This window comes from Rutidosis leptorrhynchoides, chromosome 2 (genome assembly GCF_046630445.1).
Source record: "Rutidosis leptorrhynchoides isolate AG116_Rl617_1_P2 chromosome 2, CSIRO_AGI_Rlap_v1, whole genome shotgun sequence".
In the NCBI taxonomy this organism is placed as follows: Eukaryota; Viridiplantae; Streptophyta; class Magnoliopsida; order Asterales; family Asteraceae; genus Rutidosis; species Rutidosis leptorrhynchoides.
Genome location: NC_092334.1, coordinates 55191389 through 55263477, shown reverse-complemented (window position 1 = coordinate 55263477; position 72089 = coordinate 55191389). Strand labels below are relative to the sequence as shown.

The following is a 72089-nucleotide window of genomic DNA, read 5'->3' as shown; positions in this document are numbered from 1 at the left end:
GAGTTTTGAGCCGGAGGTTCCAAGGAAAAGCGATTTCATTTATTCGAAGAGAAAGTTTGAAGGTTCGAGTTATTCGAACTTTTCAAATAAAAAGAATAAGAAAGGCTTCGAAAGCATTAATAGTGTGAAGAAGGGTGCTTCCGGAGGTTTCAGACCCATGTGTTATAATTGTAATCAAAGTGGGCACATAGCCCGTGATTGTACCAAGGCGTCGACCAAGCTTACTTGTTTTAATTGTGGTAAAGAGGGACACAAGAGGCCGAAATGTCCCGCTTTGAATAATGACCATGTGAAGAAGTTGGAGAGAGCGGCGGGTACGGTTAGGGGTCGCAATTACTTGATGACCAATGATGAGGCCAAGCAATCCCACGAAGTTGTCTCAGGTACTTTTATGGTTAACTCTAATCCGGCAAGGATCCTATTTGATAGCGGTGCAAATTTGTCATTTGTATCTCCAAAATTTGTGCCTAGACTTAATAGACCGTTAGCTAAGTTAAGTCGTCCGGTAGAAGTCGAAATAGCGGACGGCAAAACGGTGCTAGTGGTTGATGTGTGTAAAAATTGTGATGTCGTTTTTGGTGCCGAAAACTTTAAGATAGATCTCATTCCGATGGCCTTGGGTGACTTTGATATTGTTGTTGGTATGGATTGGCTTGATCATAATAGAGCCGATATTGCATTCCACGAAAAATTTATTCGTGTAAAGGCCCCAAGTGGAGGAGAGTTAATTATTCACGGTGATAAGCGTAGAAGACTTGTGCCGATATGCACTTTTGCACGGGCACGTCGTCTCCTCGATAGTGGTGGCATGGCTTTTCTGGCCCATGTTGTTGATACTCGTGATGAGCCACCACCCATTCGTGAAATTTCGGTGGTTAGTGAATTCGAAGACGTTTTTTCGGACGAGTTACCAGGTGTTCCGGCAGAAAGACAAGTTGAATTTCGCATTGAGTTGGTTCCGGGGGCTATCCCCATTGCTAAAACTCCTTATCGTTTAGCGCCGATGGAAATGCAAGAGTTGTTAAATCAAACCCAGGAGTTACTTGAAAAGGGTTTTATTCGACCGAGTGCTTCGCCATGGGGCGCTCCGGTTTTATTCGTAAAGAAGAAGGATGGTAGTATGCGGATGTGCATCGATTATCGGGAGTTAAATAAAGTGACGATCAAGAATCGTTATCCATTACCTCGGATTGACAATTTGTTTGACCAACTCCAAGGTGCAACGTATTTCTCTAAAATCGACCTACGATCCGGCTATCACCAAATGCGGGTCCGTGAGGAAGATATCGAGAAAACGGCTTTTCGAACGCGTTATGGGCATTTTGAGCTTGTGGTAATGCCTTTTGGTCTCACGAATGCACCAGCGGCATTCATGGATCTTATGAACCGAGTGTGCCAACCTATGTTGGACAAGTCGGTGATTGTGTTCATTGACGACATACTAGTCTACTCGAAAAGTATGAACGAACATGAACGTCATTTGCGCGAAGTATTGAAGACATTACGAAAGGAGAAGTTGTATGCTAAGTTCTCCAAATGTGAATTTTGGCTAAGGGAGGTTCAATTCCTTGGCCACATTGTGAACAAAGACGGTATTCAAGTAGATCCGGGGAAGATAGAGACGGTGAAGAGTTGGGAACGACCGACTACGCCTACGAAAATCCGAAGTTTTTTCGGACTGTCCGGTTATTATCGTCGGTTTATCCAAGACTTTTCTAAGATCGCTTCTTCGTTGAAGAAATTGACGAGGAAGAACGCGAGATTTACTTGGGAGAACGAGCAAGAAATTGCTTTTCAATTGCTAAAAGAGAAATTGTGTCAAGCTCCGGTGTTAGTGTTGCCGGAAGGAGTGGAAGACATGACGGTTTATTGTGATGCTTCGTTAAATGGGCTCGGGTGTGTTCTAATACAAAGAGGTAAAGTCATCGCTTATGCCTCTCGACAACTAAAGGAACACGAAACGAGATATCCGACTCATGATCTTGAGTTAGCGGCGGTTGTGCATGCGTTGAAAATTTGGCGCCATTACTTGTATGGTGTCAAGAGTACGATTTATTCGGATCATAAGAGTTTGAAACACCTCTTCAATCAACGAGATTTAAATTATCGCCAACGTAGGTGGATGGATATGGTGAAAGATTATGATTGTGAAATACTTTATCATCCGGGCAAGGCGAATGTGGTCGCGGATGCGTTAAGTCGAAAGAGTCATCACCCGGCGTTACGATTGGGATTGTTACGTATGATTATTACTAATGATTTTCTTGAAAAACTTGGTGTGATTCAAATAGAGGCTTACGTTCACAACAAGCATGCGGAACAAATCATGGGGCAATCGGAGTTCATTACTATGGGCTCGCATGGTTTGTTGTCTTTTCAAGGAAGAGTGTAGGTGCCGAAGATGGGTGATTATCGACAAGTGCTACTTGATGAAGCATATAAGTCAAAGTATTCCATTCATCCGGGCGCGACAAAAATGTATCTTGATTTAAGGAAAGATTATTGGTAGCCGGGTATGAAACGTGATGTTGTGAAGTATGTTGAGCAATGCGTCACGTGTTTGCAAGTTAAGGCCGAGCACCAAAAGCCGTATGGTTGTCTTGGGAAGTATCGACTACCAGGGAAACAACAATTGTAGGTGATAGTTCTCGTGGGTTTACAAGAGGGAAGAAGTAGAGATGGTGGTTATTTATTAGGGTGAAGGTGTGATTATCTATCTCAATCTTTGCATATATGTATGTATATATATATATATATATATATATATATATATATATATATATATATATATATATATATATATATATATATATATATATATATATATATATATATATATATAGTCACATGGAGAAAACCATTAAAGCAAGCAGTGACCTATTTGTTTTGATCTATCTGTTTGTTATCCGTTGCTATCTATAAGTATACGTATATTATGGGTATATATAAAGAAAATAGGTGGAGGGTGATTGATAACAAAAAGTAGATATATAGATATCTCCTATGTCGTTTGTGCATATGGATATATAATAAATTAATAATATAATAATAATAAATCTCACAATTCATGTTTTGAAACAGCAGATTGATAGAATCGTACCAATCATGTATAGTAACTCAAATTGTAATTGTAATAAGATTGGCATCTTCTACCGACAGTTTTCACGGACTATTATTTTGTACTCCGTTGATAATTAGTGGTGAATAAATAGTTTTCAGAAAAATCACATATTTTTAAATTACATAGTTTTATTTATTTTGGTCATTATGGTATAAAATTTGTTCATTAATTTATTAAATAAAAATTACATCAACTGTCCCTCTCATTTCTGGGTAAAATATAAAAAGTGTTAAAACTTAACAAATAGTTACTAAATACATTTTTAATAAGCCTAAAATTTATAGAACTCATTTTCGTATCATCGTTTATTTTAAAATTACATAAATTTGAATTTAACTTACTTAATATCCATCGAACATCAATGTAAGACCCGTTTATTTGTTGTGTACATAAGTGTAATTAATATACTTGAAGTGGGGTTTGGTTCTACATCTTAAAAAGGGGAAAGAATCTGATCTGGGGGAGTGGCGCGTCGCGCAGGCCTTTGGCGCGCCGCACCATTGGTCTGTGACAGATTCCTTTTCTTTTTAATTAGATATTTTGAGGGCAATTTGGTAAATTCACTAGAGGGTCGACTTTAAGGCCCTAGATTCAGTTTGGTGAGCCTCATAACACCATTTTCATCTACTTCACCTCTTCCAAATTAATTTAGTGAGAGAAAGGATTTTCTAGAGTGAGAGAACTCAAATCAAGGAAGAAGAAGCCGATTTCGGGTCTAAGTGCAAGCATTAAAGTTGTTCATCTATCCTCTAGCTACGTTTTGATCATAGTGGTATGCTCTAATCTTGATTTCCTAATTTAATTTTGGGAAAGGGTTAGTGTTAGGGTTAATGGTGAACTTAAAACCCACTTTGTTGGTAAATTGGGTGTTTTGGGTGAATTTGGGTCATGTAGACCCAAAGATGACCAACTAGGGTTTTCAAAGTATTAAATTATGTTTATGAGCATAAATTAGTTAGTTAATTTACTAGCACACTTATATATATGTAAATGGGTGTTAAGTGGGTTGGTGGATGACCCGAAATGGGTGTATTGACCTTTAAATGGTCAAATGGGTCATAATGGACATAAGTGGGTTAGTGTATGTGTTTTGATGCATGGACTTTGTATTGAAAAGTGTCTTAGGACCTAACTTGGCTAACGATTAGGGTTTAGGGGATGTTAACCCAAATATTAGGGTTAAGTGTGCAAATGGGTCAAAATTGCACCATGGGTCAAGATAACCCTAGAATGGAGTTTTAGTGGGTTGACCAACTTGAGTTTGTGATTGATATTATGTATAATGTAATAGGTATGTTACATTGAAGATTTTCGAGCTTGATTATCTTTCACAAGAGATTTTGAGGTGAGTGGAGTAATTATACGTATATGTTTATGACGTGTTTATTTGTGGGTGTTATGGTATGAACCATCGAGTCGGTAATGCCATAACATGTGTGTGAATAGATGTGAACCACGAGCCGGTAGCATCGAGTGTGAACCACGAGCCGGTAGCACTATAAAAATAGATGTGAACCACGAGCCGGTAGCATCGAGTGTGAACCACGAGCTGGTAGCACTATAAAAATAGATGTGAACCACGAGCCGGTAGCATCGAGTGTGAACCACGAGCCGGTAGCACTATAAAAATAGATGTGAACCACGAGCCGGTAGCATCGAGTGTGAACCATGAGCCAGTAGCACTATAAAAATAGATGTGAACCACGAGCCGGTAGCATCAAGTGTGAACCACGAGCCGGTAGCACTATAAAAGAGTATGACTCAATTGCGTATGGTGTGAACCATGAGCCGGTAGCACCATAGCGTTTATGGTTAACCATATTGAGATTGTCGATTATTTAGCATATTGTTTATATATATATATATATATATATATATATACATTGTGTTGAGTATATGCTAATGCTGTTTTGTGTTAATGTACGAATTGATAAGTGTTTTGGGTACGATGTCATGCTAATTGAGTTACAAGTTCGTATGAGGTATTTGGTGAATGTGATTGCAAATAGATGAGTTATATATATGTATGTGTAATTATTGCATTCACTAAGCTTTGCTTACCCTCTCGTTGTTTACCCTTTTATAGGTTCCGGAGTGGATAAGGGTAAGGGCATACGGTTGGATTAAAGATCCCGTCGTTGTTAGAGAACGCTTCTAGGATATTAGATTTTGGAGTTTGACCGAGACTTGGGTAGTTTAATCCCAAACACCATGCTCGTAGTGTAGTTTGGTACTTAAACTTTTTGATGGTCGAAACTCATATTTTGTATTAAACTCGTAAAACGGCTGATGTGGGCCCCGCTTTGTAAAACTTATTTTATGGTTGAATAGTGTTAGTTTTACATATTTGATTATGTTGTTAAAAGCGTTTTGTCTAATTATGTTGGGAAGTGGCCGATCTTTTTCGCGTTTCATGACTTTTTGGACAGACCAGTTTGGCGCGCCGCGCCATATGCTGTTCCAGCAAAAAAAAAATTATTTTGATAATTACACGCGGGTTGTTCGTGGTTTGGTTTGGGTTGTTACAATCAAACGAGTATTTCTATCATTTAATATTTATTTTTAATATACATTATTTATATATAGAGATATATTTTAAATAATAATTATTATAATATCCTATTTTTATTTTATTAATTTTTAATAACAACAACATATAATACTTCAAATTATATTTCGAATTATTATTTATATATACATACACACGTATCTATTTACAATTAATTGTTCGTGAATCGTCGAGGATGGTCAAAGGTTAAATGTATCCATGTAAAAAATTCAAAAATTTTGAGACTCAGATTAATAGACTTTGCTTATCGTGTCGAAATCATACAAAGATTAAGTTTAAATTTGGTCGGAAATTTCCGGGTCGTCACAGTACCTACCCGTTAAAGAAATTTCATCCCCGAAATTTGATAGAGATCATCATGGTTGACAATAAGTATGTTTTCATGACGAATATTGTCATACCCCGTCCTAATCCATCTGGACGAAGTCACCAACATCTGGTCCCATTACGATGATCGACTCCAAGTAACATCTTTAAAATGAGCAAATGCACAGCGGAAGGTTTCTTTCATACCTGAGAATAAACATGCTTTCAAGTGTCAACCAAAAGGTTGGTGAGTTCATAAGTTTATCATAAAACAATAAAATTCATCATTTTGATAGACCACAAGATTTAAATGTTGCATGGCACAAATGGGCCCGAATCCTATACCCACCTGTAATGTACATGTGATATCTTTTAAATACAGTACACCTTTCTCGTGTACGAAATCCTTTTTCATAAATCTTAGTAACCGTACACATATCTCGTGCACAAAAACTAATACACATAACCTGTGTATAAAAATCATTCTCTCGATACATAACATTCATATCAATTGGTGGCAATTATCATGTCCACATAATTCAAGGGTGGCAATTATCATGTCCACATAATTCAAGGGTGGCAATTATCATGTCCACATAATTCAACAGTGGCAATTATCATGTCCACATAATTCAACGGTGGCAATTATCATGTCCACATAATTCAATAATAATCCGCAGAACTTCTGTCTGCATAATAATTCATTCGAGGAATATTTTGCTTGTGTCTATCTCGTCAAACATTTATAAAAGCATTTCATGTATTCTCAGTTCAAAATATATTTCAAAAGCATTTAATAAAGCAGTTGTAAAAACAGCGCATGTATTCTCAGTCCCAAAAATGTAAAGAGTAAAAGGGAATCAAATGAACTCACCATACTGTATTTTGTAGTAAAAATACATATGACGTCATTTATCAAGTGTAGGGTTGGCCTTGGATTCACGAACCTATATCATTGTTGTATTTATTAATATACATATTTGTAATTGAATAAATATATATATAATTCTATTAGTTATATCATTTTATATTAATAATATATATATATATATATATATATATATATATATATATATATATATATATATATATATATATATATATATATATATATATATATATGTTTCATATATTCCTTTTGTATAGAAAAATATAAATTTCATTATGTTATATGTATTGAATATATTTTTATATAATTTGTTTGTTAAAAATAATGTATATTTTTAATATTGTTAGTAATGGTAAAAAAATGATAATAATGATAATTCTTATTATTACTAAATAAAATAATAATGTTAATAATTATTCTAATGGTTATGATAATGATAGTAAATATAATAATTATAACTGTAAAATATGAATTTTTACTGTTAATAATATTTATGATACTGATTTTTAATATCTATATAATACTAATACTTATTATGATAATAAATATACTAATAGTCGTGATACTGATAATTGATAATAATAATATTTATATTACTAATACTAATGATAATACTGGTAATAATAACCATAATACTATAAATTTTAAAATGATACAAGTCTTAATTTTAAATGATCTAATCCTAAACTTTATTATCTTTATTAAAATAATAATAATAATAATAATAATCATAGTTATAATCATAATAATAATACTAATACTTAAGCACAATACAAAAATAATAATAATATTAGTAATGACATTGTTAATAATAATTATATTTATGATAATAATAATAGTAACACTAATAACACTAATAATAATAATGATTATAATCATAATTATAACATTAACAACTAATAATAAATATCATAATAATAATAATCATAATAATTAATGATAATGAAAATAAAAAAAAATATAATTGAGTATACCCTTTAAGGTTTTGTATAAAAAGATTGCTCATGACGAGGCTTGAACCCACGACCTCCCACAACCCATCAACACTCCTTAACCATTCATCTGTTCGATGCTATTTGTTTTAATTCACGAATTAATCTATATAACTAGTATTAACTCGGTTTCTTTTAAATTCATCACCTCGTCCTAATTCCTCATCATCATATCATTGTGCATAATCACCATCATTTCATTACCACATCATCATCATCAATACGATACATCATCACAGCGTATCATCATCATCATTGCAACATCTCAACCGGAATCATCATGGCCAAAAAATAAAATCATATGAATACGGTCCGATTAACAAGAGGATGTGATGGCCCAACATTCAAAATAGGCCCAACAGCAAATGATCCATACTACAAATTAAAAAGGGTTCGGTTGAAAAATAATAAAACGAGATAGTGTTTGAGAAGTGGGGCAGCCATCGAATATTTTATCATCATACGGTATCATCATTATTCTCGCATCATACAATCATATCACCATCGTCTTTGTTAAAAAAAAATGTGAACAACAGAATCGTAGTAGTTCTTCATCATCATCTAGTCTTCATCACAGAAACAACATTAATTCATTTTTCACCTTCCCATCATTCTTCTTTATCAAATAATCGAATAAGAAATTACTTGAAACGCGTAATCTTTGTCTTCATCGTTTTCATTGATCATCATCATCATTTTGTAACATACACCGTATATCATAATCATTATCCACATCATCATCATGGTGACACCATCATCATTCGCGTTTTACCATCATCATAATCAAATGATCGTCTCATACTTCGTCACCTTCATTATCACTCTCGTTCATTGACTTCACCATCATCATAGAGGTTGTTGTAGCAGAAACGAGAACTAGTAGTTGTTGAAATCGAGCATTAATAGACGTTTAAACGTCGGTAACCCTCATGTGGGTTTCGGTTTTGTGTGAATATCCATCGAAGTTGATGGTGTGGGTTTAGGGTTGATAGAAGATGGCGTCCATGGTGGTGATCAAGTTTCGGAAATAATGAGCCGTAGGTTGGAGGTGATGGTTAATCGAAGAAGAAAGGAAAAATAAAAACGATGGTGGTTCTCCGGTGAGGTGGTAGCGAATGTGAGGGTGAGAGTGGTGATCATGGTGGTCGTGGTTATGAAGGTAGTCGTGAAGTTGAGTTCAAGATGTTGTGTGTAAATCTCGCAGTGTATATGTATATATATATATTCATATATATTTGAGTTTTGTGGGAAAGAATCAAAAAGATGAAACATCAATTAACAATAATACATAAATAATAGTATGCAAACAAAAAGGGTTTGTTGTGGGTGGTTGTTTAGTCTACTAATAACAAGAACAAAAGTGCCACTGAAGTTATGATAAAGGATATCATTTATATTAATATATATATATATATATATATATATATATATATATATATATATATAATATAATATAATTATATGCATAGATGTTCAAGTTGTCAAAAAGAAAATAGTAACTAATAGTGTAAGTTGGAAAAAAAAAAGAGTTGGTGGTTGATGATTTGATCGAGCATGGGGTCTTTGGTTCATGGTTTACTCAACACATGTATAGAAACAAAGATAGTAATATTAGTTACAAGTCATATTTCAATCTTTGCAATTTATAGAATAAAGATAGAGATTAGCTGTAGTACAATATAATTAAGAAAAAAAATTATTTAAATAAGAAAGAAGTAAAGAAGAAAAAAAAAACGTGTACTAACACTTTAATAATTCTCATTGGTGCCATTTTCATGAGTATTATTTCATGCTCCGATGGTAATTCAGAGTGGCGAATAAAAGTCTCTGGAAAATCCCAAATTTTTAGATTAACTATATTTTTTTATTTTGGTCATTATGGTATAAAATTCGATCATTAATTATTAAATAAAAATTACATTAATTATTCACTCCCATCCCCCAAGTAAAATATAAATAGTTTTAAAATTTGACAAACAACTTCTAAATACTTTATTACTAAGCCTAAAATTTATAAAACTCATTTTCGGATCACCGTTTATTTTAAAATCATATAAGTTCAGATTAAATTTCTCTAATGTCAATCGAAACATTAAATGAGTATTACAATCAATTAATATTTTTTTTAATATACTTTTATGTATATATAGATATGTTTTAAATAATAATTATTATAATATCATATTTCTTAACAACAACATTCAATATTTCAAATTATACTTCCAACTATTATTTATATATATACACACATATCTATTTACAAATAGTTGTTCGTGAATCGTCGGGAATGGTCGAAGGTTAATTGAACATAGGACCAGTTTAAAATTTTTTTTGAGACTCAACATTACAGACTTTGCTTATCGTGTCAGAATTATGAAATCGTATCGAGAGTTTGATTTAAAATTAGTCGAAATTTTTCGGGTCACTACAGTACCTACCCGTTAAAGAAATTTCGTCCCGAAATTTGAGTGAGGTCATCATGGCTAACAATAAAAGTGCTTTCATGACGAATATGAGTTGATAAATAGAATTTTATCATTATTGAGTGATATGGATAAAATAATTCGATTTCGTGAAGAGTATGAGTGAAGCTATCACAAAAGAGTGAAATGAGTAAATGCAGGTTCGTCTTAATCAGTGACATAGTCATGGTTGGTTTTTGGAATTTAAGGGATTTACAGAAAATCTTAGAAATCTATAAGATTTGATTCTTCAGTGAGTATGGAAATTAAGATCTCTATTATTTAATACTGTGATCTGCCTCGATTACTCTGTCTGCTATTTTCATTATAAATTAAACTCTTTCGTTCCATTATCCACATCATTCCTATACTTTCCTTCTTAGTTCATACATCCAAAAGATTGTGAAAATGCTTAATCCAGTTCTAATCCTTAATATTTTCTAATTATCTTTTCTGTCATCCTTATTTTCAATCTTCCACCAGAAAAATCTGTTTACTTATACTATTACCTTGGGATGATACTATTATTAATTATACTGTTTCTTTATATTTTTATTCATATTAACATCCGTAGTTTGTAACCTTCGTGTTGTTATTGGGCTTTATATTTTCTCTTATATTTGGAGCTCTTTGCCTCTTTATTATCCTCTCGATCTCTAGTAAAGCGAGTAATGGTCCAGAATTCGTAAGTATGGAGTTTTGAATGAACTTAATGTTCTAAACGAGAAAGAACGTAATAGCACGATTTGATTTATCAAATTACCAGAATCATTGAGAATAGAACTATCTAGAATATACTTTCTTGATATGTTCAGAAGTTAAGCAGAATGAAAGAGTTATGTAACATGGCACATGATGACGTTATGATCTGTGAATCATCACGTTCCATTAGAAACTCAGCATAACCTACTGTAATATAATCACGTTGATCAAGTGTCATTATATTATACTAACTCATGCTTCAGTTCTCAACACTTCTTCAATATCATTCATATTTTAAGTTCGAATATTTCAGAATTTAGAAACTAAAATAGTTTCCTTTCTGATGTAACACTGATATCGCGAAGAGATAAATGATTTCAGATAAGAATAGTTATGAAAATATCTTCAGAAATATCGAAGATATTTATGACGATATTTTGGAATTTCTAAGTTCGATGGTTGATGAAGAAAAATTTTCCGTAAGATTTTAACATGAGTACGGAACAAGATATTTGTTGAAGATTTCATCAGATCCAGAATTACCTGGATCTTTTGAATATAGGGTTTAATCCTTGTATTTGTCCTTGGTTTCCTTCATGGTTAGCTCAATCTATTTTTCAGTACCAAATTTTCTATCGAGCGTTCCTAACACTCCTTTCTTTATCATCAAACTTTTGACCGTTTAGATCATCTACCATTTTCTGTTTCCTCTGCATTTAATGCTACGATATCTGAATCATCAGTTATCAATCCGAGGTGGTTTCAGGAGAATTGTGTTTTTAGATGATTAAACGCTGATGGTAGTATAGTGGAATATAAAAGGTTCTCCGGTAACAATAAAAGAGCGCACATATATATCAAGGTTATAATAACGTTGTTTCGGACGAAAAATAAAAGTTGACTTGCTGGAGCTGTGACAAAATTGGCTAAATTGGAAAGAGATTGCAAAGTTATTTTCGGTAATAACAACATCAAGGAACTAGCACAGATACGTGTTAAATGTTTACTCAGGTTTCGAGTGTTTTCAAATGTATAACTATATGCATCAATCTTTTCTTCCGTAGATGAAGTGCGGTTGGTTCATCTTCTCGATTGAGGTGTTTTCAAGAATCATGAAAGGTTTGAACGCAAATTGTAATCGTCAAGATACAAATGGGGTTTAAGATGAAATCAAGTGGCAAACTTGAAGAATTGTTTAGTTTCATATGTTATAATCAATATTTTAATTTATTTTAATTGTCCAATATTATTAGTCCACAGTTAATAGTCCAATAATTCATATATAGTTTAATATATAATATTAGAATTAATTAATACGTATCGTGACCCGTGTACATGTCTCAGACTCGATCATAACTCAAACTATATATATTATTATAGAATCAACCTCAACCCTGTATAGCTAACTCCAGCATTACTGCATATAGAGTGTCTATGGTGATTCCAAATAATATATATAGATGCATCGATATGATATGTCAAAACCTTGTATACGTGTCCCGATATTTAAAGTTCGTAAAATAAATAACAGAAATTAAATGACGATAAATAAAATTGCGAGAATTAAAAATTTCGATAATAGATTGCGATAAATAAATTGCGATAAATAAATGTAATATGGAATTAACAGTTAGCTAGGAACAGTTAGCGTGGATTCTTAACAAAAATTTTCTCATAGTTAATTTGTTTGTTTCTAACAAATTTTATTTGTCCAATGTTTTCTTCATTATGCCACTTGTGGGATTCTGATAGGTCAAAATCCAAATATGAAATTGAATAAAAATGGTTATTCTGTGGTGAACGGATTCGTATATCTGTGGATGTGAGTAGGATAGTAAATGACTGTTGAATTAGATTCTAAGAATGTACAGTGTATCTTATTAATGTGAAATCTAAATATTCCTCGGGTATTACCTACCCGTTAAAATATTTTCACCATTAACAGTTTGTACAAAAGAATTTTTAATTATAATCCTTATGAAAATATATATACATATATATTTTCTTCAGATGTAATCATGGATTTAATGAGTTAATATAATATTAATCTCATTTGATTTACCGTTAGAACAAGAGTATATAATCTCTAAAATATTAGAGATTACATAATCGCCATGTCGAACGAAGATAAATGATGTAGAACGTCATGTAGAACGATGATTATACTTGAGGTACAGAATGAGATGTTGAGGCATGGATTGTTGATGGTACGGGTGCTGTTACTGATGGTACTGTTGGTGCCGGTGATGTTGCCGAAGCTGGTATGTTTTACACCATATTTTCCAAAAATCATTATTCAGGCGAGAAGCTCATTGACTTCTTCGATTACTCCAAGATGATTGTCGGTAAGAACGAGCGAATGAATAAGGTTTAGAATCTGAGATAGTATATAATCGTGACGAGATACTCTGGAAATGAGGATGAAAATGGTGTTTCGGATAGGTTCGCCGATAAGTGCATCAGGTTCTTCACCAAGAGGTGAATTCGGTTGGTGGAAGGGATCACCTTCTTCTTTCCTCCAATGATTAAGTAAGCTACGAACCCATCAGATGAATTGGGAATGGTTGATTGGTTGATTCATTCTGGTGACACTGCTTCCGAAGCTTAGGTGAAACTCCTTATCGGAATAGCTGTCGGAATTCGAGGAATTCGAACTGGTTGAGGGATTCATCTCGTACGATCAGATGAAGGATTTTCGATAAGAATAGATTATAGGATGTAGATTAGTACCCTGCAATACATAATTTACATATGCATATAAAATACTAAAATCCCATAAGTTACGGAGGAATCTACGGAATATGTCAGGCAAGGTTTACAGTAACAGATACGTTAAGATGCGAATTTATCTATACAATATCTATGCAATAGAGGCAGTAAGATGTGTCTAGACCTTAAGGATGATAAGCAAGTAATTTTCGACACGAAAAGATAAGCAAAACTTTTGACATGCAGATACGGTCGGAGTCCAGACTCACTAATGCATCCTAACGACTTATCAGTTAGACACACTAATGCAGACCTGGTTCACTAAGACCACCGCTCTGATACCACATGTCATACCCCGTCCTAATCCATCTGGACGAAGTCACCAACATCTGGTCCCATTGCGATGATTGACTCCAAGTAACGTCTTTAAAATGAGCAAATGCACAGCGGAAGGTTTCTTTCATACCTGAGAATAAACATGCTTTCAAGTGTCAACCAAAAGGTTGGTGAGTTCATAAGTTTATCATAAAACAATAAAATTCATCATTTTGATAGACCACAAGATTTAAATGCTGCATGGCACAAATGGGCCCGAATACTATACCCACCTGTAATGTACATGCGATATCTTTTAAATACAGTACATCTTTCTCGTGTACGAAATCCTTTTTCATAAATCTTAGTAACCGTACACATATCTCGTGCACAAAAACTAATACACATAACCTGTGTATAAAAATCATTCTCTCGATACATAACATTCATATCAATTGGTGGCAATTATCATGTCCACATAATTCAAGGGTGGCAATTATCATGTCCACATAATTCAACAGTGGCAATTATCATGTCCACATAATTCAACGGTGGCAATTATCATGTCCACATAATTCAATAATAATCCGCAGAACTTCTGTCTGCATAATAATTCATTCGAGGAATATTTTGCTTGTGTCTATCTCGTCAAACATTTATAAAAGCATTTCATGTATTCTCAGTTCAAAATATATTTCAAAAGCATTTAATAAAGCAGTTGTAAAAACAGCGCATGTATTCTCAGTCCCAAAAATGTAAAGAGTAAAAGGGAATCAAATGAACTCACCATACTGTATTTTGTAGTAAAAATACATATGACGTCATTTATCAAGTGTAGGGTTGGCCTTGGATTCACGAACCTATATCATTGTTGTATTTATTAATATACATATTTGTAATTGAATAAATATATATATAATTCTATTAGTTATATCATTTTATATTAATAATATATATATATATATATATATATATATATATATATATATATATATATATATATATATATATATATGTGTGTGTGTGTGTGTGTGTGTGTGTGTTTCATATATTCCTTTTGTATAGAAAAATATAAATTTCATTATGTTATATGTATTGAATATATTTTTATATAATTTGTTTGTTAAAAATAATGTATATTTTTAATATTGTTAGTAATGGTAAAAAAAATGATAATAATGATAATTCTTATTATTACTAAATAAAATAATAATGTTAATAATTATTCTAATGGTTATGATAATGATAGTAAATATAATAATTATAACTGTAAAATATGAATTTTTACTGTTAATAATATTTATGATACTGATTTTTAATATCTATATAATACTAATACTTATTATGATAATAAATATACTAATAGTCGTGATACTGATAATTGATAATAATAATATTTATATTACTAATACTAATGATAATACTGGTAATAATAACCATAATACTATAAATTTTAAAATGATACAAGTCTTAATTTTAAATGATCTAATCCTAAACTTTATTATCTTTATTAAAATAATAATAATAATAATAATAATCATAGTTATAATCATAATAATAATACTAATACTTAAGCACAATACAAAAATAATAATAATATTAGTAATGACATTGTTAATAATAATTATATTTATGATAATAATAATAGTAACACTAATAACACTAATAATAATAATGATTATAATCATAATTATAACATTAACAACTAATAATAAATATCATAATAATAATAATCATAATAATTAATGATAATGAAAATAAAAAAAAAATATAATTGAGTATACCCTTTAAGGCTTTGTATAAAAAGATTGCCCATGACGAGGCTTGAACCCACGACCTCCCACAACCAATCAACACTCCTTAACCATTCATCTGTTCGATGCTATTTGTTTTAATTCACGAATTAATCTATATAACTAGTATTAACTCGGTTTCTTTTATCTTCATCACCTCGTCCTAATTCCTCATTGAAACGACCCGACCCAATCCATAGGGACGAATACAATAACATATGATTACATCGCGAGGCATTTGACCTCTATATGATACATTTCATAAACATTGCATTCTTTTGAAAAGATATACCATAAATGAATATTTAAAATTCAATGTTTTCGACATCTGATACTTTCTACATATAGACAATCACCATAAATAACAGTTTACGAGAATACTTCCGTTGACAATGTAGTCAAAATAAATACATGGTGATGATTTTGTGAATGCAATGCTTCCTCGAATAAAACATGTATGACTCCATGCACATGGTTTCTCTAACATATATTCAAACAGCGGAAGACTTCTAGGAACCTGAGAATAAACATGCTTTAAACGTCAACATAAAGTTGGTGAGATATAGGTTTTATGCTAGCAGCGTTATAAATATAGACCACAAGATTTCATATACATAAACGTTTTAATAAAAATATTCTAAGTTGTTGAGCACTTGATAACCATACTTAACATTTAATCAACGTTGCATATTCCCTTTATTATGAAATCTTACTACACCGTACCAAGTGTAGTCACCGAAACGAAGTACTGTGCAACCGTTGAATACTGGTCGTCCAGTCCGGTTGGGGTTGTCAGGCCCGATAGATCTATCAACAGGATTCGCGTTTACAATACCTCATGTAAATAGTAGTTACCAAGTTACAGGGAAGTATGCCAGTGGTACAACTCAACGTAGAATATATATTTTTAGTCACTTGTGTCCATAACGTAAATCATAAAATGCATGTATTCTCATCCCGAAATATTTAGAGTTTAAAAGTGGGACTATATACTCACTTTTGCCTTGAAGGTATTTAACTCGACTTGGTCTCCGATAGATATCACGAACCTAACCATATATATATAATATATCAACATATTTTCTTTTCAAGTAATCGTTACATATATATATATATATATATATATATATATATATATATATATATATATATATATATATATATATATATATACTTATAATACTTTTACTATTTTCTTAGTCCGTAGTTAGCAGTCCGATGTTAGTGGTCCACAATTATGCTCAATAAAATAAATAAAGACCCCATCGTATTCGTATTGATCAGAATTAATCTCGACCCATGGTACCATGTTGTCAAATGACGTATTGCGTACATAAAGTACCGTGTTGTTAAATGACGTGTTGCGTACAATCATGAGGTCTTAGGATTAATCTTCTCGTGTTGTTTACGGGTGGTCCTGAAATATATAAAATCAAATCATAAGTAATTATATATAAAATATCATATTAATTAGAAAAGATATGATTAATTTACTTTATCTCCAAATATTTTTGTAGCTAAACTAGCTTCGGATACCCAATCTTGTTTTAGTCGTAGTTTCTTCATTACAACTCCGTTTTTGTTGGTTCAACTTGATACTTCCTTGGATCGAGTTAAATTTTAAGAATATGAACTGAAAATACCTTAGTTTGTATTCAAAATCACAGGTTATAGGTCAAACTTTGGTAAAACTTATGAAAGTGATCATTTTCCATCATAAAAACAACATTTAATGATCATTTTTCTAAAAATACTTACACTTTTAGTTAAACCATGAAATTTTTATGTGTTAACATATTCATAAGAAATATCATTTTTTCAGAACATGAACTTCCAATTCAAAGTTCAAGATGGTTTTTAATTATCCAACCCAAAATAGCCCCCAGTTGCACTCCGACGACGTAGATTCAGTTTTTAAGGTGTTCTTTGTAAAACCAAGTTATATCTTGTTAAGTTAGCATATCATTATGATATATTACATGTCTTGAAGTGTTTTAAAAGTTAAGTTAGAAGGATCTATTTAGTTTGCAAATAAGTTTGAAATCATTCAAACTATGTTCTTGTTGTTAAAATTTTACAACATAAAATAAGATAGCTATATAATTATGAATCGAACAAGATTATGAACAAGGTTACTACCTCAAGTTACTTAGACAAAGTTACTTTAAGAGATAAGAAAAAATCTTGGAATCAAAGAGTGGTGGAGTTAGATCAAAAGGTTGGAAGTATACTTCTTCAAATGGGTGGTTATTTTGATATGTTCTTGAAAGAGTTTTCTTATGGTGTTTAAGGCTTGTAATTGAAGCTAAATGATGGGGAAAATGCTTGGAGATGATCAAGTATGAAGTTAGGAGTATTTTGAGAGAGAAATTAGGGTGTAGGTATGAGAAAATGGAGTGAAGAAATGGTGTTCATTCATAAAAACGTTTTTAGTTTATAAAGAAAGAAAAGGATTCCTAATTTTGTTTTCTTACTAATAATTCATTCTACTTGACAAATCCTAGTTACCTCATATCTAGAGCAGTAATAATGTTGATTAGGATGTTGATTTGATGTGTATATATCAATAGTAAATACATATAGAAGCTGGGTATGATACGGGTACATATACCCTAGATATACGTATAGAAATCTTGAGGAAACGGAATGAGAATTCAAATATAGCTATCTTTTGTGAATATACTTATATTGTTTTATGTATTTAAGTCCTTAAAAAGTGATTAAATACATTATATATACGATACATGTATAAGCATTATAGGTTATAAGTATATATATCAAAGAATGTTACGTATAGTTATCGTTTTGAAAACTTAAGTTAGTAGTTTCAAAATATACTTATAACTCATTGTCATTAGTACACAATGAGATGTTAAACCATCCTTAGATCATGTTAAATATATATAAATACATATATATACACAAACGTATAATTATCGTATGTTATATAGTTCGTGATATCATCGGTCAAATTGGACGGTCAAACATTGTGTAAAACTCTTTTCAAAAACACAAGTCTCAACAATTTGGATTGCTTATCATGTTGGTAAGGTTTAATTTATGTAAATATTAATCTCATAAGTATAAAACGATTGGAAAAATTCGGGTCATTACAGTACCTACCCGTTAAATAAATGGGATGGTCATGGCTGACAATAAGTATGTTTTCATGACGTATACGAGTTGGAAATTAGAGTTTTATTATCATCAAGTAATATTGATAAAACAATTTGATTTTTGTGAAGAGTACGAGTGAGGCTATCACCAAAGGGTGAAATGAGTAGGTATAGATTCGTCATATCTTTTGATGTAGATAGGATTGATTTCCAAGTTCAAGAGATTTGGAGTAAAATCTTCATAATGAGATTTGATTCTTCGATAATCAAGGAAATTAGAATCCGCTTTAAATGCGATCATCTATTTTGATTGCTCTGTCGGATCTTTTACTATAAATCCACCTCCCTTCATTTCCTTACAACTCATACCTTCTATTCTTCCTCCCTTAATTCATACTTTAAAACATTTATCAGTATGCTTCATCCAGTACTGATCCTGAATATACTCTTAACTTTCATCTCTGTCATTCTTCTTTTTCATCTACCTCCGGAGGATTTTATTTATTTCTACTATTACCTTGGGGTTATAGTATTGTTAATTCTCTTGTGCCTTTACGTTGCAATACGTATTGATATACACGGTTTGTAATTTATTTGTTGTTGTCGAGCTTTATATTTTCTTTTATATTCAACAGTTCCATACTTCTGTTTCCTCTTCCCGACTTCGAGTCAAGCGAATAATGGTCCGGAATTCGTAGGTATGGATTTTGAAATAAACTTAGTTAATGTTCTAAGAAGGAAATAGTAATTGCACGATCTTGATTTGGTAAGTTACCAGAATGTCCGAAAAGATAGAATTATCAAGGAGATATGTTCTTAATATGTTTGGAGATTGGGTAGAATGTAAGAGTTGTGTAACATGGCACATGATGACGTTATGATCTGTGAATCATTATGTTCCATTTAGAAACTCAACATGAATTACTGTAATATAATCACGTTGATCAAGTGTCATTATATTATACTAATTCATGCTTCAGTTTCCAACACTACTTCAAAACATTCATATTTTAAACTCGAATTTTTCAGAATTTAGAAACTAACACAGTTTTTTTATGTTGTAACGCAAATATTGTGAAGAGATAAATGATTTTTGATGAGGATAGTTGGGAATATATCTTCAGGAATATCGGAGATATTTATAATGAAAAATACGATGATATCTTAGAATATCTAAGATCAGGGAATGACGCAGAAAATCTGTCTGTGAAGGTTTAGAATAAGGAGTAAGGTTCTTACTAATAGTTTCAGCAGACACTGAATCATTTGAATCCTTTGAAGGTAGATTTTGTCATTATGATTTGTCCACGACCTCCTTTATACTTTGCTCAATCCGTTTTCCAGTATCAAATTTTTTGTTCGAACTTTTCCAATCTATTATTCTTTATTGTCAAACTTCTGACCGTAATTGTTGTCTACTGTCTTTACCACTTTATCAGTCTTTTCCAAAACTTCATAGCACTAATTCGTAGACTGAAGCATTTTTCAGAAACTTCACATTTGAAATATGTAATTCTTAGGGATAGACGTTGTATATATATATATATATATATATATATATATATATATATATATATATATATATATATATATATAACTGCTGAAATAGAAACGCTGCGAGATTTCAAAATACCCATTGTTGATTCCGCCAAAGGGGTAACGACTTGCTGGTACATCTGCTGATAATGTCTTGGAATATAAAAGGTTCCCTGGTAACAAAATGGTAATCGTATGTATTACAGGTTATAATAAGGCTACTTCGAATGGAAAGTCGAGGTTAACTTGCTGAAACTGTGACAAAATTTGCTATTTTGAAAAAGAATCGCAAAGTTATTTTTGCTAATAAATGCTAAAAGATTTAACGCGGATACGTGTTAAATTATGTCCTTGGTTTCGAGAGCTTTTCAGGTGCAAGACTGCGGGTAATGTTTGGTTGAATCATCATCTCGATTGTCCATTATTTGAAGTGTCTTCAGGAATTTCGAAGGGTTTGATCATAGATTGTAATTGTTAATATACATATGATGTTTTAGGACTTTGAATGATATAAATACTTTTCTGGGTTCCAAGAATCAAATGATGTTCTAGCATAGTTTTGAAGTCAAAGTATAGTTTTGAAAGATGTAAGAGTCCTAAGAGTGATGTCTTCTATTAAGTCTTGACTTGGATTTCGTTTTGTCGTAATCAAATTTGGATGAAAATGGTTGTTTTGATTTCTATGAAAGAATGTATATTATTGTGAAGGTAGTGAGTATAGTTGATGATTGTTGAATCAGAGTCGAAGAATATAATCATATTAATCGTGAATTTATATATCTCTCGGGTATTACCTACCCGTTAAAAAAAATTTCCCAACTAATATTTTGTACCAGAGAATTTTATTACAATCTTTATGAAAATATATGTACATATATATCTTCTTCAGATGTAATCATGAATTTAATAAGTCAATATAATATTAGACTCATTTGATTTTCGGTTTGAGCTAGAATAAGTAATCTCTAAAACGATTAGGAACCACATATTCTTCACAGAATATTAATGAAGTTATGGATCAATACTTCATTATTTATTCTTATATATATTTCCTTAGTGAATCATGCTGATACTCATTGAACTCTTGCTAACTTCGCAAGATATGAATGTTGTTTCCCAGTAAGCTTCGAGTACATTGAAGATGAAAGTGTAAAATCAAACATATTATTGAATAATACACTTGGTTTATTATAAAACGAAATTCATTGAATTGAAACAGGGATTGTAGTTAACGATGATTAAGTTGCTGATGAAGGACGTACATCATTGCATATTTGTAGTATGAATTTAAACGAGTAGTATCTACCCTTTTTCAATTCATACTTAATAGCTTAGTACGAAAAGATTTATTTTGGTTTCCGAATTCATATATATAAAATATTTATATAAATTCTTCAGAAGAATGAGTTAATACTTCATAACTCGTTGATGCAATATACGCGTTATTGATGATGTCCACGGTGATTCTTGAACTGGTGGAGCTTGTGATGTTAAAGTTGCTGACGATTCTAACAATGTTGACAGCACTGACTGTGTTGATGAGGCTAAGGGTACTGCTGATGCTGTTGGTAAAACAAGTCTAGCTTGTACCTTACGCATCATTCTTGTCGGGGTTTCTACTCTTCCTTTTATCATTTCTGTCCACTCATCTGATTTATGGTTAAGGCAGAAATAGGTAATCTCTATGTCTTTGGAGATTACATAATCACCATAGAATGTTTCTCCGATGAAGTTATGAATCAATACTTCATCGTTTGTTGTTGTTGGTACTTCTTGGTATCTATGGTGTGTGTGACGTTGATATCCGAGGTACAGATGGTGATATTGAGGCGTGTGATGCGGATGTGATTGTTGGTGGTGGTAATGATCCTGTTGATGTTGATGATGGTGATAACGTTGATGCTGGTGATGCTGCTGGTGCTTAGGGTATTGAGGCTTGCGATGTTGATGTTATTGACGGTACTGGTTATGCTGCTGATGCTGCTGATGGTGTTTGTAACCTTCGTAACGTACCCTCAAAAGCCACTACCTGAGTGTGAAGCTCGTTGACTTCTTCTATTACACCGGGGTGATTGTCGGTTCGGACGAGTGGATAAATAAAATCTAGAATTTGATGTAGTATATAATCCTGACGAGATACTCTGGAAATGAGAGAGAAAATGGTTTCTCGAACAGGTTCGCCGGTAAGTGCTTCAGGTTCATCGTCAAGAGGGCAATTTGGTGGATGGAAGGGATCACCTTCTTCTTGTCTCCAATGATTGAGGAGGCTATGAACCCATCCCCAATCCATCCAAAATAGATGATGACTGATTAGTTGATCCATTCCGGTCACACTTCTTTTGGAGCTTGAGTGGTATTCCATATCGAAATCCGAGGGACTTCAACTAGTGACGAGTTCCATTTCATATGATTGAATAAAGGATTTTTCGATATGAAATGATTTTATAGCTATCGGGTGGTATTCTAATTATATAGAATATCCACATATATAGAACAAAAGATCTCGTAGATTACGGAGGGATTTACGGAATATGTCAGACAAAGTTTACAGTAACAGATACGCGTAGATATGAATTAGCAAATACGCTAAGATATGAATTTTGTCTATACACCATTCATGCAATGAATGCATTAAGACACGTTTAGACTTAAGATGATAAGTAGGTAATTTCCTACGGATGATAAGTAGATGATTTTTGACACAAAATGATAAGCAAAATTTTGACATGCAGACACGGTCGAAGTCCAGACTCACTAATGCAACCTAACAACTTATCAGTTAGACACACTAATACAGACCTGGTTCGCTAAGACCACCGCTCTGATACCACATGAAACTACCCGGCCCAATCCATAGGGACGAATACAATAACATATGATTACATCGCGAGGCATTTGACCTCTATATGATACATTTTATAAACATTGCATTCTTTTGAAAAGATATACCATAAATGAATATTTAAAATTCAATATTTTTGACATCTGATAATTTCTACATATAGACAATCACCGTAAATAACAGTTTATAAGAATACTTCCGTTGACAATGCAGTCAAAATAAATACACGGTGATGATTTTGTGAATGCAATGCTTCCTCGAATAAAACATGTATGACTCCATGCACATGGTTTCTCTAACATATATTCAAACAGCGGAAGACTTCTAGGAACCTGAGAATAAACATGCTTTAAACGTCAACATAAAGTTGGTGAGATATAGGTTTAATGCTAGCAGCGTTATAAATATAGACCACAAGATTTCATATACATAAACGTTTTAATAAAAATATTCTAAGTTGTTGAGCACTTGATAACCATACTTAACATTTAATCAACATCGCATATTCCCTTTATTATGAAATCTTACTACACCGTACCAAGTGTAGTCACCGAAACGAAGTACTGTGCAACCGTTGAATACTGGTCGTCCAGTCCGGTTGGGGTTATCAGGCCCGATAGATCTATCAACAGGATTCGCGTTTACAATACCTCATGTAAATAGTAGTTACCAAGTTACAGGGAAATATGCCAGTGGTACAACTCAACGTAGAATATATATTTTTAGTCACTTGTGTCCATAACGTAAATCATAAAATGCATGTATTCTCATCCTGAAATATTTAGAGTTTAAAAGTGGGACTATATACTCACTTTTGCCTTGAAGGTATTTAACTCGACTTGGTCTCCGATAAATATCACGAACCTAACCATATATATATATAATATATCAACATATTTTCTTTTCAAGTAATCGTTACATATATATATATATATATATATATATATATATATATATATATATATATATATATATATATATACTTTTAATACTTTTAATACTTTTAATATTTTCTTAGTCCGTAGTTAGCAGTCCGATGTTAGTGGTCCACAATTATGCTCAATAAAATAAATAAAGACCCCCATCGTATTCGTATTGATCAGAATTAATCTCGACCCATGGTACCATGTTGTCAAATGACGTGTTGCGTACATAAAGTACCGTGTTGTCAAATGACGTGTTGCGTACAATTATGAGGTCTTATGATTAATCTTCTCGTGTTGTTTACGGGTGGTCCTGAAATATATAAAATCAAATCATAAGAAATTATATATAAAATATCATATTAATTAGAAAAGATATGATTAATTTACTTTATCTCCAAATATTTTCGTAGCTAAACTAGCTTCGGATACCCAATCTTGTTTTAGTCGTAGTTTCTTCATTACAACTCCGTTTTTGTTGGTTCAACTTGACACTTCCTTGGATCGAGTCAAATTTTAAGAATATGAACTGAAATTACCTTAGTTTGTATTCAAAATCACAAGTTATAGGTCAAACTTTGGTAAAACTTATGAAAGTGATCATTTTCCATCATAAAAACAACATTTAATGATCATTTTTCTAAAAATACTTACACTTTGAGTTAAACCATGAAATTTTTATGTGTTAACATATTCATAAGAAATATCATTTTTCCAGAACATGAACTTCCAATTCAAAGTTCAAGATGGTTTTTAATTATCCAACCCAAAACAGCCCCCGGTTGCACTCCGACGACGTAGATTCAGTTTTTAAGGTGTTCTTTGTAAAACCAAGTTATATCTTGTTCAGTTAGCATATCATTATGATATATTACAGGTCTTGAAGTGTTTTAAAAGTTAAGTTAGAAGGATCTATTTAGTTTGCAAACAAGTTTGAAATCATTCAAACTATGTTCTTGTTGTTAAAATTATACAACATAAAATAAGATAGCTATATAATTATGAATCGAACAAGATTATGAACAAGGTTACTACCTCAAGTTACTTGGACAAAGTTACTGTAAGAGATAAGAAAAAATCTTGAAATCAAAGAGTGGTGGAGTTAGATCAAAAGGTTAGAAGTATACTTCTTCAAATGGGTGGTTATTTTGATATGTTCTTGAAAGAGTTTTCTTATGGTGTTTAAGGCTTGTAATTGAAGCTAAATGATGGGGAAAATGCTTGGAGATGATCAAGTATGAAGTTAGGAGTATTTTGAAAGAGAAATGAGGGTGTAGGTATGAGAAAATGGAGTGAAGAAATGGTGTTAATTCATAAAAACGTTTTTAGTTTATAAAGAAAGAAAAGGATTCCTAATTTTGTTTTCTTACTAATAATTCATGCTACTTGATAAATCCTAGTTACCTCATATGTAGGGCAGTAATAATGTTGATTAGGATGTTGATTTGATGTGTATATATCAATAGTAAATACATATAGAAGCTGGGTATGATACGGGTACATATACCCTAGATATACGTATAGAAATCTTGAGGAAACGGAATGAGAATTCAAATATAGCTATCTTTTTTGAATATACTTATATTGTTTTATGTATTTAAGTCCTTAAAAAGTGATTAAATACATTATATATACGATACATGTATAAGCATTATAGGTTATAAGTATATATATCAAAGAATGTTACGTATAGTTATCGTTTTGAAAACTTAAGTTAGTAGTTTCAAAATATACTTATAACTCATTGTCATTAGTACAAAATGAGATGTTAAACCATCCTTAGATCATGTTAAATATATATAAATACATATATATACACAAACGTATAATTATCGTATGTTATATAGTTCGTGATATCATCGGTCAAATTGGACGGTCAAACGTTGTGTAAAACTCTTTTCAAAAATACAAGTCTCAACAATTTGGATTGCTTATCATGTTGGTAAGGTTTAATTTATGTAAATATTAATCTCATAAGTATAAAACGATTGGAAAAATCCGGGTCATTACACTCATCATCATATCATTGTGCATAATCACCATCATTTCATTACCACATCATCATCATCAATACGATACATCATCACAGCGTATCATCATCATCATTGCAACATCTCAATCGGAATAATCATGGCCAAAAAATAAAATCATATGAATACGGCCCGATTAACAAGAGGATATGATGGCCCAACATTCAAAATAGGCCCAACAGCAAATGATCCATACTACAAATTAAAAAGGGTTCGGTTGAAAAATAATAAAACGAGATAGTGTTTGAGAAGTGGGGCAGCCATCGAATATTTTATCATCATACGGTATCATCATTATTCTCGCATCATACAATCATATCACCATCGTCTTTGTTACAAAAAAAAAAATGTGAACAACAGAATCGTAGCAGTTCTTCATCATCATCTAGTCTTCATCACAGAAACAACAATAATTCATTTTTCACCTTCCCATCATTCTTCTTTATCACATAATCGAATAAGAAATTACTTGAAACGCGTAATCTTTGTCTTCATCATTTTCATTGATCATCATCATCATTTTGTAACATACACCGTATATCATAATCATTATCGACATCATCATCATGGTGACACCATCGTCATTCGCGTTTTACCATCATCATAATCAAATGATCGTCTCATACTTCGTCACCTTCATTATCACTCTCGTTCATCGACTTCACCATCATCATAGAGGTTGTTGTAGCAGAAACGAGAACTAGTAGTTGTTGAAATCGAGCATTAATAGACGTTTAAACGTCGGTAACCCTCATGTGGGTTTCTGTTTTATGTGAATATCCATCGAAGTTGATGGTGTGGGTTTAGGGTTGATGGAAGATGGCGTCCATGGTGGTGATCAAGTTTCGGAAATAATGAGCCGTAGGTTGGAGGTGATGGTTGATCGAAGAAGAAAGGAAAAATAAAAACGATGGTGGTTCTCCGGTGAGGTGGTAGCGAATGTGAGGGTGATGGTGGTGATCATGGTGGCCGTGGTTATGAAGGTAGTCGTGAAGTTGAGTTCAAGATGTTGTGTGTAAATCTCGCAGTGTATATGTATATATATATTCATATATATTTGAGTTTTGTGGGAAAGAATCAAAAAGATGAAACAGCAATTAACAATAATACATAAATAATAGTATGCAAACAAAAAGAGTTTGTTGTGGGTGGTTGTTTAGTCTACTAATAACAAGAACAAAAGTGCCACTGAAGTTATGATAAAGGATATCATTTATATATATATATATATATATATATATATATATATATATATATATATATATATATATATATATATATATATATATATATAAAATATAATATAATTATATGCATAGATGTTCAAGTTGTCAAAAAGAAAACAGTAACTAATAGTGTAAGTTGGAAAAAAAAAGGAGTTGGTGGTTGATGATTTGATCGAGCATGGGGTCTTTGGTTCATGGTTTACTCAACATATGTATAGAAACAAAGATAGTAATATTAGTTACAAGTCATATTTCAATCTTTGCAATTTATAGAATAAAGATAGAGATTAGCTGTAGTACAATATAATTAAGAAAAAAAATTATTTAAATAAGAAAGAAGTAAAGAAGAAAAAAAAACGTGTACTAACACTTTAATAATTCTCATTGGTGCCATTTTCATGAGTGTTATTTCATGCTCCGATGGTAATTCAGAGTGGCGAATAAAAGTCTCTGGAAAATCCCAAATTTTTAGATTAACTATATTTTTTTATTTTGGTCATTATGGTATAAAATTCGATCATTAATTATTAAATAAAAATTACATTAATTATTCACTCCCATCCCCCAAGTAAAATATAAAAAGTTTTAAAATTTGACAAACAACTTCTAAATACTTTATTACTAAGCCTAAAATTTATAAAACTCATTTTTGGATCACCGTTTATTTTAAAATCATATAAGTTCAGATTAAATTTCTCTAATGTCAATCGAAACATTAAACGAGTATTACAATCAATTAATATTTTTTTTTAATATACTTTTATGTATATATAGATATGTTTTAAATAATAATTATTATAATATCATATTTCTTAACAACAACATTCAATATTTCAAATTATACTTCCAACTATTATTTATATATATACACACATATCTATTTACAAATAGTTGTTCGTGAATCGTCGAGAATGGTCGAAGGTCAATTGAACATAGGAACAGTTTAAAAAAAATTTTGAGACTCAACATTACAGACTTTGCTTATCGTGTCAGAATTATGAAATCGTATCGAGAGTTTGATTTAAAATTAGTCGAAATTTTTCGGGTCACTACAAATATGAGTTGATAAATAGAGTTTTATCATCCTTGAGTAATATGAATGAAATAATTCGATTACTCGAAACGTACGAGTGAAGCTATCACAAAAGAGTGAAATGAGGAAAATAAGATTCGTCTTGACTTTAAGTAAAGCGATTAAGACGTCTCGGATTCGTAGGTTAAATCTTCGAATTTTGAATGATCATGGCTATCATTCTAAGAAAGAACTGGTAATAGCATGACCTGACTTGTTAAATTACCAGAAGTCACGAGAAAAGATAGAATTATCAGGAAAACATGTTCCCGATATTTTTGGAGATCAGGTAGAATGTAAGAGTCGTGTAACATGGCACATCATAATGTTATGGTCTGTGAATCATCACGTTTCATTAGAAACTCAGCATGACTTACTATAATATAATCACGTTGATCAAGTGTCATTATATTATACTAACTCATGCATCAATTTCCAACACTACTTCAAAAACATTCATATTTTAAATTAAAATCTTTTAGAATTTAGAAACTAAAAACAGTTTCCTTTCTGATGTAACACTGATATCGCCAAGAGATAAATGATTTTAGCTAAGAATGGTTATGAAAATATCTTCAGAAATATCGAGGATATTTATAACGAAAGATACGATGACTTCTTAGAATTTTTAGTATCAAAGTGTGATGAAGAAATTTATTCACAATGATTTAGAGCGATTAAGAAGTAAGGTATTTACCAAATATTTCATCAGAAACATAATCATTAGGATTCTTTATGTACAAGTTTAGTCTTTGTGATTTGTTCAGAGTCTCCTTCATGGTTTGCTCAATCCGTTTTCCAGTACGAATTTTTCATTGAGTGTTTCCAACACTCCATTCTTTATCATCAAATTTTTGACTGTTAAGGCAGTCTTCCATTTTCACTGCTTCATCAGCTTTTTCAAAATTTGGAGTATTGATTCGTAGACTGGGTGCTTTTCAGAACTTCAGAATTGAAGATCATAATTCTAAGAGATAAATGTATATGTATACATATAATTGTTGATGTAGACATGCTGCGAGATTTCAAAATACTGATTGCTAATTCCCGGTAATTGATATGGCAATTCTCGTTACAAGATGTGGATGAGTATATGATAGGGTTTTAATGAACAGTTATAATGGTTTTTCGGAGAGACTTAAAGATCAATGAAATTGTTGGTAAGTTTACTACTAATGTGGCAGAATATAAACGGTTCTCCGGTAACGATGACGAAAAGGCAATCGTATACATCAAGGTTATAATAAGACTAGTACGATTGAAAAGTCGAAGTTGACTTGCTGGAGCTGTGACAAAATTGGCTAATTTAGAAAGGGATTGCAAAGTTATTTTCGGTAATAACAACGCCAAAGGAACTAGTACATATACGTTTTAAATGTTTACTCAAGTTACGAGTGTTTTCAGGTGCATAACTATATGCATCAATCTTTTCTTCCCTAGATGAAGTGCAGTTGGTTCATCCTCACGATTGAGGTGTTTTCAAGAATCATGAAAGGTTTGAACGTAGATTGTAATCGTCAAGATACAAATGAGGTTTAAGATGAAATCAAGTGGCAAACTTGAAGAATTGTTTAGTTTCATATGTTATAATCAATATTTTAATTCATTTTAATTGTCCAATGTTGGTAGTCCACAGTCGATAGTTCACATTTAACAGTCCAATAATTCATATATAGTTTAATATATAATATTCGAATTAATTAATACGTATCGTGACATGTGTACATGTCTCAGGCTCGATCACAACTCAAAGTATATATATTATTTAGAATCAACCTCAACCCTGTATACCTAACTCGGTCATTACTGCATATAGAGTGTCTATGGTTATTCCAAATAATATATATAGATGCTTCGATATGATATGTCAAAACCTTGTATACGTGTCCCGATATTTAAAGTGCGTAAAATAAATAACAGAAATTAAATTACGATAAATAAAATTGCGAGAATATAAATTGCGATAAATAAATTGCGATAAATAAAATGTAATCAGTTAGCTAGGAACAGTTAGCTAGGAACAGTTAGCGTGGATTCTTAACAAAAAAATTTCTCATAGTTAATTTGTTTGTATCTAACAAATTTTATTTTGTCCAACGTTTTCTTCATTATGCCACTTGTTGGATTCTAGTAATTCAAAATCCAAATACGAAATTAAATGAAAATGGTTATTTTGTGGTGAACGGATTCGTATATCTTGTGGATGTAAGTAGGATAGTAATTGACTGTTGAATCATATTCGAAGAATGTACAATATAACTTATTAATGTGAAATCTAAATATTCCTTGGGTATTACCTACCCGTTAAAATATTTTCACCATTAACAGTTTGTACAAAAGAACTTTTAATTACAATCTTTATGAAAACATATATACATATATATTTTCTCCAGATGTAATCATGGATTTAATGAGTTAATATGATATTAAACTCATTTGATTTACCGTTAAAATAAGCATATATAATCTCTAAAACATTAGAGATTACATAATCACCATGTAGAATGAAGATAAATGATGTAGAACGATACGTAGAACGATGATTATACTCGAGGTACATAATGAGATGTTGAGGCATGAATTGTTGATGGTACTGGTGCTGTTACTGAGGGTACTGTTAGTGCCGGTGATGTTGCTGAAGCTGGCAAATTTTGTACCATATTCTCCAAATTGATTACTCGAGCGCGAAGTTCGTTGACTTCTTCTATTATTCTAGGATGATTGTCGGTCGGAACGAGCGGATGAATAAGTTTTAGAATCTTAGATAGAATATAATCATGACGAGATATCCTGAAAATAAGGGTGAAAATGGTGTTTCGGGCTGATTCGTCGGTAAGTATTTCAGGTTCTTCGTCAAGAGGTGAATTCGGTTGGTGGAAGGGATCGCCTTCTTCGCGTCTCCATTGATTAAGTTGGCTACGAACTCATCAGATAAATTGGGGATGGCTGATTGATTGATTCATTCTGGTGACACCGCTTTCGGAGCTTAGGTGAATATCCATGTCGGAATAGCTGTCGGAATAACTATCGGAATAGCTATCGAAAACTGAGGGACTCGAACTGGTTGAGGGATTCATCTCGTACGATTAGAAGAAGGATTTTCGATAAGAAATAGATTCTAGGATGTAGATTAGTACCCTGCAATACATAATTTACATATGCATATATAATACTAAAATCCCATAAGTTACGAAGGAATATACGGAAGCTGTCGGGCAAAGGTAACAATAACAGATACGCTAAGATATGAATTTTTTCTATACAATGTTCATGCAATCAATGCAGTAAGATGTGTCTAGACTAAGAATGATAAGCAAATGATTCCCTAAGAATGATAAGCAGGTAATTTTTGACACGAAATGATAAGCAAAACTTTTGACATGCAGACACGGTCGAAGTCCAGACTCACTAATGCATCTAAACAACTATCAGTTAGACACACTAATGCAAGACCTGGTTCGCTAAGACCACCACTCTGATACCACATGTTATGGTGGTCCAGTGGGGTTTCGAAGAAACAGAAAACAACAAGTGTACCGACATAAACATTTGGTTTTTGATGGTTTTTGGTGAAATCATGACTTCAACGGAGGTGATTCAGAGTGGTGCTTGGGTTTATCGAATAGAAAAAGGAAGGCAGGAGAAAGCATGGGTGTATAATAGTGTGTGGTTGTAAAGTGGTCTAGGTTGACGGATTAATGTAAATGGTGGCGGTTGTAGGTTGTGATGGGTGATTTGTTTGTAAGTGATTGTAGAGATGTCGTGAAAGTGATGAAGAGGTTCACTGTGGAAGATGAGAGAGGGAGATTGAGGTGACAGTCATATATTGGTGAAGTAGTGATCGTGGTGTTTGTTCTCGGGTGTTCACTAGAAATCGAATGATGAGAATGGTGGGTTGTCTTGGGAAGTATCGACTACCAAGGAAACAACAATTGTAGGTGACAGTTCTCGTGGGTTTTGGTTACAAGAGGGAAGAAGTAGAGATGGTGGTTATTTATTAGGGTGAAGGTGTGATTATCTATCTCAATCTTTTCATATATGTGTGTGTGTGTGTGTATATATATATATATATATATATATATATACAGTCACATGGAGAAAACCATTAAAGCAAACAATGACCTATTTGTTTTGATCTATCTGTTTGTTATCCGTTGCTATCTATAAGTATACGTATATTATGGATATATATAAAGAAAATAGGTGGAGGGTGATTGATAACAAAAACTAGATATATAGATATCTCCTATGTCGTTTGTGCATATGGATATATAATAAATTAATAATAATATAATAATAAATCTCACAATTCAAGTTTTGAAACAGCAGATTGATAGAATCGTACCAATCATGCATAGTAACTCAAATTGTAATTGTAATAAGATTGGCATCTTCTACCGACAGTTTTCACGGACTATTATTTTGTACTCCGTTGATAATTAGTGGCGAATAAATAGTTTTCAGAAAAATCTCATATTTTTAAATTACATAGTTTTATTTATTTTGGTCATTATGGTATAAAATTTGATCATTAATTTATTAAATAAAAATTACATCAACTGTCCCTCTCATTTCTGGGTAAAATATAAAAAGTGTTAAAACTTAACAAATAGTTCCTAAATACATTTTTAATAAGCCTAAAATTTATAGAACTCATTTTCGTATCATCGTTTATTTTAAAATTACATAAATTTAAATTTAACTTACTTAATATTCATCGAACATGAAACGAGTATTCTATCATTTAATATTTATTTTTAATATACTTTATTTTTATATAGAGATATATTTTAAATAATAATTATTATAATATCCTATTTTTATTTTATTAATTTTTAATAACAACAACATATAATACTTCAAATTATATTTCGAATTATTATTTATATATACATACACACGTATCTATTTACAATTAATTGTTCGTGAATCATCGAGGATGGTCAAAGGTTAAATGTATCCATGTAAAAAATTCAAAAATTTTGAGACTCAGATTAATAGACTTTGCTTATCGTGTCGAAATCATACAAAGATTAAGTTTAAATTTGGTCGAAAATTTCCGGGTCGTCACATACGGGTTGGGTTAAGATTTTGACACATTAACGGGTTGTAAGTGGGTAATAGATATACTATATCCACTACGGGTAAAATTTGACTTGTGAATACATGAAACATGTTTGAACAACTAGCATGTATAACTGTTAACCCGACTTATATTTAATTACACATTATTATTTATAATAATTATTTTAAAAAATAATTATTATAAATAATTATTGGCAACTTGACTGCCGCTTAGAGTCTAAATTGAATTTCAAACAGGCTTTAAAATCCATGAAAATTTGATTCAACCATTTTCATGGCGTCTCATTTTTATTTATATTTTTATTATTCTTTATTTGTGTTTATTTATTTATTTAACAAGTTTTTTTTTGCCGAAGGTTCTCGTGGAATCAATCTTTCTACCTTAGAGTAGATAGAGATGACTTTATATTCCTGTAGGTGGAGAATTTCCTTTCTCAACTCGTGGTAGAGGGGATTGTCTACATCTCACTCCCCATACCTCGCATGTGCGAGATTGAGTATTTTTGTTGTTGTATTTATTATAATTATTAAGATAATAATTACACATTGTATTTTTTTATATACCACGTCGATCGTTGGTATCCGCGGGTTATGTGTTAACGAGTACACGAATTGCGATGGATAAAGAAAAAAGTAGTGTAGGCGGGTCATTGATAAAAGCGATTTGTCACACGAGTGTCAACCTTTTTTTATTTTTATTTTTATTTTTGGCAAAAGGAGATTCTATTGAAAAGCATTTCACAAAGAGTGAAAGCTTACATTACATCAAGGCTTGAAGTAAATTCCAAGCAACACAAAAAAAACTCTAAAAGGTTTATGGACATGTCCATGAACCCCTTTACAAGCCAACCTCTAAACAAAAACAAGAACATTACAGTATACACTAGAAGCAATTACTCAAATTAGAAGCCATGGTTGCTCCTTCCAAATATAAAATTGAAATCCCTTCACAATATTTGCATTAGCCAACCATTGAAAGACCTTCAACTTCACTTGATCAACTATTATGGGCCACGGTTTACGAACATCATTAAAAACCAAATCATTTCTCTCTATCCAAATGAACCAATACGTAGTCGGACCGATCAATCTCCACGCTTTTTTAGCTTTACGACCTAAACCATGAAAACAATCGATAGAAAAATTACAGACGGAAGATGGCATTACCCATGAAACATCCCGCCAATTGAACAAAGCCGACCAAATGTTTCGAGACCATGAACAATGAAGCAAGAGATGGTCGATCGACTCAATATGAACGTCACACCAAACACACTTGTCATCCATCCCATTACGAAGACGTCGTCTATAGCTCAACACTTCCTTAACCGGGATCCCGCCTTGTATTGCTAACCAATGAAAAATAGCGATTTTTGAAGGAACGCACTTATTCTACACGACCTTTAACCAATCAAACTCTACATATGGATTAGAAGTCACCATCACTCGTATACCTTCTGCTACCGAATACAATTTGTCAACCGAGTGGATCCATAAGATAGAATCTTCTTTATCGGGTTCAAATACCGTAACTCTTAACAATACCTTTAAAGTTTGGACTTGAATATCATCATATGCATTTAAACTAACCGTAAAACCAAAGTCCCATTCGACCACCCCTAAGTCACTGACTTGGAACATCTCCGCTAAACGCCTGAATTTTTAGAGGATTTGAGATATAAGCCCAGGAATTGATCCCTCAATTTCGACACGCCCACCCAAATATCGTCCCAAAAACAAATACGCGTACATTTGCCAATCTTCCATTTCCAACTTTGCGGACAAAGAATATCATATAATTCATCAATATTTTGAAGGTTTCAAATATCTCTCCAAACACATGAAAGCTTCCCTCTCTTGACATTAGAAATATAAGACAGTAGGTTACCAGGAGGGTTAGGACCAAAATGCTCCATGATACAATTTTTCTATAAAGCTTCTTGATTGGAGTTAATTTTGATCCATCATTTAGCCAAAAGAGCAAGATTTTTTATCCGTAGCGGAACAACTCCAAGACCTCCACATTCTTTCGGAAGACACACTTTATCCCATCTAACCATCGCCATTTTTCTAGCGTCTACCTCACCATTCCAAACGAAGTTTCGACGAAGTCTCTCCAACTTTTTAATAACACTTTTAGGAGCTTTGAATAAGGACATGAAATGAATAAGAACACTTGTAAGAACCGCATTAACCATTATAAGTCTACCACCCGTTGAAAGACATCTACCTTTCCATCCCGATAGCTTCTTTCTAAATTTTTTGATAATCGGGCTCCATGTAACTTCTCTCCTATAGTTTGCCCCAATTGGCACCCCGAGGTAATCGAAAGGAAACGATCCAACCTTACATTCAAACACACCCGCAAAAGTCTCCAATTCTTTATTGTTCACGTTTACACCATATAAGACTGTTTTTGCGGGGTTCATCTTCAAGCCCGAGAGATCAAAAAACCGATCAAGAATTTGGCGAATACAAATCATTTCTTCTAATGACGGGTGAGCAAAAATAATAGTGTCATCCGCGTATTGAGAATGGTTAACACTAATAAATCTATCAATGGAAACTCCTTTTAACCTTCCACATTGCATTGCATTCGACAACAATTTACTCAAGACCTCGGTAACCAAAATAAAAAGGAAAGGCGAAAGTGGATCACCTTGCCTTAGACCTCTCTTCATGACACCTTCCTTTGACGGCGACCCATTGATTAAAACCGAGAATTTTACGTTGGAAATACAAGCTTTTATCCATTTTAAGAACCTTGGCCCAAACCCCATATGAAACATAACCTCCAACAAAAATGAATGCGAGACGCAATCATATGCTTTCGAAAAATCGATTTTCAAGAAGTCAACACATTTTTTCCTCCTTTTAGCTAAGTGCCATATTTCGTTTACTAACATTACTCCATCGATCAATAAACGGTTTGGAAGATTAATACTTACCACATCCAAAACAACCAAGCGTAGTCTATTTGCAATAGATTTTGAGATCATTTTATACGGGGCGTTAATGAGACTAATAGGCCTCATGTGCTCAATCATCTTCGGACAATTCGATTTCGGAATAAGAACGACAAACGAAGAGTTAAACCCACTTGGGAGTTTTGCGGTATCATGAAATTGAGACATGATTGAAATTAAATCGTCTTTAAGAAAACGCCACCCTTTCTTGAAAAAATTTAAAGAAAACCCATCCGGTCCCGGGGTTTTATCGCCATCAAAATTTATAATAACCTTCTTGATTTCACTTTCCGAAAACTGCAGCTCAAGAATAGCAGCCTGCTGGGAATCGATTCTGTGCAGGCCCACTGAGGCCCAGTCCATCGGACTTACATAATTACTTTGGGCTGTAAACAGAGAACAGAAAAAGCCCAAAACATAATCTTTGATTAGTGTTGGATTCTCGACCCATTCTTCATCAATTTCTAACCCTACAATCTTTGTAGCGTTTGATTTAATTCGAGCCATATTAACCTTATACAGAATAGATATCAAGTTATTAATGATCCTTATAATTTACAAATTAATGTAAATCACGATCATTAAATTTGTTATAAAAGACTACTTGACTTACTATATTATGTACTAGTATTTGACAACCTAGTCAAAAATCATGAAGGTTTTGTCTTTATAAAACATATTTACTAAACCCATGTTCTATAAAAAAATATTTCCCTAATCGAGTTATTTTAATTTTTAATTTAGATAAATCATCTTCTCTTTTATTATCTAGTAATATAGTTTCTTTTCATTAAATAAACTCATCCCCTAATCTTTAGCATGGTCGCCGTTGTAGCCCTGTAAAATCAAGATTTCAGTTCAAAATATTTTTTTTATTAAGAATATATTTTTAGTTTTCAACACTTTTGATTATTATTGTTATGAAACGCCAAATACAATCAAATTAATCGTCTACATGTGTGATTAACATTCTCATAGATATTTCTTTCCGTCAACTAGAAATAGCATTGTTAGTAACTCTCAAAGTTGGTTGTTAATGACAATAAGACCAACGAAGGTGATGTACATGTGATGTGAGTGATGCCGGTGTGATAACGTGTAACAAGCGTCACCGGAATCATCGAATATGGGTTTGTGTTTGTTTATGTATAAGCAAATTTACATTTACATATTAACTAACAAACGTTATGAATAGTAACCAGGGTCAATTTCGACTTTTCACCTTTAAAAAAAAAAATTTAACTAAATTTCATTTTACCAACAAAGCCCCCACACTTTTTTGAAAAATTCAAATCGACCCCCCAAACAGGGGGGTAAAGTGTCAAATAACCATTTTCATAAAAAATCTTAAATAAACTCCACCCAAATATTCAACGGGTCATATCTTCTCGCTCGCAACGAGTTAAATTTTTCCGACACCATCGTTAAACTCGAAATAATTTTAGGAACACAATGTCACTAGCTATACGCAAAACGGACATTTTTTTAAAAACGCTAAATATTTGGAGTACTTTTCATACACGTTGATTTTGCTTTAAATTTTTAAAAGTCGACAATTCCATAGCGAAACGCGGAGATGCACATATATTGTTAATTTAAAATAACATTTAAATCTCTCACGGGTTATATCTTTTAGTTCGACTTGAGTTGCGCTTCAACGACATCATCGTTAGCCACAAAATAATTTTACTAAACGCAATAAAATACATTGAAAATCGAACCCCTGGCGCGAAGCGAGGGTTCGATAACTAGTTACATCTAAAGATGAGTGGATTTGATTTGTATCACGGAGAATGAGATCAATATCTTCAATGGAATGAAGTTTTTGATTCAATTGAAATTTTTGTAATTGAATAACTATGAAATTTAGTAATCTGATGTGAAAATGTAATAGTGATTTTAAAATTTGAAAAGAATTTAAAGATATAGATGTTACCTTTCTTAAAAAAGAACGTTAGTTAGGGATTTATATTATAAAAGACATGTTTGTAGCAATTAAGTTTTATGGAGACATGCCTTTAGTCAAAAACTACATCGTTTAATTTAAACTTCATATGTATATGTATTTTTATTCATGTACATTTCTTCTAAAAATATACTCAATATAATATTAACTCGTGTTATATAATATTAACACGAGTCAATATAATATTAACTCGTGTTATATAGTCCGCGAAATCGTGAGTTATAAACTAGTAATATATAATAATAAAGTTATAAAGGTGTTGTGATACATAATCTTAAATGTGAAATAGTGTAATTGTTCATCATGACAAGATATTAATTAAGCTAAACTTCAATGGCAAATTTCTAACCCTTTACTAAGTAGCACTACGTCATAATAATGTTCTTTCAAAGTATGTTGGGTTAGCAACTGAATAAAAGGATGACAGATATTTTATTCAGATTATTTGAAGAGACCAACTATTTAAGTAGAGGCGGGTTCCTAGAAATCATTTGTTCTAAAGTTAATTTTGATTCATATCGTGGTATGACCGTATGATACAATGATTCAAGAGTCAAGCGGTGACCGTAAACTCACAAAAAGTAAGTTACTATTTCTGTCTCACTATAAGTGTTCATATTTTTATTTTAGAATATTCCATTTTAAATGTTCATGTTGTATTTGAATCAATAAAAATAGGTTATTCTGAAAAGAGAAGATTTCTTACTGATGAAAATTGAGGTTAGTGAGATTTCCTAAAACTGTATGCAAAATGTAAGTACATACTTATAATGAGACGAAAAAAGTACAATTTTATTATATATTCTTTTGGCTCCAATCCAATTTCTCTCTACTTTATTTCTTTTAAGCGTGATCATATGTACACAACCATCTTTTACACATACACCACTAAACATGCGTATAATACTATTAAGCATTGTTGTAAACGACGTCATTTGCGTTCGTAGCAACGCCCGTTGCGACATTTTGGTGACTAGACCGTTTCGACCCCGTCCCGTCTTCTAATAAGCCGGTCAACGGTCAAAAGTCAGGTCAAAGGCAGGATAAGTCTGGTCAACGCCGGTCAAAAGTTAAAAATTCGGTTAAAATTGGTCATAAGTCTGTCAAATCAATCAAAATTGACGTAGTTTAATGTTCGTTTTTGTATTATGTTAACGATAACAGCGATTATAAGTACAAACTTGCCAACGAAGGTTTTTTGACTTTAAAATATGTGTATATATATAAAAGTCAACGTAAGTCAACATCCGTCTCGACACCCGTATTGACCGTCTCGACCTCGACTCGACGTTTTAGAGGCCCGATTGTTTCGACCCCGTCTCGCGTCTTTTTCAACCTTGCTATTAAACATGTTTTAATTGTGTATATGTAAAAAATGATTTTACATATCACACTCCTTTCTTTTAAGTTGGGGATTAATATTTTCAACATCAATTTACCTGTTCCACATAATGATAACATTACACAAACTTTGTAAAGTTTTTTTAATAATTTTTTTAAAAATATTTTGAGAATGAAGTATGAAATTACCGTGGAACAAGTAAAAATTATTGTGAAAATATCATTTCCTTTCTTTTAAAGTTGCAGTACAGACTCCCCCATCCCAACACCTTTCTTTTAAAGTTGCAGTACACAGTCTCCCATCCCAACACCTCCATAATCTCACTACTTTTTCCTTTTCTCTCTCCTAGGGTTTGCTCCATTCTTCCGATCAAAATCCCAGTAACCTTGTTTAGTCAAATGTAAGTAAAACTCGCCATTTCTACGTTTTAATCTCTTCTTATTTTGCAATTTTGCGTGTGGTAGTTTTCTTCTATTTGTTGCTTTATTACATTTTTGTCATTTTGTTTGCTTTTGAACCAGATTTGAAGTATAATGTTGGAGTCTGGTTACTGTATCTGAGTCGGTGATTTGAACTTGACGTTAAATGACGACAAGAGGCGGAGGAAGTAGTTCGTCAGATCAACCGCCGCCACCGCAGCGGCGGATCATGCGGACACAGACGTCTGGTAATCTCGGAGAATCGATATATATTTTGTGATGTAGTGGCGTCTTCGTTATAACTATATATAACTATAACTATATGTAATAAAAGATGAGAATCTTACCAACATGTACCTTTAATATTGAATACACAAGCCCTTCACTCTTAAAAAATGTTCCGTATTTATTACTCCGTAATTAAAAAAAGTAAAGTAGTTTTTAAACTACCACCCTGCTTAAAAGATTAAAAAAAAAAAGACTCCAACACAAAATAAATAAAATAAAATTAATTAATTAAAAAGGTGTCAAAATGATGTATGTGTAAAGTTTATGAATCGAATCACCAGAACACCAAATTGACTTCAACCAGAGAAGCAAACAGTAACTAATCAAAGAATCAGAATAGGAGTATCAACCAAAAAATTAATAATAATAATAATAATAATAATAAAAGTCCACAAGGTGTTTGTTAAAAGTCCCCTATGAGTTTTTTCTTGGCTTCATGGTTATAATTTTATTGGTGTATGGGGATTTTGTCTCTGTCATTTTAGCTATGCACTACAACTGAAGGTTGTGTGCAGTTATGTCGCATGCCACAGTGAAGTTTCATTGTCCCTTTGTGGGTCTTAGTGGCTGTCAAAATGGGAGTGGAAATGGGCTTGTTAGAAGTTCTCTTATCAAGCATCTTAGTGATCGTCATTGTGGTATCGATGCGCGGGATATCACTCGACATTCTCTTACTTCTAATTTGGGTGTTTATACTGAGGCTGATGTTACTTTTAGGCGTATGGGGATTTGGTTATGTGGTGTTTGCTACAAAACACACACGGTACGTGCTAAGTGCCGTCATGGTAGGGGCCCGGATGTGCCGCCCCCCGATGAGGGAAATGGTGTTGTTCGTTTTGTGCTTCATAATTTTTCCAAGCCACTAGCTCCCTCTTCTCCTGCTCGACTGTGTATTGAGGATGGTTCGGTGCGTGATCATAACGATGGTTTTGACGTGGCTCTCCTGGATCAGTTGTTCTCTAAGGGGTTTCGCACGGTTAAGTCTATCCCTCCCAAGTGTCGTTTGGGGTTTTCTCGGGTTTTGAAAGGTGCTCTTGATAAGGTGATCTTTAAGCCTGATGACATTTCTAGTTGGGTCTCTTTGTTGGTGTTACCCCTTTGTACCCTTAAAACCTTTCGGCCACGGAGTAGTCGTGAGTCTAGGTCTTCGATTAAGCGTCGGCATCAGGAAGAGAATATTTCCCGTGCTATTTGCTCTTGGGGGACAGCGGGTGGGAGTTTACAGCTTGTGAGGGAGTATTTGGCAGAGGATTCTCCTATGTTGTCAGTGGTTGATGATGAGGTCCTTGATTTGGAAGAGCGTAATATTAAGCAGTGTCGTAGGAAGATTTGTGATGGCCATTACACCGCTGCAGCTCGTGTTCTTTCTTCATCAGGCGTTGCTCCTTATAATGACGCCACACTGGCGGACTTGCTGTCTAAGCACCCTTCTTCTATCGCTCCATCCTTGCCTGATATGACGGTTGATCACCTTCACCTCGTTACGACTTCTGCTGTTGTTTTGGGCCAGATTAAAAGTTTTCCTCGGGGCACTTCATGTGGTAGGGATGGTTTACGTGCACAACACCTTATGGATTGCTCGAGTGGTGCTGCTGTGGCAGTTTCGGATGAGTTGGTTGGCTCTATTACCGGAGTCGTTAATCTCTTTCTAGCTGGAAGGTGCCCTATGGAATTAGGGGAGTATATTGCTAGTGCTCCCCTCACACCGCTTGTCAAGCCCGGCGGTGGTCTTCGTCCTATAGCTGTGGGTACTGTTTGGCGACGTCTTGTTTCGAAGGTTGGCGCTGCTATGGTTGGCCAGTCTTTGGGAAGTTACTTCGATGGTCTTCAGTTTGGTGTTGGTGTTTCTTCAGGTGGTGAGGCTATTCTTCATGCTGTGAATCGGCTGATTGAGGATCGTGGCTCTGATGTTGGCCTCTCTATGTTATTAGTTGATTTTCAAAATGCCTTCAATCTAGTTGATCGTACGGTCATGTTACGTGAAGTTCGCCGCCTTTGTCCGAGCCTTTCTCGGTGGGTTGAATTTTGCTACTCTAATCCAGCCAGATTGTATTATGGGAACCACACATTATGGTCTTCTCAGGGGGTGCAACAGGGTGATCCCCTTGGTCCGCTGCTTTTTGCTTTGGTCCTACAACCCTTGGTTTCTAAAATCAGAGATAATTTTGAGGTTTGTCTTCAGGCGTGGTATTTGGATGATGGTACTATTATTGGGGACACTTTGGTGGTGGGGAAGGTTTTGCATTTGATTATGGAGGATGGGCCTCGTTTTGGGCTGCATCTCAACGTTGAAAAAACAGAAATTTTCTGGCCTACGGAGGACCCTCGCAGCAGGCAAGTAGGTGTCTTTCCTCCTAATATTGCTCGGCCTTTAAATGGTGTTAAGTTGCTTGGGGCCCTCGCAAGTTCCGATCCTGGTTTTAGTAGTGAACTGGTGATGCAAAGGGTGACCAAGTCCATTGCGCTTATGGATAAGGTTGCTAAGCTTGATGATCCTCAGTGTGAGTTGTTGTTGCTTAGGGCATGTACGGGAGTTTCTAAACTCTACTTTTCCTTGCGTACTTGTCCTCCTAGTATATTTGAGGCGGCTCAACGCGCTTTCGATGGAGCCCTTCGATCTTCCTTGGAGCGTATTGTTACTGCTTCAGGGCCTGGGTTTGGTGATTGGCAGTGGCGGCTTGCCACCTTGCCATTTGCATTTGGAGGGCTTGGTGTTTATTCTGCGGGAGATGTTCGTCATTATGCTTTTCTGGCTTCTCGATTACAGTCTGCTGGATTGCAGACCAAGCTACTTCGTCATGCGAGTATTGTTGGTCTTGGTCGTGCTTTTGAAGATGCATTGGGTCTGTTTAATAAAACAGTTGGGTTTGATATTTTAGGTAATCCGAGTGAGGTCGCTGCCCCAATACTCATGAAGAAATTGACAGATGTTTATTTCACAAAGGTTACCGCTTCTGCAGAATCCACTTTTTCGTTATCTCCCCGACAATCGGCCTTATGGAAATCGCAACAGGGTGATCACACCTCTGCTTGGCTAAGGGCAGTCCCTATTTTGGGGTTGGGTCAGACGATGAACGCAAAGACTTACCGATGTGTGTTGTGCTACCGGTTGGGTGTTCCATTGTTCTCTATCTCGACGGCATGCTCTGCCTGTTCAAGGGTTTTTACTGGGGATATTTTCGGGGATCACGCGGTGTCTTGTGCTGGTATGGTGGGTATTAAGCATCGACATAATGTTGTTCGGGATTCTCTTGTTGATGTTTGTTATCGATCTGGGATTTCAGCGAGAAAGGAGGTTGACATTGGGTTGTCTGGAGGGAACGACAGGGCCCTCAGACCTGCAGATGTGTTACTTTATTCCTGGGATTGTGGTCGCGATGTTTGTGTTGACTTGACAGGGTCTTCTCCTTTGACACAGTCTGGGCTTTCTGACTTTGTCCCTGGACGTGCTGTGGTTGATGCGGCTCGTCGGAAGCGGGTCAAGTACGAATCTAGCTGTCAGACGATTGGTTATGGTTTCATTCCTTTCTCATTTTCTTCCCTTGGGGAATTAGAAAAGGATGCTGTTTCTTTGCTAAAGCGGGTTCAGAAGAGTTCGATGGCGCAAGATATTGGTGCCGGTGCTGCTGCTCATATTTTTACTAGGATAGGTTTTGCTATTGCTAGAGGTGTGGGGGCCCAGATTGTCTCTAGGCTCCCCACTAATTTTTTGTAAGTTTTAATACTTTTAAGTTTATTATTATTATAATAATAATAATAATAATAATAATAATAATAATAATAATAATAATAATAATTAATAATAATAATAATAAGAGTAATATAGAGGTGAAGAAATTTTTTGTATTGTGCGAGTGATGAATATATAATCCAAATCCATAATAATAATAATAATAATAATAATAATAATAATAATATAAAATAATAAAAGGAAAAGGTTAAACACTCTCCAGAATCTTCATATTCCAGAAAGCGTCACTGAAGTCTTTATGATTCCAAAAAGGCTCTCCAAACTTTAATAATTCTAGAAAATGCCCTGAGATGTTTTCTTAAACAAAATAAAACAAGTAAAAAGAACAAAAGTAGAATAAACAAAAGAATAAGATTGGATACTATAAACATATTTCATGACCCCCCTTCAATCTTATTCTGGAACAAGTCAAGAAACCTAATCTTTTACAAAAATAGTTATGTTTTTTAACACTTAAATCGTTAGTGAAAATATCAGCAACTTGACAACTTGATCTTCTGAATCAATTTTAATAGTGTTTATAATCCTAGTACTAACCTTTTCTCAAATAAAATGAACATCTACTTCAATCAAATCTGGATTAGCAGCCATTTGAATAGCATATTTATTTTTAAAGTGAAGAGGAACTTTAAGATCATTTAATACTTTCAGAATCCAGATCACCTCACAAGTTACATTATGTTTCTTGCTTTTTCAAGCAACCAAAGAATCTTTCATAAAAACACAATAAACCTCTTTAAAACATTGACTTTGCCAGGTCAGCATCAACATATGCACTTAAGTTATAATCCTTAGATTTGACAATAGTAATACATTTACCGGGAGATAGTTTTAAATAACTTAACATATGAAGTGCAAGTTTAAAATGAGATTGTAAAGGATTGTGCATAAACTAACTTAAACAATGCACAACAAAGGATATGTCTGGTCATAGTTAAAATAAATCAATTTTCCAACTATATTATCATATTGTCTAATATTCTCAATAGTCAAATCATTTTTACTTGCCTCAGTATTTCAAGAAACATTCTGTTCAACAGGAACAGAAACATGTTTACAGCCTAGTAAACCAAACTCATGCAATAACTCTAAACAATACTTTCTTTGACTCATACGAATTCAACATTCAGAATTTCAATTCCAACCTAAATCCATAACCATAAAGTTAGAATTCATATAAGTTTTAAACTTCTCAATTTTAGTCAAACTATTCCAGTTCTGAGAATATCATCAACATACACAGAGAGAGCAAGAAAAACATATCCATCAGTTTCTTAAACATATACAGGCCATCTCTTTCATCACCAATCCCCCCTAACTTGTTTAACAATAAAAAAATTTGTTCCACTAAAACAAACATATATTTTATTACCCTTAGTTAATTTATTCACAGACAAACATATACACACATTTTTGTCAATTTCCCTCTCAAATTTCGAGTTATCTGTATTTGATAGAATTTTGTGGTGAAGTGAGTTATGATAATTTGATTTCTCCTTTGAAATCATCGGCTAGTCCAGCTGCATTTAAGAGCTTTAGTTTCTTGCAAACAATACAACTTATTATTAAAACACATTTCTTTTCATTTTGAAATATCTTTAGCTGTTGACTGTATTCTTTCAGATGAATATGTTGTTGATACTCAAATTTGGTTTCCACCTGAACCTGAAAATAATACGGATGGTATTGAGAGTAGTGTTTTTACATATGATGATAATGAAGACGTGGAGTACGGTGATGGCATAAAATGGGAGAAAGCAAGGAATCTTAGTAGTCTTGAAAAAGAAGCCAAAAAAGCGAAGGAAACCGTTATGAAAGGGAAATTGAAGGCACTTGTGGAGGGTCTTGTTAAATCTAGTTGTACTGAAATTGATGGTGATAATTGGGTGGATAAAGTTACAGATTTATCATGGGAAGCTGCTGAATATTTGATAAACGATGCTTTTGAAGGAAAAGAAATTATGGATCCTGATGGATATGTTAAGGTCAAATGTAGTCCTACTGATACCCGAACGAAAGGTTTTCTTATTCTCTTACTTCAACCTAGTATTTATATTTTTATTCAATTTCTATTTCTATTGTGAAATTACTTTAAAGACTAACTATAACAAAAAAAAGGTCATTTACACTTTATAAGTGGGAAGTTTGTTTTTTACCATACCAAATTAGATCAGCTAATGTTATACTAGTATTATTTCCATATTGCTATATTTTTGTATACTTTCTGTTTGTAGAAACTTTTACACCTTATAAGTGGGAAGTTTGTTTTTTTACCATACCAAATTAGATCAGTTAATGTTACTGTATAATACTTTTCTAATCGTCTTATAGGTCTCTTTCTATTTTATTTTGTATTGTATGTTGTTCTTTTTTTATTTTTATTTACAATATATTTGGTTTATACGTTGCAGTCAAGTTATTAAAGGCCTAGTCTTTAAAAAGCATGCAGCTCACAAGGAAATGCCGAAAAGATTCGAAAAGCCCAAGTTGCTATTGATCAAGGGTGCGCTTGGTTGTTCATCTGAGGAAATGTCATCTTTGGAGGCAATGATTGTTCCTTTATCCTAGAATTTAGTTTAATTTAATTTTATAAATATTTAACATATGGGAATTATATATATCAAAAGTAATTATTATTACTAAACTCATTTGACTTGTTTAATTTAAAAAAAGTGCTTAATTATTATACAGTAACCATAAATACATAATCCCAGGCCAATCCAAGGTTTCTAAATTTATTACAGTAATTAATCTAATAGTGTTGTTCAAATTGCATCCCTATCTATCTGTTATTGCCTCTAATAAATACTTACTATATATGCAAAACCAGGAGAAGAATAGAGCAGGGTATGTTATCGACATGATAGAGCAGTTGAATCCAAGCGTTATCATGGTTGAGAAAACTGCATCCGATGATATTCGGAATTATATCCTTGGAAAAAGGGCGACTTTAGTTACAGAAATGGAACAACATCGATTGGATATAGTTGCTCGTTTTACTGGCTCACCGATCTTGTCCTCGGATAACTTGTGTGGCCAAGAGCTGAAGGAGTGTGAATTGTTTAATCTTGAAGATATTGTAGAAGAACATGTTGATGAGTTTTTTAAAAGTGAAAGAAAGCCAAACGAGAGTCTAATGTATCTTGAGACGCCAATGGCCGTTACGGTTGGTTTTAGTTTTAATAAATTACTAATTATTATATTTATATAATGAATTTATAAAAATACATTAAAGATTAAAAGATATTTTAGAAAGTATCAAAAAAGTGTTAAGAAGGTAAAAAATAGTACTGTGTCATTTGATTTGCTTTAAGTAAACCGCCAAATTTGGTCATGCTTTAGTATAATGGGAGAAATAATTGTTGTTTACTTTGTTTGCTACTGCTACTACAACTTGTTAATCAATGACCCCGTAAATGTTAAATGCTACATGCAGATTTTGGTCAAAGGAGCTCACATAAATGAACTTAAGAGAATCAAATGTGTTGTGGAGTTTGCGGTTATTATGGCATATCACTTGATCCGTGAGATTCCGTTTTTTATTGATCAACAGGTTGCGTTGTTTTCTACAGCTGCCCCCGATGGGATGATCAATATATTTCCAGACAACAGTGATACTAATGTTCCAATAACCAACGAGTCGACTCATGAAACTGATCCGATCTCTACAAGTGATATTCCTGTCTCGGATGGTTCCAATGAAACTGTATCTGATGATCTTGGTTCACAAGGGTCTACTTTATACTCTGAAAAATATGAGCCATATGACCCGACTGTTCTCAATTCGGTTTTAGATTCAGAGAGTATATTGGTTTTGAGGTTTAGACGAAATGTGACTAGTGGGACAAATTGTGAGCAAAGTTTTTCCTTAATCAACTTCTACAGCTATTTTGATGTTCCACTTGGAAAGTTTTTACAAAACTTACTAAACCAGGTTTATTCTAAACTTTTATCTTGTTTGTTTTTATAATAATAGAACATTGATTTTTTTTAGCTCACTAGCTTCATGCTATTAAACACAATTTACTTTTTAGTTTTGACTAGAGTTCGGTCAGTTGGCAAAAAAGAGTAAGCTCGGTCACACAAGCCTAATAGGTGGTTTGTTGCGTGGGCTAAAGCCGATCAGACTTGACTGAGTTGTGCGTAACCACCCACCCAGTTCACAAACATCTTTTAGCCTTGTATTCTTTCCTAATTTTTCAACAAGTCAGGAAGGACGTGTTATAAACATTTGAGAACAGAGAGTACTTGTCTATTTATTCAATCAGGGTTTAAACTTCTTTTATTTTAATTTTATTGTTTTGAACAGTAATTATAATCTACATCTCCTGACCACCTATTATTAAACAAATGCAACTGTACCTTAGTTGACCCATTTTCATACAAATGTCATTATGTGATGCATGCTTGATGATCTTGTAATTAATTGTCACTCAAAGTTGTGAGTTATGATGCGATGTATGCAGGAGCAGAACCTGGTTCCTTGTGGAAGCTGTAAGGAAGTACCCGAAGCGCATCTTGACTATTATAGACATCACAATAAGCAACTCACTATTCAAGTAAAGCGTCTTCCGATAGAAAAGCACTTGCCTGGTCAAGATGAAGGAAAGCTTTGGATGTGGGGTTGTTGTGGCCAATGTGAACCTGGAAGTTTAAAGTTTACAAAACGAGTATTGCTTTCAGATGCTACTCGCAGTTTATCATTTGGGAAGTTTCTAGAGCTGGGATTCTCAAACCAGTCTTCATGGCAAGTACCATTATCTGGTTGTGGTGCTTGTGGCCATTCTTCCGACTACTTGCACTTTTTTGGGTATACCCCTCAAACCCCCACTTGTCCATCTCACTTTACTTACAGTATGTATGTCTGTCTGTTTTTGATCCATTTACTTATGAAAGGGTCAATTCAGATTCATGTTATATCATCTCTAACTATATATAATAAAAGGGGAACATGTCAAATAAGGTGTAGATGGTTGGTTGGGGTCAAAAGTAAGGATTTTTAAAAAATTATCATTTTTAAATTTGAGGTGGTAAGTTGTGTGGGTTGGATAGTGGGCCAATATGGGGAAAAAAAATTAAGTGCCGCTTGAAACAGGTTGTGGTGGGCTAAACTGAAACAAGACACTGTTCCAAAATTTTGCAAGTTTTGCTGTCAGCAATTGGAGTTTCAAATATGGAGTACACACAACTAATTTAATAGATATATTCATTGTGGGCTATTCTCTATCTGAATACTCATTTGACCACCCGTTTCCTTTGAGACTGATTTATTAAATTTTCTATCCGATTGACCGATGTTGACATTGTCACTTGCAATTAAAATATAACCAGTTGACTTTTTTATGGAACCTAGCTACTATTTGATCGATACTTTGATTTTGTAAAACTTGCAGATTGGGATCCATGGTTGCAGTGTTTAGATACTTTACAGTAGCTACCACTACTTACTCCGTGTCTCTGCCGCATTGGAATGTCAAGCATTACGATCCAATGCAAGTAAAATTTTTGAATGAAGAAGTTGATGATGATGTATGCAGTTTAATAGCAAGTGCATTGGATTCCGTGGAGTCTGATACTTTATCTGATTCTTTTTCTTCGGGGCAACCCGATCGAGTTATTTCTTTGGTTACATCAGACGAGAAATATTCAGTAGGTTTTTTATTTTCTAAAGCATTCTTGGATCTTCGTGGGCAATGTGGCTTATCTGAATTAGATTATAGTTCTTCGTTAAGCGCTTGCAAGAATTGGAATGCAAAGGGAGGAAAAAGTAAAGCATTCTTTTCTAAAAGTATTGATGGCCGTTTCATCATTAAGGAAATCAAGGACAAAGAGTTTCAATCATTTATCAAGTTTGGTTCGGCCTATTTCGGGTACATGAACCAGTGCTTTAATCTCAGAAACGAGACATGCCTAGCAAAAGTACTAGGGATTTATCAGGTTCCTTTTTCCTCTTTCTTTTTTGTTCTTTCATTACATAATTGATTGGATTTTTTTAGAGGTGGTACACTAGGCAACATGTAATTTTTGGTACTTGTGGATACGGGCCAGGTTGGTTGATACAGAAACATTTTTGTCCCAATAAATTTATAAGTAATTAGTGAGTTAGAATATCTGAGTTAATCCATCCGATTCCACCCACTCACCGAGCTTAACGGGTTGAGATTACCACATTTATCTTTCTTTTTAAGTTACATTATGTATTATGTAATTATGTATGTTATTTACTATCCATATAAAATAAAATTAATGATTGCAGGTGCAGGATAAAAAAAGAGGGAAAACACGCAATCTGATTGTGATGGAAAATGTTATATATGACCGGAAAGTTACTAAACAGTATGATCTGAAAGGAAAAGTGTATGAGCGTTTCAATGATGCTGCTGTCGATGATCCAGGAGATGTTGTTTTGGACCAGAATTTTGTTAACGACATGAATGTTTTCCCCTTATATGTTACTATAAAAGCGAAGCACAACTTGCAAAGGGCCATATGGAATGACACCGCCTTTCTTAAGGTGAGTGAGGCACATTATTACTTGCCATGTTTGGAATATATTTATATTTTTTATTACTCCGTATTATTTAGGGACTTGCATGTAATTTTTATTTTATATGTTTTCAGTCAATTAAAGTGATGGATCATTCATTGTTGGTGGGAGTGGACTCGGAGCAAAAAGAGTGTGTGTGGCATAATTGATTATCTTGGACAGTATACTTGGGACAAGAAAGTTGAGAACAAGTGCAAGTCTTTTATTGCTCCTAAAGACCAATTGCCGACTATAATCCCTCCGAGTGAATACAGAAAAAGATTAAGAAATTTCATCGACACTAACTTTCTCATTGTTCCAAATGATTGGTGCTCTCAAAGACCGTCTAACCGTTGCAGCCTTTGTGTGTCTTCTGATTCAAAATCTCATGAGAATTAAATCACCTTGGTCATGAGAATTTAATCTGTTACTATCATGAAGGTTATTAGCACAATTTTGTTTGAATGCGTATGATAGCAATTGACTAGATGCAGTTATTAGCATAAATTGATGACTACCTGTGAACCTTAATTGGTATTCATTGTTGGGTTTATATTTAAGTTTAGCCCAAATGTCAAAGCCCAACAAATTAGGCCCAAAATGCTTGTTGACTTGGTCAAGCATTCTAGGCATTTTGAACTCCAAGTGCAGATCCATTTTTCATTAAGAGAGAGATCAGAGAGTTTTAAGAAAAAAGGAGAAAACCCCAATTTCCGTTTTTAGCTACAGCAGTCCATAAAAGAGACGATCCCCGGAGATCCGACCGTTGAATCTTCTTCATTTTTGGGCTGTGTCTTCCTGACATCAGTGCCAACGTTTTCAACCGTTGAATTCGTCTAAAGAGGTCTGTAGCTCGTGATTTTGCTGCTGGAACAGAGAGCAGATTATTGGGTGACGAATTTCCTCTTTTGTCTTTAAATTGTTTCATATACTTGTTGATTATTGTTGTTCAAGAGTATGATGATGTTGTATGCCTCTAGTTGATCTAGAGAAGGATTATTGTATTGCTCTCTTTGTTGATGATAGTGGAATTTAAGTGGCTTACGAGTCCCGTGGTTTTTACTCTCGATTTTGAGAGGTTTTCCACGTAAAAAGTCTCGTGTGCATTGTGTGTGCTTATTTATTTCGTATTTACTGATTTGGGACAGAATTGGGACTGATTTGTGGTGATTGTGGTATAGCTTGTTTGTTAGCATCCTCATGGGTTCATACGGGTCGGGAAAGTATTGGTCAAACGGGTTTGTTTTCGCTTTGTAGATTGTCCGTTGTGACTATTTTCCCATCAAATTGGTATCTAGAGCTTAAGGTTTTTTTTTATTGACTTGTGTGAAAGATGGAAGCTAATACAAGTAAAATGATTAGTTTAAATGGTTCAAATTATCATGTTTGGAAAGGCAAGATGGAGGATCTTCTTTATGTGAAAGATTATTATTTGCCTGTTTTTACTGAGGATAAACCTGAGGAAAAATCTGATGCTCAATGGAAAATTTTGCATAGACAAGTATGTGGGTATATTCGGCAGTGGGTTGATGATAATGTTGTGAATCATATTACTGGGGAGACTGATGCTAAAGCCTTATGGAAAAAGCTTGAGCAGTTATATGAACGAAAGACTGAGAATAACAAGTTGTTCTTAATTAAGCAGATGATGGCTTTGAAGTATAATGATGGGACTCCTATTACAGATCACCTAAATGCATATCAGGGTATTATAAATCAGCTTGCAGGTATGGGTATCAAGTTTGAGGATGAGATTCAAGGTCTCTGGTTACTTGGTACATTACCAGACTCTTGGGAGACTTTTAGGACATCTTTGTCCAACTCTGCACCGAATGGTACTATCACCATGGAATTGGCTAAGGGTAGTATATTGAATGAAGAGATGAGAAGAAAGTCACAAGGTTCCTCTTCACAGTCAGATATCTTGGTCACAGAAACGCGGGGAAGAAGTCATAGTAGAGGTCAGGGTAAAAGAGGCAATCATCGTAGCAGCTCATGCAAAGGCAAATTTGCTAACGTTGAGTGTTATAATTGTCATGAAAAGGGGCACACAAAGTGGTATTGTCCAAAGTTGAAGAATGAGAAGAAAAAGGCATATGACAAGAATAAACAAAAGAAAAGTGATGGTGTTGATGATGATAAGGTTGAAGTTAACGCTATCACAGATGAGTTCTTTGTTTGTATTGATTATGATATGATCAATCTTACTCATGATGACACGAGTTGGATTGTTGATAGTGGTGCTACATGTCATGTTGCAATTTGTAGAGATCACTTCTCATCTTACACTCCAGGTGACTATGGATTTGCTAGGATGGGTAATGCCGGGTTATCAAAGATCGTTGGTATTGGAGATGTTTGTTTGAAATTTGACACGGGAATGGAGTTAGTTTTGCATAATGTAAAACATGTTCCGGATATGAGACTTAATGTTATTTCAACAGGCATTCTTGATGATGATGGTTATTATAACGGTTTTGGTAATGGTATTTGGAAACTAACTCTTGGTTCTATGATAGTGGGAAGAGGCAAGAAAGACTCAAGATTATACATCACGCGTCCGAAGATCATCCAGAACATTGTTAACGCAGTGGACAATGTTGATTCTACTGAGTTGTGGCATAAAAGACTTGGCCACATGAGTGAAAAGGGGATGTCTATCTTGTTCAAGAAGAATGTGTTGTCGGGTGTTAGTGGTATTGATTTGAGTAAGTGTTCTCACTGTTTGGCAGGGAAACAGACCAGAGTTGCGTTTAAGAGTCATTCTCCTTTTCGAATGGAGAACGTACTTGATCTAGTTCATTCGGATGTTTGTGGGCCTATGAAGACTAGGACACTTGGTGGATGTTCCTACTTTGTTACATTCATCGATGATCATTCCAGGAAGGTGTGGGTTTATACCTTAAAATCAAAGGATCAAGTATTTGAAAAGTTTAAAGAATTTCATACACTAGTTGAAAGGCAAACGGGTTTGTTTTCGCTTTGTAGATTGTCCGTTGTGACTATTTTCCCATCAAGGTGAGGCTTTAACTACGGCAGTTCATATTATTAATCTAACCCCTTGTGTTCCTTTGCGTTTTGATGTTCCTAACAGGGTTTGGAGCGGCAAAGATGTTTCTTACCGTCATTTACGAGTTTTTGGATGTAAAGCTTTTGTTCATGTTCCCAAAGATGAGAGGTCAAAGCTTGATATGAAGACTAAGCCATGTGTATTCCTCGGCTATGGTGAAGATGATTTTGGGTACAGGTTATATGATCCAGTTCAGAAGAAACTTGTACGAAGCCGAGATGTTGTTTTTACAGAAGATCAGATGTTAAAAGATGTTGAGAAGACAGATTCAGTTCCTCAAACTAGTGCTGATCTTATTGATTTGGATCCAGTTACTCCACAACATGTTGGAGATGATGTTCATAATGATGAACATGGTACTGATGATGATTATGCTCCGGAGCAGGTAGAGATTCCAGTACCAGATGTGCCCCCATTTGTCCCACTTAGGCGGTCTACCCGAGACCGTCATCCTTCTGTTAGATATTCTGCTGATGAGTATGTATTAGTTACTGATGGGGGAGAGCCAGAATGTTATTCAGAAGCAATGAAAGATGAGCATAAGAAAGAGTGGGGTGAAGCTATGCAAGATGAGATGAATTCCTTGCATGAGAACAATACTTATGAGCTGGTGAAGTTACCTAAAGGCAAGAGAGCTTTGAGAAACAAATGGGTATTCAAAGTGAAGACAGATGAGCTTACTTCACAACCAAGGTACAAAGCTAGGTTAGTCGTTAAAGGATTCAGCCAGAAAAAGGGTATTGATTTTGATGAGATTTTCTCACCGGTTGTGAAGATGGGATCTATTCGAGTGGTTCTTGGATTAGCTACTAGTCTTGATCTTGAGGTTGAACAGATGGATGTCAAGACTGCTTTTCTTCACGGTGATTTGGATAAGGAAATCTACATGATGCAACCTGAAGGTTTTCGGGTTAAGGGTAAAGAAAATTATGTTTGTAGACTTCAGAAAAGTTTATATGGGTTGAAGCAAGCACCGAGACAGTGGTATAAGAAGTTTGAGTCGGTTATAGGAAAGCAAGGCTACCGAAAGACAACTTCAGATCATTGTGTTTTCTTTCAGAGGTTTGGTGATGATGATTTCATCATATTGTTGTTATACGTTGATGATATGTTAATTGTTGGTAAAAATATTAAAAGAATTGCGCAGTTGAAGCGAGAATTGAACAAGTCTTTTGCTATGAAAGACTTGGGGCCAGCAAAACAGATTCTTGGCATTCGGATTTCTAGAGATAGAGGTGCTAAGACGTTACATATATCACAAGAGCAATACATTGAAAAGGTGCTAAGTAGATTCAACATGAAGAATGCTAAAGTGGTTAGTTCCCCTCTTACAAACAACTTTAAGCTAACAGAAAGAGATTGTCCTACTTCAAAGGAGGATGTTGAGGAGATGGATATAGTTCCATATGCGTCAGCAGTTGGTAGCTTGATGTATGCTATGGTGTGTACTAGGCCAGATATAGCTCATCCGGTAAGTGTTGTTAGTCGGTTTATGTCAAATCCGGGTAAGAAGCATTGGGAAGCGGTTAAATGGATTATGAGATACTTACGAGGTACTTCAAAGTTAGGTATCACATTCGGAAATGGAGAGCCGGTGCTTATTGGTTATACAGACTCAGATATGGCAGGAAACAAAGATAACATGAAATCCACTTCTGGATATTTGATGACTTTCGCAGGGGGAGCAGTTTCATGGCAATCAAGGTTACAAAAGTGTGTTGCATTGTCTACAACCGAGGCTGAGTATATGGCAGCAACAGAAGCGTGCAAAGAACTATTGTGGATGAAAAGGTTTCTACAAGATCTTGGGTTTAAGCAATCACGATATGTGGTTCTTTTTTATAATGAGAGTGCGATTCATTTAGCTAGAAATTCTATGTACCATAAGCGGACAAAACATATTGATGTGAGGTATCATTGGATTAGAGAACGTCTTGAAGATGGTTTGTTTGAACTTGATAAAGTTCATACCGATGATAATGGTTCCGACATGTTCACAAAGGCTTTAGCAAGTGAGAAGCTCAAGGTATGTTGCTCGATCGCCGGGATGGCTATCCCTTCCTCATAATTGAAAAGGGGGAGATTTGTTGGGTTTATATTTAAGTTTCCAAATATGAGGAATACTTAGCCCAAATGTCAAAGCCCAACAAATTAGGCCCAAAATGCTTGTTGACTTGGTCAAGCATTCTAGGCATTTTGAACACAGAGCATATTATTGGGTGACGAATTTCCTCTTTTGTCTTTAAATTATTTCATATACTTGTTGATTATTGTTGTTCAAGAGTATGATGATGTTGTATGCCTCTAGTTGATCTAGAGAAGGATTATTGTATTGCACTCTTTGTTGATGATAGTGGAATTTAAGTGGCTTACGAGTCCCGTGGTTTTTACTCTCGATTTTGAGAGGTTTTCCACGTAAAAAGTCTCGTGTGTATTGTGTGTGCTTATTTATTTCGTATTTACTGATTTGGGACAGAATTGGGACTGATTTGTGGTGATTGTTGTGATGACCCAGAAATTTCGACTAAATTTAAACTTAATCTTTGTATGATTAACATTTCCGACACGATAAGCAAAGTCTGTAAAACTGAATCTCAAAATTTTTGAATTACTTTTATATATTTAAATACCTTCGGTTGTTTTCGACGATTCGCGAACAATTATATGTAAAAAGATACATATATACTATAACATGAAAAGGTAACAATGTATTAATTGTTTGATACCGTACATTAAACTTATTGGTTTAAATATCTATTTTAATGTATATGATAAATTTAAATATTTATTATTAAAATTTATTTATAAATAACGTCCAATGTGTATTTAAAAACTGATTTATGTATATTAAAAAGATATATACATATATATAATAAACGATAGTAACATTCGTTTATTGATTCAATTGATATTTAGATAAGTTAACTAAAGCGTTTAAGATGAACCAGTTAAACACTAATTTGCTACAGTGTTTTCAAATTGCCACATTACTCAAAATGCTACAGTGTTTTCGAAAATCACTATTTGCTACAGTGAATTGCTACAGTAAAACGCTATTTTAAAATGTATTTTTAGCAAATAACGAGATGATGATTTATAAAAGTAAATGACCAAAATACTCGAAAGTTTAAGATATACTATGAGTGGTATAGTTTATGGATAACTTAAGGCTATATTTTGACAAAGGTACGTGTCACGAAACGTAAAATGCAAGTTTTCTCAGCGTACGAAAGGACATTCGAAAAACCAGAACCGGGACATAAGTCGAGTGATGACGTACGACTTATCGGAACAAAAATTACAAGTCAACTATGCACGTGAATTTAATATAATATATAATTAATTATTTAAATTATATATATTATATTAATAATTAATTATGTCGACGAGCTAAATTACAAAACAATGTGAGCTGTCCCTGGTCCTCATGCGAGTCGCATGGCCAGAAGGCCATTTCCATGCGAGTCGCATGACTCCAGATTTCAGGCCAAGTGCTATAAATTCTCGAGTTTTGGCCAGATAAATCACACACACATATATATTATTTTTACTCCGTATTTATTTATTTTATTATTATTATTATTATTAATAATAATAAGATTATTATTAATCTTATTATTTTTATTATTAGTGTTATTATTTTTGCGATACAAAAATAATAATGTACATAAAATATTACGACGGAGTGCTGTCCAAGTAATTTTCAAAATGAGTTTTCGAGCAAGCTAGAGCTAAGGAAATTATGGGTTATTGCCAAGGAGGTTATGGGTAATGTTCGGGGGTATTTTTTTGTGAATCAAACCTCGTGTTTATCATCTCCGATGCGTCTACGTGCTTTCCTGCAATATTGTATATCAATATTAAACAGTGAGTTTCATATGATCCCTTTTACTCTCTACATTTTTGGGCTGAGAATACATGCAAATGCTTTATTAACCGATATACAATATTTATATGCGTGAGTTTCATATGATCCCTTTTAGTCTCTACATTTTTGGGCTGAGAATACATGCAAATGCTTTATTAACCGATATACAATATTTATATGCGTGAGTTTCATAAGATCCCTTTTACTCTCTACATTTTTGGGCTGAGAATACATGCAACTGCTTTATTAACCGATATACAATATTTATATGCGTGAGTTTCATTTGCTCCCATTTTAATTGCTTTTGCAATATATATTTTTGGGCTGAGAATACATGCGCAGTTTTATAAACTGTTTTACTAAATGGATACAAATACTAAAACTGATTTTGTGTGAGTTCATTTGATCCCTTTTTACATATATTTTTGGGCTGAGAATACATGCAAATGCTTTATTAACCGATATACAATATTTATATGCGTGAGTTTCATTGCTCCCTTTTTAATTGCTTTTGCAATCTATATTTTTGGGCTAAGAATACATGCACTTTATTTTAAACGCAATGGATACAAGTACATACTAAATTCTACACTGAGTTTAAACCGAAAATCCCTTAGCTTTGGTAACTAGTAACTGCCGGTTATAAGAACTGGTGGGCGCGAGTAGTTATATATGGATCCATAGGGCTTGATATCCCCGTCCGAGCTAGAGCACTAGCCTTTTAACGGACGTATGCTATTTGAGAAGCGTACACGTTGGTTTACGTGTATTATTAAGATGATTATACAAAGGGTACAAATTATATAAGCATTAAAGTTTAGTTACCAGGGTGCTCAATTTTGTAGAACCGATTGATAAACGTTTCGGATGAAACAACTGAAATCTTGTGATCCACCTTTTATGTAAAACCTATTGATAAACGTTTTGAATAAAACAACTGAACTTTTATAAATCCACATTGATATACGGATTATGTGTAATATTAAAACTATGAACTCACCAACCTTTGTGTTGACACTTGAAGCATGTTTATTCTCAGGTTTCTAGAAGTCTTCCGCTGTTTGCTTATATGTTAGACAAGCTATGTGCATGGAGTCATACATGGCATATTTTTCAAGGAAACGTTGCATTCACCAAATCATCACCATGTATCTTATTTTGACTGTACTGTCAACGGAAGTACTATTGTAAACTATTATTTACAGTGATTGTCTATATGTAGAAATCATCAGATGTTAAAAACCTTTGATTTAAATATTCATTTATGGTGTGCCTTTTCAAAAGAATGCAATGTTTACAAAACGTATCATATAGAGGTCAAATACCTCGCAATGAAATCAATGAATGACGTATTGTCCATATGGATTTGGAGCGATCGTCACAGTTGGTATCAGAGCGTTGGTCTTAGCGAACCAGAATTTGCATTAGTGTGTCTAACCGGTTATTGTTAGGATACATTAGTGAGTCTGGACTTCGACCATGTCTGCATGATAAAAGTTGTTGCTTATAATTTTTTTGTTAGAAATTACCTGCTTATCATTCCTTGTGTGGAAAATTACCTGCTTATCATTTGTAGTCTACACACACCTTATTGCATGGATTGCATGACTAGTGTATAGACAAAATGAATATCTTAGCGTATCTGTTACTGTTACCTTTACTTGACAGTTTCCGAAAGTTTCTCCATAATTTACGGATCCTTTGTACTATATAAAGGTATTTTATGTAATTAAAATATCATCCGATATCCGAAAATCATTTCACATCGAAAATTATTTATCTAACCGTGTAAGATGAATTCTGCAAGTAATTCGAGTTCTTCGGATTCCAATATGAATTTTCACCTGAGTTCCGAAAGCAGTGTAACCGGAATGAATCAACCAATCAGTCATCACCAATTCTGGATGAATTGGGGATGGGTTCGTAATCAACTTAATCAATGGAGACAAGAGGAAGGCGATCCTTTCCACCAACCGAATTCACCTCTTGGTGAGGAACCTGAGGCACTTACCGGCGAACCCGTTCGAAACACTATCTTTACCCTAATTTCCAGGATATTTCGCAACGATTATATGATAACTAGAATTTTAAACTTTATTCATCCTCTCGTACCAACCGCCAATCATCCCGGAATAATAGAAGAAGTTAACGAGCTTCGCGCTCGAGTTGTGGCTTTGGAGAATATGATGCACAATTTGTAGGCATCACAGGCAGCACCGGTAGCACCACCAGAACCAGCAGCACAACCAATAACAGTACCAGCACCACCAACAACAACATCCGCACCGTAAACCTTAACTTCACAATCTGTCCCACGAGTATCAACCTCATACGCACCGTAGGCACCGAAGAATACTAATAACCATAAACGATGAAGTATTAATTCATAACTTCATTGGAGAAATATTCTGCGACGATTATGTAATCTTTAATATAGAAGAGATTATTCGTTTCTAGTTCTAACCGAAAACCAAATGAGTTTAATAACTCATTAAATCTATATTACATCTGAAGGAAATATACATACATATATTTTCATAAAGATTGTAATTGAAAATCCTTTTGTACAAACTGTTAATGATGAGAATATTTTAACGGGTAGGTAATACCCTAGAAATATATAAATTCCACATTAATATGTTACACTATACATTCTTCAATTCTGATTCAGCAATCATTAACTATACTGCTCAAACCTATAGATATACGTATCTGTTCATCGCAGAATAACCATTTGCATTCAATTTCATATTCTGATTTCGATTGATCAGAATCCAAGTCAAGATTAAACGAAAAACATCACTCTTAGATTCCTACATCTTTCAAAACCATGCTTCGAAAACCATGCTTTGAATTCAGAACAGTACTAGAACATCATATGATTACATTTTGCGTTCAAACCCATCGAAATTCTTATAAACACTTCAACTAATGAACAAACGAGAAGACAAACCAACTACACGATATCTACGAGAAGAAAGATTTGTACTTATAATCATATATCTGGAAAGCTCTTGAAACCTAAGTAAAACTTTAACACGTATCTGTGATAAATCCTTCGGCATTATTATTACTGAAAATAACCTTGCAATTCCTTTTTAAAAGTATCCAGTATTACCACCCATTCAACTAGTCAACGATGACCTTTCAGACTTATAACTTTGGCATATACATTTTTGTTACTGGGGAACCTTTTATGTTCCACCATATTAGCAGTAAATGTACCAGCGACTCCGTCACTCTGCTATTTGAAACTCTCCGGAAATCACTATATATACATTGAAACCCTATCATGTACTCATCCACATCTTGTAACAATAGTTGCCATTCCAACTATCGGGAATTTGCAATCAGTATTTTGAAATCTTGCAGCACGTCTACGCCAACAGTTATATGTGTACATATAACGTCTACCTCCTCGAATTACATACTTCGAATGTGAAGTTTTCGAAAAACACCCCAAACTATTAAACTAGTTCTCTGAAATTGGAACAATGCTGATGAAGCAGCAAAAACTGTAAACGACCTTAACAGTCAAAAGTTTGATGATAAAGAATAGTATGGTGGTAAAGCTGAGAAAAAGAGAAGGTTTGAAACTGGAAAACGGATTGAGCAAAGTATGAAGGAGGGCTGTGGATAAATCACAAAGACTAAACCTGCCTTCAAAGAATACAAATGATTCAGTATCTGCTGAAGTCATTAACGAATACCTTGCTACTAACTCAAAATCCGTTACGAACAAATCTTCTTCATCATTCTTCGATATTAGAAATTCTAAGATATCATCGTATCTTTTATTATAAATATCCTCGATATTTGTGAAGATATTTTCATAAGCATTCTTATCTAAAATCATTCATCTCTTCGCGCTATCTGTATTACATCATAAAAGAAACTATTTTAGTTTCTAATTTCTGAAAATTTTGAAAAATGGATGTTTTTGAAGTAGTGTTGGGAACTGAAGCATGAGTTAGTATAATATAATGACACTTGATCAACGTGATTATATTACAGTAAGTCATGCTGAGTTTCTAATGGAACGTGATAAAGGTTCACAGATCCCACCCTCATAATGAACCATGTTACATAACTCTTTTATTCTATTTAACCTCTAAACATATCAAGAAAATATTTTCTTGATGATTTGGTCTTTTCCGGATATTCTGGTAATTTGACAAATCAAGATCGTGCCATTACGATTACCTTCTTAGAACATTAACTATGTTCATTCTGAAATGTATACCTACGAATTCTGGACCATTATTCGCTTGATTTAAAGTCGGGAAGATAAAACAAAAGCATGAAGCTTCAAAATATCAATGAGAGTATATATAAGTAAATTGGAGAGAGTATTAACTGTGGATGTCAATAATTATGGAAAGACAGAAGCAGAGACATCGAAATATAAGGGAAGATATAAAACCCAACAACTACCCAGAAATTACAAACCGTGTATATCAATGCGTATAGCAATATAAAGACACGGGAGAATGAAAAATACTATAACCCCAAGGTAATGGTAGAAGAAAATAACTTCCTCCGGTGGTAGATGAAAAAGAAGAATGACAGATATGAAAGTTAGGAGTATATCAAGAATCAGAACTGGATGAAGCATTTTTTTTACAATCTTTTGAAAATAGGAAATGAGGAAGAAGATGTAAGAGTGATGAAAATAATGAAACGGAAGAGGTCAATTTATAGCGAAATATCAAACATAGCAATCGAAGCAAATTACGCATTTAATCAAAAGAAATCTTAATTTCCTTAAATTCCGAAGAATCAAATCTTATTTAGATTATGAAGATTTTCTATTCCTTAAATTATGGAAATCAATCGTTAATACGTCAAGAGTTAAGACGAATCTCTATTCTTCATTTCACTCTTTTACGATAACTTCTCTCATACGCTTCGAAAAATCGGATTGTTTTATCCATATTATTTAACGGTGATAAAACTCTATTTATCTACACATATACGGCATGAAAACATTTTTATTGTTAGCCATGACGACCTCACTCAAATTTCGGGACGAAATTTCTTTAACGGGTAGGTACTGTGATGACCCAGAAATTTCGACTAAATTTAAACTTAATCTTTGTATGATTAACATTTCCGACACGATAAGCAAAGTCTGTAAAACTGAATCTCAAAATTTTTGAATTACTTTTATATATTTAAATACCTTCGGTTGTTTTCGACGATTCGCGAACAATTATATGTAAAAAGATACATATATACTATAACATGAAAAGGTAACAATGTATTAATTGTTTGATACCGTACATTAAACTTATTGGTTTAAATATCTATTTTAATGTATATGATAAATTTAAATATTTATTATTAAAATTTATTTATAAATAACGTCCAATGTGTATTTAAAAACTGATTTATGTATATTAAAAAGATATATACATATATATAATAAACGATAGTAACATTCGTTTATTGATTCAATTGATATTTAGATAAGTTAACTAAAGCGTTTAAGATGAACCAGTTAAACACTAATTTGCTACAGTGTTTTCAAATTGCCACATTACTCAAAATGCTACAGTGTTTTCGAAAATCACTATTTGCTACAGTGAATTGCTACAGTAAAACACTATTTTAAAATGTATTTTTAGCAAATAACGAGATGATGATTTATAAAAGTAAATGACCAAAATACTCGAAAGTTTAAGATATACTATGAGTGGTATAGTTTATGGATAACTTAAGGCTATATTTTGACAAAGGTACGTGTCACGAAACGTAAAATGCAAGTTTTCTCAGCGTACGAAAGGACATTCGAAAAACCAGAACCGGGACATAAGTCGAGTGATGACGTACGACTTATCGGAACAAAAATTACAAGTCAACTATGCACGTGAATTTAATATAATATATAATTAATTATTTAAATTATATATATTATATTAATAATTAATTATGTCGACGAGCTAAATTACAAAACAATGTGAGCTGTCCCTGGTCCTCATGCGAGTCGCATGGCCAGAAGGCCATTTCCATGCGAGTCGCATGACTCCAGATTTCAGGCCAAGTGCTATAAATTCTCGAGTTTTGGCCAGATAAATCACACACACATATATATTATTTTTACTCCGTATTTATTTATTTTATTATTATTATTATTATTATTATTAATAATAATAAGATTATTATTAATCTTATTATTTTTATTATTAGTGTTATTATTTTTGCGATACAAAAATAATAATGTACATAAAATATTACGACGGAGTGCTGTCCAAGTAATTTTCAAAATGAGTTTTCGAGCAAGCTAGAGCTAAGGAAATTATGGGTTATTGCCAAGGAGGTTATGGGTAATGTTCGGGGGTATTTTTTTGTGAATCAAACCTCGTGTTTATCATCTCCGATGCGTCTACGTGCTTTCCTGCAATATTGTATATCAATATTAAACAGTGAGTTTCATATGATCCCTTTTACTCTCTACATTTTTGGGCTGAGAATACATGCAAATGCTTTATTAACCGATATACAATATTTATATGCGTGAGTTTCATATGATCCCTTTTAGTCTCTACATTTTTGGGCTGAGAATACATGCAAATGCTTTATTAACCGATATACAATATTTATATGCGTGAGTTTCATAAGATCCCTTTTACTCTCTACATTTTTGGGCTGAGAATACATGCAACTGCTTTATTAACCGATATACAATATTTATATGCTTGAGTTTCATTTGCTCCCATTTTAATTGCTTTTGCAATATATATTTTTGGGCTGAGAATACATGCGCAGTTTTATAAACTGTTTTACTAAATGGATACAAATACTAAAACTGATTTTGTGTGAGTTCATTTGATCCCTTTTTACTTATATTTTTGGGCTGAGAATACATGCAAATGCTTTATTAACCGATATACAATATTTATATGCGTGAGTTTCATTGCTCCCTTTTTAATTGCTTTTGCAATCTATATTTTTGGGCTAAGAATACATGCACTTTATTTTAAACGCAATGGATACAAGTACATACTAAATTCTACACTGAGTTTAAACCGAAAATCCCTTAGCTTTGGTAACTAGTAACTGCCGGTTATAAGAACTGGTGGGCGCGAGTAGTTATATATGGATCCATAGGGCTTGATATCCCCGTCCGAGCTAGAGCACTAGCCTTTTAACGGACGTATGCTATTTGAGAAGCGTACACGTTAGTTTACGTGTATTATTAAGATGATTATACAAAGGGTACAAATTATATAAGCATTAAAGTTTAGTTACCAGGGTGCTCAATTTTGTAGAACCGATTGATAAACGTTTCGGATGAAACAACTGAAATCTTGTGATCCACCTTTTATGTAAAACCTATTGATAAACGTTTTGAATAAAACAACTGAACTTTTGTAAATCCACATTGATATACGGATTATGTGTAATATTAAAACTATGAACTCACCAACCTTTGTGTTGACACTTGAAGCATGTTTATTCTCAGGTTTCTAGAAGTCTTCCGCTGTTTGCTTATATGTTAGACAAGCTATGTGCATGGAGTCATACATGGCATATTTTTCAAGGAAACGTTGCATTCACCAAATCATCACCATGTATCTTATTTTGACTGTACTGTCAACGGAAGTACTATTGTAAACTATTATTTACAGTGATTGTCTATATGTAGAAATCATCAGATGTTAAAAACCTTTGATTTAAATATTCATTTATGGTGTGCCTTTTCAAAAGAATGCAATGTTTACAAAACGTATCATATAGAGGTCAAATACCTCGCAATGAAATCAATGAATGACGTATTGTCCATATGAATTTGGAGCGATCGTCACAATTGTGGTATAGCTTGTTTGTTAGCATCCTCATGGGTTCATACGGGTCGGGAAAGTATTGGTCAAACGGGTTTGTTTTCGCTTTGTAGATTGTCCGTTGTGACTATTTTCCCATCATTCATATCTACGCTTATGCTTGTTTTTGTATACTTGGTACCCCTGTTGTGTGAAGCTTAGAGGGCTGGGAGTGGGAGCTCGTCACCCTCCCGTCCCCACCTCGTCGCCCATTGGGCCGTTCCCCACTCCCCTCTCCCGTCACAAAGTTGCGTTCCACCTCGGTCAGTCGCTATGGCGACGAATTCAACGGCTCCAATTTTTTATATTATTTTATTTTTTATTTTTTATTTTTTACTTTTTATTTAATCCCCACTTTTATCTATATATACAACTCCTTCACACTTTTAAAAAACACACTTCCTTCTCCCTTCTTAATTTAAACACACAAGTATACTAAAAAAAAATGAATTCTTGCATTGTTTCGTTGAATGTTTACTACGGTGGGGAGCTGAGCGAGGATTGGAAAACGTATTCCAATCCGAAATGTATGTCATTCGAGTTCCTCAACGTTAACGGGTGGGATACAAGGCGTTTGTTCAACTACATACGAGAGCATGTCGACTTCGAGGCCTCGAATTTTATGTACATTGTTCCACGAACTCGGACCTTTGAGTTTTTCACGACCGAGCGAGAATGGGAAGCAATTGTCGGGAAAGCAAAACTCAAGTGCGAGCCTATCGACTTGTATTGTATCCACATATGGTCCCGGCAATTCATCCGCCGCCCTCATCCTCACTACCCGCACGACGAGAGCGATCAGGGATACAATAGTCCTAGCCCGTGAAAGACTCAAACGGACGGGTTAGGTTTTAGGAAATTTCGGTTTGTATTTTTATTTTTAGGACTTGTAATATTTTTTTTTTTTTTTTTTTTTTTTTTTTTTTGGTTCGTAATGTTTTTCTTTTTATTTTTAGGAATCGTAATGTTTTTTTTAAAAATTTTTTAGCTTCGTAATGTTTTTTTTTAATTTTTAATGAAAGTTAATTCTGTTTATGTAAATTTTTCTAATTTTATTAATTTATGTTATATTTAAAATCATTAAAATAATAATAAAAATAAAAAATGGCATGCTCAAGTGACATAGGTCACCACTCCCCACTTTTTCTGACTCAGCAAGTCACGTCTGACATACCAAGTGACCTAGATCACCACTCCCAGTGCTCTTAATTAGTCGGATGTCCAAGTTTCACAAATTACACAAGCCATACTATTGCAAGTAGTTATTATTAAATTATTAGTCTACATGTTACGACCATCATTAGATAGCCCATGATTTTATTCAATTATACTAATATTAACATACTTAACGTTCTACAAATTCTCATGAGACTTATACTCTTCATAAGGTCAAAAAGATCATTTGACCTTTTTTTTTTTTATACACCCTTTAGATACTTTATTCTTTCAACAATGTTGTGTTTTGTTTTTAACTTCGACAAAGTGATGCCCATGCCTATTCTTAATGTCATTTAATGTCTCGTTTATTATCCTTACACATAATTACACGGACAGTCTATGTGATTTGCATAGATTACGTGCTCAGTTTCAGAAAATATATCCTCATGGTTCACAATTATTACGCTCATTGTCCCTGATAAGAAGACTGGTATATCACGCCGTGTGGAACACACATGAGGGTGAAAATATCCTTTTTAGTCTTATTTAACTTTATTCCTTTTGAAGTGCATCTTCATCAAGTCATTATCCACATAAAAACATAAAACTTTAACATTACTAGAAATCGTTCAAATCAAAATCATAACAGTAATCTAAAACAACAAATCTAAATCAAAAATCTTTAACACCATTTGTTGTGCAATTTGTAATTGTTGTGATGGTGGGGGGAATTTATGTTGATGTGTCATTGTTGTGAGATGGAGGGAACGTTATGATAAATATTTTTTTGTAGTGTTGTGGTGATTGAATTAAGATGACGTGGCATTTATTATTCATGTGTTTAAAAAGTTAACTAATTTAGTTTTTATAACGTCTAATTAATTAAATTGTAATTTTTAAAATATTAAAACAAAAGAAAATATTAAAACACACTCAGTTAAAAATTACGAGTACGAATTATCAAAAGTCCTACAAACTAGAACACGAAAAGCGTCAATAATTTAAAGTCTTAAAATTTAAAAATACAATCACATAAATCAAATTTAATATTTTCCGTCAAATGAGTCCTGACTCATGTAGCCTGACTCGACACTACTCGAGTCGAAAGGGACCCGGTTATAACTCGATTGGTCTAATTGTGCCAGATAAAACTCAATTCGATAAGGGCGTGTGGTGTCTTGACTCGTTCTTTTTGTGCATCCCATACGATATCCGTAAATTGAAACTTCAACTCTTTCTTGTCTTCATCAAACTATACTATATCTAAATATGTGTATGGTATTTCTTTTTTGAAGAAGATGTTCAAGTTCGATAGATCAAAGTCAGTAACGTCGACATCGTCAAATGGTTCTTTTCCCACTCAACGTATGGCTTTCAGTCATATGTTGCTCTACCCCCGTAATCTACATCAATGGAAACTTTGGTGGGATTTATGGTTGAGAAGTATAAAACTAATAAGAATTGTGTTGAAAATGACGTGGAGTGTGCTTGAGAATGATATGGAATGTATTATTTAGATAGAAAAATTGATTTAATTTTTTTTTTTTATATATAAGATCATCAACGGATAATTTATGAAGTTTGAATTGCGTCCAGCCAATCGGAATAAGCCACGTACACCTTTATTTCGTTGTAGTCATCGTGGTGCGCCCTAAAACGACACAATTTCTGTTGTGGTCGTTGTGGGGCAACAATCTTGGTTAGTTGTTCCACTAAGTCTAACATCTAAACCTTATTTTCCAATTTCCAGTACAAATAATCAAGAGATGTCAATGTCAATGTTGTGATTCATCAGTTTTGTTTCGCACTCAAAGGAATAATCTGTCAAACTAATTTCATCATCTTCCACATAAACCCTCACCACCATTCTCTATTCATATTTATATCTCTATAAAAAAATTAAACATGAAAACTCAAATCCCATCTGAGAAATTTATAAACCCCCGTGAATCTATGGGAATACCGGAAAAAGGTATATTGATGGGCTGTACACAAAAAACTAATCGATTATCAATTTTCCGTGTTTTGATTATAGGAGTTTGAAGCACCGCCGCAAACATCTACGTATGAAACTAAAACGTCGCAAAAAACGATGAAGATGATATTGATTATCGGAGTTTGTCGTCGGAACCTGGATTTGCTGTTGAATTCGTTCGATTGAAGAACCCTCAACCGAATTCGTGGGTCTACCAATCAACGAAGTTTTTACCGGTGGATGTAACCCGCAGTTCACTACTGTCAATCGAATCGAACTCACCACCGTTAATTTTAAATCGGAGCTACTACCACCCACCGTGAACGCTTGCATTTTTTGGTGTTTGAATGAACCAACTTTTGATGGATTTTAGGTTACATGAATCATAAATTAAGAGTTTACCGATTCAGCTAATAAATTTATGTTGTCTAATTAGGTTTATATGAATAGGAATATGAATATCATAATTTAGGAATTTTTTCAATGTCTGTTGCCATTAAAGAAATGGGAAAGAAGATGATAGGTAAATGACGAAGATACCCTCATGTGCTAAGCACGTGAGAAGAAACAACGGAAATTTCTAACAGCCGTCAATAGGACTGTACGCGCAAGAAGTGCAAACCATGAGGATTGTCCACATGAGAACAAAAGTTTAAGGGCAGAGTGCATAATCTGTACAAATCACAGGGTTGTCCATGTAATTTTGTCTTATTCATAATTAGAGCACAAGGTGTCCGTGTCCATTTTGGAAGCTGAAATTGACTGACAGTGTGTAAGGTGGAGGTGTCCACAGTGTCTATTTCAGTGTCCATTTCGGTGTCGATTTTCATATTTTGTATTTTATTTTTATTTTTTAATACCTTTTTATTCTTAATTATTGTTTTTTATTAATTGTGAAAAATAAAAAAATCATTAATAATAAAAAAAAATGATTAAACCTGCAGAAAAAAAAAATGATTAAAATTATTGCTTATTCCATACTCAAAATTATCTTCATCTTCTACCTACAGCCAAATTCAACCTGCAGTAAAAAAAAAAAAAAAAAAAAAAACCTGCTCTTTCTTCTTCATCTCAGCAGCAGCTAGCAAACCTACAAAAAAAAAACCTGCTCTTTCTTCTCCAACGGCTCTTAATTTGAATTTGGACCCCACAATCACACCCTAAAATCACCGTCGGTTTTTGGTGGCTGGAAATCGACGGCGAGATCGACGCCGTCACGGTGTCGACCGACGGTCGATCTCACCGTCGATTTTGAAGGACGGTGAAAAAATTAAACGGGCACCGTGTGCTCTTACTTCCTCCATCTCAAAAAGACATTACCATTTGACTTTTTATTGGATTTAAAATATATGAATTGTTTAATTTAACCTTAATTTAATTTTATTATAAAGAGTAAATAATAAATAAATAAATTAATTGCTATTTTAATGTTAGATTTTCAAAAATAAAAGGGATTTAAATGAAACTTTATTGATTTTTAATCGTTATCTAAAGTAAGTGATAATTAGTTTAAGACAAACAAAAATAATAAAGTTAATTCAGCTTTTTAAAAATCGAGTATGTCAAATTTCTACTTGTCAAAAAGTTAGAACAAGATAACCAAAAAGAGTTTGACCCGGACAATGCGGAGGAACTCAAATCTACTCCCTCCGTCCTAAAATAATTGTCCTATTAGACTTTTTAAAGTCAATTTATTAAATTTTGACTTTAAATATTTATTGTTGTATACTATAGAACATTTGATGAAATTTATATCAATAAATTCATTTTCGAATGCGTTTTCATTTGGTATAACTTTCATTCGATATTATATAACAAAAAGAAAGTTACTCAAAGTCAAAGTTAAAGACAAAAGACTCAAAAAGTCAAAACATAATAATTATTTTGGGACGGAGGGAGTATTAGACTTGTCCCAACGGTAGTATCATAGCTAACGTCTCTTTTCAAAATAAAAAGACACTATGGTGGATGTCGTGTCTTTATTTGTCAATAAATAGAAACAAAGTAAAATCGTCTACTGCAAGAAGCTCAAAAACGCTCAAGTGGGACCAAAAAAGAAGAGAGATATTAATATAATAATTGGATGAGAGTTTCCCCTTATTTAATATTAGTATTTTATTATGATTATTATTTAAAAGATTAACTTGAAATCAAGTGGGTCTAGTCTTTTTGAAAAAGTATATTATGGTTGGTAGGGTTTAGTCTTTTTCAGTTTTTGTAAAAAATGTTGACGTGGCGCTGATGTGTAATCCCGTCTTTTTAAAGAAGCATGTTATAGTTGGGAGTGGTCTTAGTCGTAATGTAAAAACAATGAATATATAAGTGCTAATTGCATTAGAATAAAAAATGATATGAAAGAAAATTTCTAGAAATAAAAATATTAAAATTAAATTACAAAAAATTAATAAAACTAAATGTTTTCTAAACTTCTAAAACAAAATTTTAACACTCACGTTTAAGTTTTTATTGAAATCAAAGATAGGTGGATCCTACAATAACTTCTAAAACAAATTTTAATGCAGGTGTCCTTTGAGTTTAAATAAGCTACTTCTTTTATTTTAGATGTTGAAAAGAGGAACACAAGTTCATAATTGGTCAACAATGAGAGCATTATACACATCAAATTGAAAATATTCTGAACAAATGTAAAAGTGATATTTTATTTATTCATAAATATTTAAATTTATGTTACATTTTAGGCTATTTGCCTATTAAGCAGGAGTTCATTTGACAAAAATGTAGTCTAAACTGAATTTCCTTGTTTGTTGTTAATTCGAATGTTGAAGTGTTTTTTTTATTTAGTTTAAACTAGTAGCCCGGGGGGGGGGGGGGGGGGCGCTTTTTAGCAATTGGTTAAAGTAGTGATTTTACCTATACACATTTAGAGGGTAAGCTTCAATATTAGGCATTCAGTTGTTCATAAATAATGCATAACATTAGTATAACTAAAACAGATAGGCAAAACTTACCAGCTGCCGCAACCTCATTTCTGATAGTCGGAAAAAGTTCATCCAAAAGAATAAAGCGTACTATCCAAGATAATAATTATATTAGTTCAAACAAAATCAAGATATAATTAGCATCTAAAAATACCTTTTTAATAGATTTTACGTGCAAATACAATTTGCTTGTACCTGTTATATCGAAGTGTAATTTTTTTTAATTGAAGTCCACATTCCTACTGAGACATTGATTGTAGCAACAACGTCGGCAACTTCGGCAAGTTGTGTGTGCGCTTTTGAGCCATGC

The 72089-nt window shown here is 33.4% G+C and overlaps 1 protein-coding gene and 1 pseudogene across 1 annotated transcript; one reads left to right on the top strand and one right to left on the bottom strand.

The window, feature by feature from the left end:
• Positions 1 to 34585: 34585 nt before the first annotated feature.
• On the bottom strand, positions 34586 to 35455 carry LOC139887885 (uncharacterized). Its single transcript, XM_071870932.1, has 3 exons — positions 35439 to 35455; positions 35143 to 35342; positions 34586 to 35037 (listed from the first exon to the last, which is right to left on the bottom strand). Exons 1-3 carry the CDS (start codon positions 35453 to 35455, stop codon positions 34586 to 34588), a joined length of 669 nt encoding a protein of 222 aa, XP_071727033.1.
• A 5092-nt stretch (positions 35456 to 40547) lies between these two features.
• On the top strand, positions 40548 to 51345 carry LOC139887884 (putative 1-phosphatidylinositol-3-phosphate 5-kinase FAB1D; annotated as a pseudogene).
• Positions 51346 to 72089: the final 20744 nt, after the last annotated feature.

Excerpts from the sequence above, each read along its gene's own strand:
- LOC139887885 (XM_071870932.1), bottom strand. Across the intron at positions 35,038-35,142 it reads ATTGTATTCGGTAGCAGAAG|CAATACAAGGCGGGATCCCG; the intron begins GTATACGAGTGA and ends TTCATTGGTTAG.